The following is a 72089-nucleotide window of genomic DNA, read 5'->3' as shown; positions in this document are numbered from 1 at the left end:
CAACCAGGCAACTTGCTACGAGCCCTCTAAACATAACTAACGAGCCAACCAGCCACTCGTTAGCCCTCTATCTGGCCATAACTAACTGGCTAACCAGCTACCGGTACAAGCCCTCCCAATGCCCCTCGTAGCCCTAACAGGGCCCCTTCTCACTTGGTGATGGACGTTCGGCGTTGGCGGCCAACCCATGCTCCGCGCTCCGCTCGGAGGTGAGCGGAGGCAGTGGGGGGCCCGGGCGGGTAACTTCGCGCGCCAATTACTTCCCCGGCTCTGCCAAGACGCCGGCGGTCTGCCAGCCCCAAACGGCCTGCGCCAAATATAGGAACAGCCACATCCAAGGGTTCTCCGTGCACACACGTGGACGCACTGTGATGGCGAGATTTTAACTACCTCGCCTGGTATACAGAAGGTCGTGGATTCGACCCCGACCCTGACGCCTGCCCTATATTTGGAGTTTTGCGTGTTCTCTCTCCCCGTGTTCGCGTGGATTTTTCTCCGTGTCCTCCGGGTTTTCCCTCCACATTTAGAATCGACGTGTGTTTGTGGTATTTGGCTGCTAAGAATTTCGACGTGATACGCCACTTCGTTGGAGCTATCATTTGTGGCGACCCCCAGAAAGGGCATCTCGCACCCCCAGGTTAAGAACCACTGGTTTCGAGTTGTTGGCTGCTATACATTTCCACATCAGCGACTGCGTTGAGCTATCATTTGTGATAGCCAGGTGGCTTCTGAAAAAGAGATGTGTAGCTCAGTTGGCCTTACCTGGTTAATGTAAAACAAAGTTAATGGTTTAGTTTAGACACGTGGGGTGGCAACAGCCGAATCGATAGCTACAACATGGAACACGCGGTCGGTGAAGTGCTGGATGGACGGGTTAGAGGTTCGGTTAGGGCGAGAGAAAGGGCTTCCCAATAAACACGCAACGTTGGGTCAACATTAGAATGTGGTTCGAATCGTCGGACCAACGTTGACCCAACGTTCCACGTTTAATGTGTTGCACTCGTGGCCGATTGCCAGGGTTGGTTAGGGTCAGGAGGTCAGCGACGTAACGGGCTGTTGTGGTTAGCGGTGGCGCTCGCGTTCGACTGCCTGGTATGCGCAGCATTTAGAACGGCTTCCCTTTCCTCGATATTTAACCGCGAAGGTGGGATTAGTTTTTTTTATTCTTCTTATGTCACCTTTGTTTCGGTGAGACAACAGCGCCAATCTTATGTGTCTCGCGCCAGCAGCAGATTTTCCAAATTCCCATGATGGTTGGGGGCGTGGTGGGGGGGGGGAGCGATTTTAATTCCAGAAACGACCGCCGCTGATGTCCCACAAAGTCTGCACGCAGAAGTGAATCCAGCGGTGAGAGACTCGTTTGCTGATATTGACGCCCGACCGTGTTTCGATCGCGGGTCAAAGCGCGGCAGCTGCAGCGAGGCGCCCAGCCTGACCGCCGTTGAAGCTCACGAGGAGCCAATCGACGACGTCGATTGCAATGCTTTGTCGACGTTTCGATCGAAGAGCAAAAAACGCGGCAACGCGGAGTGTGTCGCTTGAGAGCGTTTGGGAATTTAAAGGGCCACGGGGCGTTTTCGCCGCTTCGATAAAGACCGCCGCGCGGAAAACAGCGCGACTCCACATGTCTCAGAGTAAACGTTCACTCGTGCCATTTCAACGTTTGGCTGTGGTTAATGGCAGTTATTTACATTATAAAAATGTTACTTTTTTTTTTAATAGGGAACGCTTTTGCCTTGTGTCCTCTAAAGCTCCAAGCGCTAAACCCACCGAGCTCCCCAACATTGCCCAGACGGGACCGGCTCACCCACCGGCAGCAGTGCATCACCGGCACATGCGGGGGGGGGGTGGGGGGGCTATGAACCCTCGCGGCTTCCACAGATGCGACACCGCTTTGTTTGTTTCTGTGAGAGAGAGCAAAGCGCCGACTTCCCCGCCGCGTTGTTGTTGCTCTGACACGGATTTCTCCCTCGCGGCAAACGCTCAACTCCGTCGGTGGTTCCGGGCCGTTAAGTGAACATTTCATATTTCCTATTGACAGGGAAACCAGCACCTCCTAGTATGAATGCTATTGATTCTCCACAGAGTGGGGAGGGTTAATGAGTCTTCCCCTGACCAAGATTTGAATGGTCGTTGTTATTGTGATCATCATCAGCCATGGTCTGTCCACTGCTGAATGAAGTTCCCCTTATGTCGTCGCCATTCCTCATTGTCCTGTGATGCCACAACCCAACTGAGCACTGCCTTCGACCCCTAACACCCCGGCTGCCACCACATCTCTCTCCCACCACATCTCTCTCCTACCACATCTCTCTCCCACCCATCTCTCCCCCACCCATCTCTCCCCCACCCATCTCTCTCCCACCACATCTCTCTCCCACCCATCTCTCCCCCACCCATCTCTCTCCCACCACATCTTTCTCCCACCATCTCTCTCCCACCATCTCTCTCCCATCCATCTCTCTCCCACCCATCTCTCCCCCACCACATCTCTCCCACCCACATCTCTCCCACCCATCTCTCTCCCACCACATCTCTCTCCCACCATCTCTCTCCCACCATCTCTCTCCCACCCATCTATCTCCCACCACATCTCTCCCACCACATCTCTCTCCCACCCATCTCTCTCCCACCCATCTCTCTCCCACCCATCTCTCTCCCACCCATCTCTCCCCCACCACATCTCTCTCACCCATCTCTCCCCCACCATCTCTCCCCCACCACATCTCTCTCCCACCCATCTCTCTCCCACCCATCTCTCTCCCACCCATCTCTCTCCCACCCATCTCTCTCCCATCTATCTCTGTCCCACCATCTCTCTCCCACCCAACTCTCCCCCACCATCTCTCCCCTACCACATCTCTCCCCCACCCATCTCTCTCCCACCCATCTCTCACCCACCATCTCTCTCCCACCCATCTCTCTCCCACCCATCTCTCCCCCACCCATCTCTCTCCCACCACATCTCTCCCACCCATCTCTCTCCCACCACATATCTCTCCCAACCATCTCTCTCCCACCCATCTATCTCCCACCATCTCTCTCCCACCCATCTCTCTCCCACCCATCTCTCCCCCACCCATCTCTCTCCCACCACATATCTCCCACCCATCTCTCTCCCACCACATATCTCTCCCAACCATCTCTCTCCCACCCATCTATCTCCCACCCATCTCTCTCCCACCCATCTCTCTCCCACCCATTTCTCTCCCACCCATCCGCCGCGAGAAGTCCCTACAAATTTGGGAAAAGTGTCGCCTTCACATTCAGCAGGAACGTCAACGTTCCTCGTCAACCCACAAGCCCTTGTGGACCCACGCACTTAACCTTGAGTTCAACACCGAGAAAGAACTCACGAAAACCTTCTGAAATATCAACGCACCAGATCTCTGGGTTTGAAGCTCATGGTTGACCCTAAACGGCACCTGTACAACCCGTGGCAGATGCGGATACCTGATGCACAAATTTAAAATAAAATGTTTTATCCATTAGTGTGCGACAGAACAGACCGTAGCCCACATAATAACGACACAATGCCCCGATCCACAAATACGAAGGAGACATCACAACGATACACGACTGCGCTGGCTCCTGACGCGGTAGTCTGGGCTTGTACCACCTGAATGTGAAGCTGCAGTCGTTTCTCTGCATCTACATCAGCATCCGCAGCACAGAACAAGGAGCATAACAAACTGCGCGTCATCACAATCGCCAAGGAAGCACGGACAGGTGGCAGGCAGGCGCCGGGCGGCGACCGCGTGCTCGTGCACGTGAGCGCCTGGAGAACACCCCGCGGCACTGGGATGGTCTGAGACTCTGAACATCCACGCAGGGAAGGAACAGATGACGGTGCGCACGCTTTGCTGCCCTTGCCCCCTCTGCTGGCGAGCCGGTGTGGGGAGCGCGCCGTGACGCCCCGCGGGAAGTGGAGGAGTCTCGCAACATTCGCGCGATCCCACGAACCCCTTCCCTGGCCTCCAAAGTGCGGGATTGCAGGCCACGTGCGTGGCCGCCATCACCACCCCCCACTACCAAAAAAGATCCCCCGTGTAGCCTTAACAGGCTGTAGGGGCAAGTGCAGTTAGCGAGCACCTCATGAAGGCCGGCACGGCACACGAGAGGGTGGGTGGCCAACACCACGCCCGGCCGCCTTTGTCTCCCCAGTGGCGATGTTTACACACCGCATCAGGTACTCATTTGAGGTTGAGTCGACCTAGGGAAGGCCCAGGACCGTTCAGATAATCGTCACCGGTGTTGGCCGTGAGCGGGAATCGAAACTCGGGTCTCCAGGTTCGTAGTGCAGCGCGCTAACCGCTACACCACCGCTCCCCACTACCTCCGCGACCGCCACCCCCGCCACGGCCACCCCTGCCACGGCCACCACCGCCACCGCCACCACCGCCGCACGGCCATGGTCGCCGCCACCACCACCGCACGGCCACTTCGCTCTGCTTGCGAACCGATCTCATCCCGACGCTCCATCTCTGCGTTGGGTTCCCGGGAATCTTCCCTCCTTTGGCTGCCATTCCATCGCCGGTCTCGTCCCTTGGCCGTCAACCCTGTCTCGTGACTCGTCCTCCGTCAGGCCCGCTTGCTTGTGCGCAAGTCAACCCAAATGTTGCGACTTTCAAGTCAGTCCTCTGATGTCTTCTTTTTGTCCGGAGGCCACGTTTCTGGCGCATGCAACCCTCTGGTTCATCCTGGCGAACCCAAAGACGGTGGTCACCGGTGTGCTTCTGCGGCTGTCTGGAACGCTCTTTCTTTCGATATTAGGAAGCTACTGGAGCTGTGTACTTTTAAATAATCTAGATTGAATACTCTTTTCTTTTAGAACTGCTTTGTTGTGTTTATGTGTTGTCCTTCCCCCGCTCCTCCGATGAGCGCGGTTTGGCTACGTACGGTGCGAGAGAAGTTCAACGTACATCACGTGACATACTCCACACTATTGCCTCCACGAGTCTCAACTCTCTGCTCGTTCGTCTGGCCGGCGTCCTGATGGTGTCATCTAAAAGAGACAAACCAAGACCTCTGCCGGTGTTGGACAAAGGGAACCCGCTCCACTCGGCTTCCCGAGTGGTGGAAGGATCATCGCCAGTGAAGTTTGCGTTCACTTATCCACTCCAACCCTCCCTGTCGGGACGTGTTCGGCAGCTGGGCAAAGTGGGAACAGCTGCCCTGTGTCTGCATGACTGTAGAGCAGCGATTTGATCTCGCCCCCCTCCCTGCCCTTTCCCGGGTGAGGGAGGGCGGGTGACCGCAGGCTGTGGCATGGGTACCGTGCAGGGGAAATTTCATTTGCTTGCGAAAAAAAATCAATGCCACGTTGTGCGACAACAAGACACACACTGATACACACCGCGCGTTACCAACACAGTAGTGACAGGAGGCATGGACACGTGATGTGGCCTCAGTCACCTTCGTCGCATTTTCTGGTGGTGGGCCCGGCTCCACATCCTTTCGTATGGGGGGGGGGAGGCGGTGGGGGGGGTAGAGCTGCTGTGTGTGGGGGGTCACCGTAACAGAGATTCGCCGCTAAGGTGGAGAGTGAACGTGGGGGGCAAAGGGACATTTGGTGGTGCAGGGCCCAAGATCGACCACGCTCCAGCCTTGGGCCCCGAGTGGTGGGCTGGGTGCGGAGTTGGGGGGGGGGCAGCGGGAATCGAGGAGCAGTGGTCTTGATTGAGGAGCCACCGCTGCTCCAAAGTGTTGAGAACCACCGTTCGTGGAGAGAATGCAGCCCGCTGTTAATGCGCGACGGACCCTCGGAGGAAATGCCACGCGGAGCCCCGTGGTGTCATTTCCGACGTGTCTCGCAAGGAGATGTGAGGCTCATTGGAGTGAAAGTTCATCGCCTTGACGTCGATCCCGCGCCATGGCCGGTGAGTAAATTGAATAAATCCCCAATGTTGATGTCAACGCATTATTTTGGTGATGCTACTGTTGCTGTTGCTTTGGCAGTGCTGCGCACGCACAATTAATGGCATAAAATACAAATATAATAGGTGACGTTTCGGGCAACGGTCCTTCTTGAGAGGCACCTAACCAGTGCAAATTACAACATTATTATTCATGGCACAAAAAGAAAGGCCTTGGACTAAAACGTTGCCCGATTATAGACGTGTGTGTGCACATGAGAGGCATCGCCTTCAGTAAGAGCCACACGGAGCACTCAGCAGCAGCGGCATGGACACACGGGGGATGAGCCGCGCCACGCTGTCCCGAGCCATTCCTCAGCAACACGGGAAGCAGCAGCAGCGATAGCCACGAGCACACGGAGCTCCGTGAGAGGGCGGTGGTGGGTGGCGTGAGGGACGCAGACCCGAAGCGCAGCAGCAGGAGCAGGAGAAGAGAGAGAGGGGGGGGATGGTGGCCTCGAAATGTGAATGCAAACCACATGTTGAAAAAAGACCCCACGGCCAATCCCACGATACTGGGTTTCAGGCCGGGAGAGCGATGTGTGTTGGTGTGTGTGTGTGTTGGTGTGTGTGTGTGTTGGTGTGTATGTTGCAGTGTGTTGGTGTGCGTGTGTGTTGGTGTGTGTCTTGGTGTGTGTGTGGATGCGTGTTGGTGTGTGTGGGGCGTGTTGGTGTGTATGTTGGTGTGTGTGTGAATGTGAGCGCCAGTGTAGCGGTCAGCGCGCTGCACAGCGAACCCGGCGACCCGAGTTCGATTCCCGCTCACGGTCAACACCAGTGACGATTATTTGAACCGGTCCTGGGCCTCCCCTACCTCGACTCAACCTCAAATGAGTACCTGGTGCGGTGTGTAGTAAACATCGCCACTGGGGAGACAAAGGCGGTCGCGCGTGGTGCTGGCACCCACCCCCTCGTGTGCCGCTCCGGCCTCCATGGGTGATCACTAACAGCACTTGCCCCACAGTCTGCATGTGTGTATGTATGGCGACCCGAGTTTCATTCTCGCTCACGACCAATTATAGTGGCCAATATTCGAACCGGTCCTGGGCCTCCCCCCTAGGTCGACTCTGCCTTAAATAAGTGCCCGACGCGGCGCGTAAACATCAGCGCTGGGGAGACAAAGGCGGTCGCGCGTGGTCCTGGCCACCCACCACCTTCCCTTGTGTGGCACCATAGGTGCTGCTACACGCTGACATCACTTGTCCCTGCTAAAGGCTATACGGGGAACCTTTACCTTTGTTGTACATGTGGCGGCGTGGGGGAATGGTGGTCGCGTTCGCATTCATCTTGCCGGCGATCTCACCCAAGAGGATCAGAATGTACTTGCTCAGGAAATGCTGGTTGCTCTTTGCATGGCTCAGGAATGGATGTGCGCTGCTTACACGCGGTGGCTATGAGATGTCAACTCCCTCGCCTGGCATGCAGGAGGTCGTGGGTTCGATCCCGGCCCTGACGCCTGCTGCTGCTGTATATTTGGGTGTCTCTCTCCCCGTGGTCGCGTGGATTTCTCTCCGGTATTTCCCTCCACATTTAAAATCAACATCGCGCATTTAGACTATTTGGCTGCGATACATTTCCACGTGACGATAGGCCGCTTCGTTGAGCTGTCATTTGTGATGACACGCGAAACTAAACTAAAGTATGACACTTTTTTTCACTTTACCAGGTGAGGCTCCACTGAGCTATAGCTCCTTTTTTTAGAAGTGACCTCGCCATCACAAATGATAGCTCAACCAAGTGTGGACATTCATAGGCGCTAAAATACTCTTAAACGCGTGATGTCGATTCTAAACGTGATTGGAAAAATCGGAGGACCCGGACAAAAATCACGCGACCACGGGAAGAGAGACACGCAAACTCCAAATATACAACAGGCGTCAGGGTCGGGATTGAACCGACGGTCTCCTGCATACCAGGTGAGGGAGTGAACATCTCATAGCCATCGCGGCGCCCACACAACGTTGCCATCTGTCAATCCAAGGCAGACGGAACGGGTGAACTCGAAGACCGCCGTGCTCGAGTTTGCAAAGCTGATTGGCAAAAATGTAAACGAATTTAAATGAAGCCCAAATAAATGTCCAAGGTACGGGTACAGCCCTGCCATCGCGCGCCTACGCTACTGATGGTGCAAGGGTCCCCATTAGACGGAGGCTTTAGCGAGTTCGTTTTAAAAGGTATACAGTACTTGGCCTACTCTTCCACCGGGGTGAACCAACCCATTAACACAGGTGGGTGGGCAGAGGCGGTGGTGTTTGGGGAAAGTCGCCCCCGTTGTTATTTCAGCTTCCACTCCGGGAGATCGAACCGGCGGCCCTCCGGATGGCACGGCACGAACCGTTGTGCCACCGGCAGCATCCCCCAATAAATGTATTGCGGTTGTTATCGCGACACTGTCCACTCTGCGTGTTCACTGGCAACGTGGCTCGCACGCTGCTTCTCCATGTGTGGCCATTCACGGATAAGGTCACTCAGAAGCGCCCAAAGCAGTGGAGAGGCAGACCCACGGAGATTCGGCGATTCGACAAGTCTATTTATTACATTTCAACAACCAGCGACCTGAAAATAAATACAATTAGGCGACGTTTTGGGCAATGGCCCTTCTTTACCAGCACACAGAAAGACTCGCGCCCGACTGGACATCTGTGGGAAAGAAAAACAAAAGCTTCATCGCTCATCGGATTTCACCTCCAGTCTAAAGAAAGGTTTCAATTCTGATGTGCGGTGGTGGTGATGCCCTCGCGGTGGGGGGGGGGTTAAGAGACGAATTGACAGGTGACAGCAAACAGTGGCTCGCGAAATCAGCAAATCCATGATAGGTTAACACTTTACAGAAACGGGAGGATTTATCCACGAATCTGGCTGCCGCCTGATGATGCTTGTTGTAATTACTGGCCAAACGTCGTACTCAGATTGTAAATGTTGTGGGTTTGCTATCCAACACACCGGTGTGCTGTACTAGTATAGTACACTACACTATACACAACACACCGGTGTGCTGTACTAGTATAGTACAATACACTATACACTACACACTAGTGCTGTACTAGTGACGAATTGGCACGTTCTGTTTACTTTACAAACCTTACTAGCTGGCTGTGTCGGGTGGTGGCGGGTTTAAGGACACATTTATATATTTACGTGGTCTAACCCAAAACATCTGTATCACGGATGATATTTGTGGTACATTAGGAATGGACCACTCTTTTAATTCTTTCCTCGTGCAGCAAGGGAGTAAAGTGTGGTTTTGTAAAGGTCCTTATGTGCTGTGCAGGACATCAATGCACGTGTGGACACCAGCATGCGATACTGAGTCGGGCCTGTAGGTGGCTGGCAGGGCTATGGAGTAACCTGACCGGTACACCAGTCACGTGGCTAATGGCGACTCGGAAACTGCTGTGACACCACGTGCTGTTGCATTTTACAAATTACCACAATAAATGTGTTTGCCCTCGATTTGGAGCACCTGCCCACGTCCTTCATTTCGAGTGTGCAACATATTGGTCGCGAAAGCCTGCTACCTCGTGTTAAACTTCACAGTTGTGTACACTTTGCGTTCAAGCGTCTAATTCTCCCGTCCAGTTTCGTGACGCAAGTCTCGAGCGGCAACGCGCATCAAAGCCGTAGCGAGGGCGCGACGCCTTGCCGCACTTCCCCTGCCCATTCCGGAGTGCGTTCGAGAATCGGAATCTTGATGTAGGCTGGAGGAGCTATTAAAGCTCCCCCCCCGTCCCCACAGACGTCCAGTCGAGGCGGGTCAGAAAGTTACGACAACGCAATACAAAACCACGATCGGGGGTGGGTGGGGGTTGCAAAGTAACGTTCATAAATCAGTCGCAGTTGTTCGTTCCTTTGCTCATCCGCATGGCGATTGACAACCATGCAACAGAGTCGATGTGTAAAGTATTGTCAGTGTTGTGAGCCATTTTATGGGATTCAGAGTGGCTGGAGTGCAGCACGCAGTACAAGTCAATTGAGGCAAAAATTACGAATTTTGCCCCCCAAAAAACAAAAATACCACGTGGTGCTTTCTGGATAAAAAATAAAAACTTCACCGCATTGATATTTTGGTGGAGTCCTTGATCGTCAATTCATAGAGATATCGACACCTTCTTCGAAGTGATGTTGGGACTTGATTGAGAGCCCCCCCCCAATCCCCCCGCAACTGCTGTCAGGGGCAGAGAAACCAGAGCTGTGCCCTCCTCATGTCTTGAATCTATTTACGTTCTTCAGAGTCGCAGTGGAGGTGTAGTGGGTTCGAATTAGGTGCACACACACGCAGCTTTGAGGCAACACTATTTATTAACGGTAAGTAATATAACACTGTACATGAGGTGGTGACCACCTTCCTCAACTCACTAACACTCTGGAACGCGACACAGACTGGACCAGGCTGGCAACGGCCTGCCTGGCCCAGGACGACGACTCGGGACTTGACGACCGATGATGTCTTCTCTTTGGAGTACAGTACAACAGCCTCGCTCTGCGTTCACACCACGCTTATATCTGCTTTGGCGTGGCTGGCTCCGCCCCGGTGTGGCTGGCTCTCTTCAGGCCACGCCTCCCTTCCCAGGACACGCCTCACTTCCCCCACCTCTGGGAAGGTCCGGATCCCTCCACCACGTGACCCCCCAGGCACCCCCTTGGGGCCCCCAGCCTTCGTACAGGCCGACACAGTAGTGACCGTTCTATGTCCCTACAGAGGCATTCCGTGAGTGCGGATGGCGACTGCGTCAGTTTCCATTGACTCGGAATGCCGTGACAATCTACAAGCTGCCAGGCATAATGGGAATCGATGTCTTTTCTGGAATCTGATTGCTATTGTGGTTAGTGATAAAAAAGAAATGTAAATACCACTTTGCTCTGTACGTGTGCGCACCGCTGCCAATGCAGCAGCAACATCACCAAATCATTCCTCATTATCTGCTGCTTTCACTACGCGGTGTTTTTGCTCACTTGCGATGCTTTTCAAACACTCGGCCTGCTTGTGTACAACATCTCTGCAGCATCTTAGGGTGTGCCACGGTGGCGAGATGTTAACTACCTCACCTGGTATACGGGAGGTCGTGGGTTCGATCCTGACTCTGACATTTGCCGTTTGCATGTCTCTCTCCCGTGGTCACGTGGATTTTTCTCCGGGTCCTCCACCTTTTCCCTCCACATTTAGAAACATGCGTTGAGTCCAGTGGTTGTTATCCTTTACTGCAGCCCTGTGGTTCTCAATTGTAAAAAAGTATGTTTAATACATCGTTTTGATGAAACAAAGTAGTTGTACTTATGTGTGCGTGCTTAATGTGTTTCGGTGAATTACCTTTAAAAAAACAAACCTGGCCATGCCTCGTACCCCCAGGGAGTGCATGCACCACCCCAAGTGAAGAATCACTGGTTTAGAGTTATTGGCTGCTATACATTTCCACAAATTACTTTCATGAGCAGGGCCGGCCCGAGGCATAAGCGAACTAAGCGGCTGCTTGGGGCCCCCTGGCCACCAGGGGGCCCCCGAATCGTTTTTTTTTTTTTTTTTTTTTTTTTTTTTACAATTAAATAACTTAAACAAGTGATATAAATGAATTAATGAATGAATGAATAAATGATTCAAGACAAGAAAATTCTGTCGACAACTGCTGCTTTGTCACGGCTCACGGATGTTGGGAGGGGGGCCCCCAAATCAAATTCTGCTTAGGGCCCCCAAGAGGCTCGGGCCGGCACTGTTCATGAGAAGGATGTGCTTAGTGACCCTTAACTGTATCTGGGCAACCCCATCTGAAGTAACCGATTGAATCCAAAACTATACGGGCTCACAGAGAGCGTTGCACATTACAGGAACTCACAACTTTGACCCGCAGGTACAGGTTTATTGGAAGCAATGTCAGCACAGCCCCACACACACACAGTATAAGCCAACATGCAATATGCAACTGCAAATACGTGCAACGAAGTGTGTGTGCTTTTTTTACGTGAGAAAAGTTTCCACCCGTGTTTGAGAAGTCCCCAGCACACGCCTCACGGCTGCGTCCTTCTGACGTGGCTCTGCAACGATTAAGAACACATCTGCAGACTGTTGCCAAAAAAATAGAACGGATACTTGCCAGACTTGTGCTCAATTTTTCCTCAGAAATTCTCTATCGGCTTTACCAGTATATAAAGGCGTACCAGACCGCGTATTTCCATCAAGCCGGGCGGTGGCCTTTAAAAATCAGCCTGCAAGCTTTTAGGAATGTGGAATTTGTCACCAATGGCTCAGTGCCACCAATGCAATTGAGCACTGTGGCCGATGTCTGGTTGACTGAAAAGATTCTACGACTGGTCGTCATTGGCAGCAGCAATGGGTGCAGATGGTGGCCGCGTGACTCAATGGGGTTTACGGTGACCACGTGGTTCAGCAAGTTCAGAATGGTCTCATCACATCACTATGTCATCACTGTTGAACTACAGTCGGAAGCTGGCTTTCGGCCACCCTTAATTAAAGAGGCTCACAAATGCAGCGACTTTATGGTATCACAAACGATTGTTTGACCGTGGTTCTATTTAAAAAAAATTTGCTTCTGCCCGACCGATCTCTAAGACGCGCCCGTCAACAACTGACACACACGGCAAGCCGCCCAAGCGCCGTAAAAACTACCGGGTGAGAGGCAAAGTTAAAGTGACTCCGGGAGTAGTTCTGTGGAGTCATCTTCCGGGGGCCCATTCCCGGTCCCTGACGGGAAGCGAGGCTCTGCCATAACCTTGGGGGGGGGGGGGGGGGAGTTCTGCACTCCCCAGACACGATTCATGGTAAAAGCACGCGCACAAAACGCGTACGTGTACTCAACACATAATTTCCTTGGCCGAGTTGAAACCTGGTTTTAAAAGCAAACCGGTCATGCCTGCTGAGCGATTTGTGTTGTAAAAAAAACGACCTGAAGTAACGTAAAAAAGAGGCTCAATCCTTCACAAATCGGATCAAACGTTATTACATATTCACAGAGATTCGAGACGAACTGAGAATGAGAAAAGGAAATACGCGTGCGGTGTGCAAGGCAGTGACGAGGAGGGGACGATCACGGCGACGGGAGCGGCGGAGAGTCGGGTGTGCGGAAACCCACGAAGGCTGCGACGTGGCGATGTAAGACAGAGGAAGAGAGAGAGAGGAGCTGAAAAGATAAAAGTGCGGCTCTTCATGTGCGGTTTCGTTTTTGAATTCGTCGCGTTGCACTCCGAAGGTGAAGCCGCCGACACCACTGCGTGCAAACGCCATCATTCGCCGTTTAAATACAAATCGGTGGCAACGGTTGCGGAGTAGGCATTCACCAGAGACCCAGAGGGCCAGCGGCTAAAACGCGGCGTGTTTCCGTTGGAACCGATGAGGCAGCGTGAATGTGGTATTTTATTTTGATATTGTGTGTATGCATGTATGTACGTCGAACTCCGTTCGCGCCGTACGTAGCCAACCGTGCTAATTGTTATGGCGGCAGATCGTTATCCGATTAAAACATTGGTGAACACCCAATACACAGCCCAAGTTATATCTTAAACCAGGCGAGCAACTGCTGCCGACTATTTAGGCCATCAAAATATGAAAAGGGAGTGCAATTTATTTTAGTTCAAAGTAAAAACCATTTGAATAATTAAACCTGCATGGCATTTACACAAGTTAAACCCAAGGTGCTTTTTTAAAACAGGAAATTGCAATCTCCTCGGGCTATAGAAGACAAAAGACGAAGTCTGCACTTGTTTGTAATTCAGCTGCACATCAGGTGCACAACATTAACGCGTTACCAACCAATCACAGTTCACCTTTATAATGTCAGCTAGCAAAGGTCCAAAGCCAACCCACGTGTTCTCAACTGCATGCAGTAGGCTACAATTACGAATTATTTTTCTTATTGAACCTGTGTATCCAAGAAGGGGTCTCACTGAGGATCTGTAGCGGATCTGGAGAGTTTGGAGGGGCACCACGGTGGCCAGATGTTAACTACCTCACCTGGTATACAGGTTGCCATGGGTTTGATCCCAATCCTGACGCCTGTACATGACGAGTTTGCATGTTCTCTCTCCCTGTTGGCGTGGATTTTTCTCTGGGTCCTACGGGTTTTCCCTCCACATTTAGAAGCGTGCATTTAGAGTACTTGGCGGCTTTCTATTTCCACGTGATAAGTCACTTTGTGAAGCTATCGTCACTTCCGAAAGAGCACTATATAGTTCAGCGGGCCTGACCTGGTAAAATAAAAAATAGTTTAGTTTTATATGATAGTCCATTGAGGCCTTCATCCAGCAGCGGATTATTGATCATCATCAATGATGATTGTTTGGCCAGGAAAACCTCTGAAGACTCTTTCAGGAGGGCCATGCCAAGTTTTCACAGTCGTGGGTGATGTTGCTATGTTCAATCTCAATTCAGTAATTTTCACCGAAATGTTCAGCATTGGGATGCTTTGGCCAATACCAGTAGTGAAATTGTATTTTTTTTAGCTCTGGGAGGATACCGTAGAAAACACGGAAGAAACCCATGCAGAACAGGGGGAGACAGAACACATACAAACTCCATGCAGAATACTCTTTGGTTCTTTCGGTAAAGTCACGTAGGTAGAAAAATAAAATAAAACATATATCACCAATAATCCCGCAATAGAACTGCTGAACCAGACAGAACACGGTTCAGCAGTTCTACTGCTGAAGAATTTTTTCTGCCCGAGGACGATCGCTTGTGTTGCGATCGAAACGTCGTGATAGATTATTTTTTACTTTAATTTGATTTTTCTACCTACGTGACTTAACTGAAAGAACCAAAGAGTATGGATTCCTGCAGTCACGAAATCTTAAAATCAAGATCCACACAGAATGGTGCCCCGATTCTGGAAGAGAACTCGGGGCCCAATCCTGCTGCGACACGCAGGCGTTACCACCGTGCCACCCTGCACAGATTCCACGATCGGTTTGTGTGAACTTGCAGCTCAGCACACGGCAGATGCCTGCGCAGCGCGACTCACGACCTCCTCTTGATACCAAGATCCAGGATGGTCGTGTCTATGCGTCGCTTCTCGGTGGCAGCCCCAACAGTCTTTAACGCCATCACCCCGCTGCACATTCGCAGTATCACGTCAATCGTCTCCTTCAAGAGACACTTAAAAACTCACCTCTACAACCACGCGCTTTCGAGTGACTCTGAGCTTGGATCCGCCCCTCTGAGTTGCGGCCGTTACGTCTGCAAATTTGCGCGCGTTATAAATTGCATTATTATTATTATTATTTAAGGCTGCAGAGCAAGCAGGCAAGGGTGGGTGAGAAACAAGGCTTCTGAACCTCGACACGCTGTGATTGGTGCGGCTGCAGGATAATGGTGCGCACCTGCGATAAGAGATCAGAAACAACAGCTCATTGCGACGGCTCTCCGTTGTTTGATCGGGATTCACCGCGCGTCGTTTGCCACGCTGTCCGAGATTGCCTCCTACGTGCTGTAAGATTATTTTACGAATGCAGCTCCCCGGAGCTTCTTCAGAAATAATTTCGTTCCCGAAGAAGCTCCGAGCACTTGAAACGACACGCAGGGCATCTTTCTGACGCATACGTGAGTTGAACTTCTTTCGCACCGCACGTAGCCAACTGCGCTAATCGGGATTGAAACCCAGAAAAAGCATGGGAGAGCCACACAGCGCAACCGTGAACGAGCGTGAACGAGCATGAACGAGCGTGAAGGAGCGTGAACGAGCGTGAACGAGCGTGAAGGAGCGTGAACGAGCGAGAACGAGCGTGAACGAGCGTGAACGAGCGAGAACGAGTGTGAACGAGCGTGAAGGAGCGTGAAGGAGCGTGAACGAGCGTGAAGGAGCGTGAACGAGCACGCCTTGCAGCAGGTTTGTTCAAAGTATTTAAACAGGAGAGCTGCGCAACATTCCAACGGCGGCCATCACGGCCCAGGTGCCGCTGATGCCGCCCACCCCATTTCACCGTCACATCCTCCCGACGCAAATAAGGAAGTAAAACTCACATTTTATAAAGATCGCGCCATTCACACGATGCCACAGTCGAGAGCCGTGCCCGCAAGTCTCCGTTCGATCTGCGAGGTCGTGCGCTCCCATCCAAACTTTCATCTCCACTCTCGAGGCACAAACGTGCGGAGACTCAGAATGGCATCGAGCCGATGAAAAGTAAATTTGGGGGGCTCAATGAATGATATTGACAAATTCATCCAATATAGGCCTTTGGGTCTGCCTGATTAATTGTTTCCCAGTGGCATTCGTTCATTAAACAAGGCAACTTTGCATAGGTTATTTTTTACTACACCGAGTCTTGCCGGAACACACCGATGCCACTGGAAGCCCCTTGTGATATGGGCAAGACTAGCCCACCACGAAATCACAACGGGGCCCAACAAATATCATCGTAGAAGCGCGATGCTCAACATCAATGAGAGCAGGCTGCGGGTTGTGGTTTGTGAGTCAGGGCGAGAGGTTAGGGGACATGGTGAAGAATTTAGGAAAAATTTGAGGTTTTTTTTTATCAAGGGCTATCGGTGGGGTTATACAGCAAAAGCTCTGTTACCCGGCACTCCGGGATGCTCTATTAGCCAGCATCTGTCATTGAGGGCTACACGAACCTTCCTTCACGTATCCGGAAACATTCTGACGGCCATCCGGCATCTTGCCGTGAACTTCTCATAGATCCGTTGCTGCTTAAGGGAGCTTCAGGAAGCTGCCGAGTGGTGATGCTCGCGTCAGTACATACAGTACTGTACTACTGTACACAGCACTGTACTATTGTTACTGTATACTGTACTCTAAACGGACCGACTGCTCCTCTACAATCAACTTAGAATTGCTTGGCAACGAACTGGTGAGTACCTCTGTAAGGGTGAATTATTTATCTTATTGTCATTAAAATGCAGGCTTAGTTTCTTTCCTGAAAAGTTTTATGCACTTGGAAAATATGGTGAACCGTAAGTATAACTCTGAGATGACCGACATATTTCATTAACCGGCACCCTCCGTTCCCCATGGAATGCCGAATAACAAAACTTTTTTGCTGAATTAGTATTAGAAATCGGGGTTAAACGTTCAGGATTAAGAGACAATGTTAAGGGTTAAGATAACGGTTAGAACAAACAGAGGCAAGGGCTGATTTATTGTTTGGTGGTGAAGTTACAAGCAGACGCTAGGGGATCAGAGTGAGTGGATGGGGTTAGGATTGGCGTGAAGATTAAAAGGTAGGGTTAACGTTCGGATTATAAAACCATGGTGAGGATTGGGAAGTTAAAGCTGGACTTGTGGTTAAGGGCTCGGAATCTGTGGTTGGGCATAGGGTCATGGTTATGAGAGAAAGTCTAGGGTTAGGGAGAGGGGTTTTAAAGTTTGGGGGCAAATGTTTCGGATGAATAGACGATGCTTAGAGCTGGGCATCACGAGACGGAAGGTTGGGGGACAGGGTCGGGTGGCCAGGGTTTAGAAGAGAGGGGAAGATGGTTTTGAGAGGAGGTTGTAGAGGCGACAGTGGACGAGGCGAGGGGGATTGAGGGAGGGGTGTGCCGGGGTCAACGGGGTGGTCACGTCAGAGGAGCCTGTAGAGCCGCACTTGGCTCTGAATGTCGGCGCGGCAGAGGGGGCAGGAGGTGAGCAGCGTCCCGCAAGCGGCGCAGCAGCACACGTGTCCGCAGGTGAGGAACACCGTCTCCGGCTGCACGAGGCACACGCAGCAACCCACCCGGGGGGTTACACCACACGCAGGACTCGGTGCGCTGGAGTCACTTTGTAGCGCGGGTGAAATCTGTTCTGCCCTCCACCCGGTGATCGTGAGCACGCTCGACTTCCCACAAAGAGGTGCTCGTTTTATCTGCCCCAGAGGGATGTGTTTGTATGAATGTGTGTTAGTATATATGTGTAAGTATTTATTCCTGTGTTTGTACATAACACAGGCAAATGTGTATGTGTACATGCATGTGTACACGTGTGTATAGGTATGGTTGTGCATGTATTTGTATGTGTGCATGCGAGTGCTCCTGTATGTGCGCATGCATGTACGTGTATGTATTCAAATACATAATTGTGTATTCCTGTGTGCGCATGCACGTATATGGATGAGGTATTCAAACACACACGTGTGTACGTGTTTATTCCTGTGTGTGCACGCTAGCGTCGTGGGCCTGTAAACCGCGCGACGCGCGCACGCACGCACCTTGCGCTCCATGCACACCACGCACTCGGCCTGCTCGGCCCAGGGCGAGGGAGACAGCGGCGGCAGCGGGGAGAGCGGCGGCGGCGTCCACGTGGGAGACGGCCACTCCGGCACGGCCGGGGCCGTTGGCTCGACCGGCGCCCTCCCCGTGGCAAACGCGGGCAGGCTGGCGAAGGTGGCGCTCGCCAACGCTGCACGCGCCGACGACGAGAACAGGGGAAGCCGCCTCCGCGTTTACGCGATGGGTGCAAGCAAGCGGTGGCGCCGGGGGGGGGGGGGGGGGGGGTGTCGAGGACGCCGAGCGGTGAAGGAGGCGAGCAGAGTTCGATTCCGCCGCTCCCTACGTGCAGGCTGATGCACGACTGCAGGCCCCGGTGATAACATAAACTTGTGCTGCACAGGGACAGCTGACCACTGGGGATGCCCTTTGAACCGTTTAGATAAATAAGCAATAAGCGGCGTTCATCTGCCAGCGGAAAGGAGGGCGGCGCTATTATCAACAACAAATGACTCGTCGCTACGAGCGGTGGGTACGTCATCAGCGGTGGGTACGTCATCAGTGGTGGGTACGTCATCAGCGGTGGGTACGTTGTGAGCGGTGGGTACGTCATCAGCGGTGGGTACGTCATGAGCGGTGGGTACGTCATGAGCGGTGGGTACGTCATGAGTGGTGGGTACGTTATGAGCGGCGAGTACGTCATCAGCAGTGGGTACGTCGTGAGCGGTGGGTACGTCATCAGCGGTGGGTACGTCATCAGCGGTGGGTACGTCATGAGCGGTGGGTACGTCATCAGTGGTGGGTACATCTTCTTGGTTCTTTCGGTAAAGTCACGTAGAAGGGAAGTAATAAAATAATAAAAGTAAAACATAATAAAATGAAATAATTCTCACGACGTTTCGGCTACAACGCAAGCAGCCGTCTTCAGGTGAAGAATGAGACACTACCAAGCTAGGAGCTTATATATAAACTGGGTTGGAGGTGGAAGAGCGCCTTAACAAAAATAATGTGCATATGAAGAGGAATTGAGCATATTCATGGAAAATGCGTAGGAGGTGGGCGGGGGGGGGTTTCAAAGTCATATTATGCTCATGCATTATGCAGGATCAGCAGCACCAAGGGGGGGTGCAGGGAGTAGCATTAACAAAGGAAAGGAATGTTATTGATATGTAGCTGCAGTTACTAAACAACCACGTAGAAAACTAAAGTATAAACTACATAAAAAACTAAAGTATAAACTGCATAGCACCATCAGTATACTTACTATACTCTACAATAAGCTGAGTTACTAACAGCAAGTAAAACATTACAATTCTACGTCGTAAAAATTATATAATATGCTTCCATCTAAACTTTATTCTCTTACATCACACGAGCATATACCGTACTATATACTGCCATAGATAAACCCAACATTAAATTATATACTGTATTACTATAAACCACCCTATACCTTATACATTTCAACATAACACTATGTATTATTCTACCCACCCTAATGTTTATCGAAATGGTTTATTACGTCCTTCCAATGATTGCTAAGCCAGAATCCATCTTCTCGGTTAAAATTGTCTCTGTGTTTGTATATGTGGATCGCCTCATGAACGAATCTCTCATGATAGCCAGATGGCTTGCAGAGAACCTCTGTCTTGGAGAAGTCAATGTCATGTGAGCCCACTGAGTTGTAACAGTGATCTGCCACGGCTGAGGTGTTTGTCCTACCGTGTTTCAGGTCAGCTTTATGTTCACGGATGCGGTCCGAGACATGTCGTTTGATTTCCCCAATGTAACTGCTACCACAGAGGCAACTTAGTTTGTAGACACCAGGGTACTGTATGTCTGGAACCACATCTTTTACAGTGGTGGGTACGTCATGAGCGGTGGGTACGTCATCAGCGGTGGGTACGTCATGAGTGGTGGGTACGTCATCAGTGGTGGGTACGTCATCAGCAGTGGGTACGTCATGAGCGGTGGGTACGTCATCAGTGGTGGGTATGTCATGAGCGGTGGGTACGTCATCAGCGGTGGGTACGTCATGAGCGGTGGGTACGTCGTGAGCGGTGGGTACGTCATCAGTGGTGGGTACGTCATGAGCGGTGGGTACGTCATCAGTGGTGGGTACGTCATGAGCGGTGGGTACGTCGTGAGCGGTGGGTACGTCATCAGTGGTGGGTACGTCATGAGCGGTGGGTACGTCATCAGCGGTGGGTACGTCATGAGCGGTGGGTACGTCATGAGCGGTGGGTACGTCATGAGCGGTGGGTACGTCATCAGTGGTGGGTACGTCATCAGCGGTGGGTACGTTGTGAGCGGTGGGTACGTCATCAGCGGTGGGTACGTCATGAGCGGTGGGTACGTCATCAGCGGTGGGTACGTCATGAGCGGTGGGTACGTCATCAGTGGTGGGTACATCATGAGCGGTGGGTACGTCGTGAGCGGTGGGTACGTCATCAGCGGTGGGTACGTCATGAGCGGTGGGTACGTCGTGAGCGGTGGGTACGTCATCAGCGGTGGGTACGTCATGAGCGGTGGGTACGTCGTGAGCGGTGGGTACGTCGTGAGCAGTGGGTACGTCATCAGCGGTGGGTACGTCATCAGTGGTGGGTACGTCATGAGCGGTGGGTACGTCATCAGCGGTGGGTACGTCATGAGCGGTGGGTACGTCGTGAGCAGTGGGTACGTCATCAGCGGTGGGTACGTACCTGAAGGGCCCAATTTCGCCTGCGACTCGACCCTCTGCTGGGCCCCCTTAATCAGCGCCACACGCACCTCCTCGTCCGCGAGCCCCATCTGCACCGACATTACGCCACAAGGAAACAATCCGCCTCCTCTCTCTCTCTGTGTGTGAAGCGGCGATCCACATGGCGGATTTCATCGCTCCGTCTCTTTGGCGGTCACACATCACGAGCACGTTTGCCCCGTCCGCTGCACTCCACCGTTGGGGTATTATTTATTTGATTAGATTAGATTGCAACAAAATTCGAGCCCGATAGAGCGCACCGCGGGGCTCGCGTGACCGGGCAATCGCAATTCACGGAATACGGTCCCCGACGCAACTGGACCCATGCGAAGGAGGGTGGGTGGGGGGTAAAAGATGGGGAAAGGCCTCCCCCCCCCCACTGCCCAAGCGAGGGACACCAAGTCGGGGGAGAAGATAAAAGGTTAAATGGGGAAGGGGATAACAGGGGAGGGGGGATATAACCGAACTGATGATGAAACCCTAGGGTAGATGGGGGAGGAGGGAAGAAGAGGGGGGGGGGGGAGGAAACACATAAAAACCCTAAAATCAAATATCAAACAAGCAGCTCGTGACCATCCACCACTCCAAGTCTCGCTCCCCACTTGGCTACGGAGGGGCTATTCCTCCTTTTTTCCAGTCCCTGTTCCACCATGGGGTCCTCACCACTGACTACTTTGTGCCCTTCAAGTAACGAGAGTCCTGCCCAAGCCCACGATTCGTTCATAAACATCGCGCGTCTCTTTCTACGTCTCATGATTGTCGTGCAAATAAATTAACGAGATGTAAATTGTGACCATCCTGAACATTAACCATCTCAGAGATCCTGACGACAAGTCATTACAATACCAAATGTGAATTAACCGCAGGAGATGTTAGAAAAACTGAACGAATAAGGCTGTAACTTTGGGGTGTAGACAATTACAGTAATATCCCGGGTTACGTCGGGGGATGCGTTCCTGAAAGGTGCGACGACGAAAATCGAATCGACGTCAATCAAAGCGATTGACAGGATAGCGGGTGGAGGCGGTGGATAACGAGAGGACGGACGATGCTGTCAGCGACGTAAGTGGGCGGATGAGGCGACACAAATCACTTCACAATTGAGACATATCTGTGGGAGGGAAGCAACTGTAAAAACGAGTGACGGACTGCGGTCCGAATGATGGGAGTAAAGAGGTGGACGAGGGCAGGAGCAGTGCTACACGACGGCAGACAAAGCACAAACGAGCACGCCAAGGGGGGCGTACCGCAATCAGATCCTCGTGCGTCATCGCCGCCAGGGCGGCCAAGGAAACGCGATGGCGAGCGAACAGGGGTATCAGGCCTGGGGACCCAGTCTCGGTGAGGAGCTCCTTCAGCCCGACGTCCAGTAACGACTCCTGTAAGAAGCAAACACACCGGGTCTCTCCCGTGCCTTTGGGACCGGGTGACTGGGGGTGGCTTGAGGCCCAAGCCTTCTTAGTCACGGCTTAGCTCGGGCTCGGCTCTGGCTCAAGCGAGCTATAGCTTGAGCCGGCTCTGGGTCACAGGGTCGCAGCTCAGAATTTCTCAGGAGCTGAGCCCGAGTCGAGCCACGGCCGAGCCGCTCACTCACGCGACTCTGACAGCAGCTGAGCGGCTCAAGGGCCGAGTTGAGCCGTGTTAGAGGCAGAGTCAAGATGTGATTAGGAACATGGCCCTGAGTGACTCATAATGGCCATGTCAATGCCACGAAGTACCCACATCGGAGTCGAGCTTGCAGCTGCGAGGTTTTCAAGTGTAGCAAGTTGGTAGAGAGTCATAGTCTCAGCTTCGCAATTGGCGTTACATATCCCATGACGTCATTCACAAAAGTAGGCCATTGTGTGCCAACGTCAAACTCCCAAATTGGCCAAGTTCAAAAGTTACACCGCAAACACCTCGATTGGCAGATCAGTGCCCGAAATCACCCTTGAAATTGAGACTGTCCTGGTGTCTCGAGTTCACACCTGATTTAAAAAGATAAACTTGAAACTTCAACTTGAAACTCAGCCTTGTAACCCATGATTGCACAGAAAAAATACATCATTTTTTTGCATTTAAGATCATCACTACTGACTTTACACAGATATACAGTCATTTTGTCTATGAACCAAAAACAATATCTGCCCACCAATGGGTCGTCTGGTTTAATGTATCACAACGAGAATTTGCTTATTAAGCAAGGCAGACGTCAGATAAATTTCAACGCCACCGAGTCTCGTCGTACCGCATGTGCTGCTGCGCGCCTATGCCTCCAGTGGCTGATATAGCAAAGGGCAAGTCGATCATGAAGATTCGTGAAATCCTCTGGGTTGGCCAGGAGAGATGACAGAACAGCAAGTAGGTCTGTGATCTCTGCTGTAGACCTTTAAGAGTTACCTGCTTGAATGAGTTAAGTTTTCTCCGGGTTCTCTATTTAATTTTGACACGAAATAAAACACTACATTAGATCAAGTTGGCCTAACATTTCAATAGAGGACACTCCAGAACAAGAGCGGTGACAACAAGGAAGGCTTTCCTGTATAAAGTATTATTACTGTCATTATTGCCCACAAAATGTACTTACGCAATTACCAACATTTCTACATTTAATTCATCAACCAATGGACTTTTTCAATTCTATATTTAATATATCTATTCTATTAGTCGTAATGGGATGTCCTATTACAACTGTTGGGATCAATATAGTGGCATAGATATATTACCCTATAGATAATAGATGTAATGTCTGCATACGTGCCACTGTGTGTTTGCTATGTACGTGTCACGTGACACATTGGACACTCTCACAAACGAGATGCTGCATCTCCAGGGGTTATCAAAATTAGGCGAGAGGTTTTAAAACACAGGCGTCCCTCGCATAACATAACATGAAAGACAGCTCGCAAGTCGAATAGCGCTGTGTGAAGCCGATCTTCCCATAGACAAACACGTCATACACGGGGGTGGCGTTACCAACAAATAAGTGAGTATCATTTAATTTTATAAGTTCAGTCCTGGATTTACAAAAGACCTATGCAGCAGAACCCCTCTTAACAACGGTGCTTGGTTGCACGAAACTAGTCGTGAAGCGAGCCCCGGAAACAGGCCTGGTCAGGCCACTTTGGAGTTCGCCGATTGGCCGAAATTGTCTGTCGCGTGCTCGTCGCCCGTCGCTAACAGAGGAATGTGGTTGGTACGCTGGTCGCTAACAGAAGTGGTCGTTAAGAGGGGTTCTACTGTAAATGTTATACTTAATCATATGATTAACATTACAAGCAATACTTAACATGGAGTTTAATAACAATACTAATTAAGATTAAAACATTACTTCATCTTCCTGAACGCTTCTGTGGGCTGCTTGCAGCAGCAGCGTACATAATCCAGAGGCGGCGGATCTAGGATAGCTGTGACACTGGGCGGTGCCATGACGCGGTGATACCATGAAAAGGAATTTTTTTGTTTACGTTTAAATGTTATCATTGAAAATTATACATCAAATCTTTAAGATAGAATTTAACAAAAATTTTTTTTTTATATATTATTGAGCGCGTAAATGTAGAACGCATCGCGCAAGTGTGAGGTATGTCCCTAAAAAAAGAATCGCGTAACTGCGAACACGCGGTACGGTCGCATTACGCGAGTGACGCCTGTATTTAACAAACAAAAAAAGCTTGCGTTTATTAAAGGCAATCGCTGGAACACCCGTGATGTTGCCAAGTGTCATTGGCAGGATGGCGGCCACCTAAAGCATTGCCGCTGGCGTTAAGAACGGTGGCGCTGTGCGTCGCAAACCTGCAACCGCATAGGCTGGGGCTTGGACTGCATCAGGCGCTGGTACTGCACGAGCCAGTAGTCCATCGAGTCCTCCTCGCGCTTCTTCTCCATCTCCTCCTGCACAGGGCCATCACAACAACAACAACGACATCAACAACGACATCAAAAACGACGACAGCAACGCAGGTGGAACAAGAGTTGGGCCGGCCGAGTGGATCGAGGGGCACGTGTGCTCGGTGGATTGTTACATCACAGGATTTGGAGATGGCGAAGCCTTTTTGAAGCCTTCATCCAGAAGTGCATTCATCATCATAATTATTATTCCTTCGCTCGCTTAGCCCGGAAGGCCTCACCGACTCTCAAGACTCATTTTTAGGAGGGTCATGCCATGTTTTCACAGTCAAAGGCGATGTTGCTATATGCAATGCCAATCGAGTAATTTTCAGGTACATTTTGAGCACTCAGATGTTTGGCCAATACCAGTTACATCTCATGTTTTTTTTGTTTGCTATGGGAGGAAACCGGATAGCCCAGAGGAAACCCACGCAGAACAAGAGGGAAGAACATACAAACTCCACGCAGAAAGGCGCCCGGGTCGGGAATCGAATCCGGGCCCTTTTTTCTGCAAGGCACGATCGATGCCACTGGGATCATCATTGTCGTCATCGCGGCCGACGATGACGATGATCATGGCGCAGAGGTCGCAATCGGGTACCCGATACCCGCACCCGATACCCGGCTACCCGTACCCGGCCGGGTATCGGGTAGGGTACCCCTTTGCGACCCTGGTGCGGCCAGGTACGGGTACGGGTAAGGAATCAAAACCCGTTTGCGACCTCTCTCGTGGCGACGCTAACAAAGACGAGCGTTGCACTCCACGCTCGGCGGCTGGGATGAGGATGGCGCTGTGCTCTTCGGCTCTGACATCGATGGGGAAAAGGAGAAAAAAGAGGGGGGCAAAGTTCGCACTCACAAGCAGATCCTGCAGCTGTAGCTCCCGTGCTCCCTTCTCCTTGAGCAGCTGGTGCAGGAGGTCCCCCAGCGCCTGCCGCTCCTCCACCAGCACCCCCTGTCACGACGCACGCCGAGAGGGGCCATCCGGTCAGCAGTGGCGAGATGCGTCGCAAACCAATGACGGTGCATCTTAGGGGCCGTGTTCTTCGACCCGGCTCAGCTCTGGCTTGGCTCGGCTCCTCCTCGAGTCGCTCGGTTGCTTCGAAAGACGCACGAGCGGCTCGGCTCAGGCTCAGCTCGTGGAAACCCTGAGCGTGGCCGAGACCACGCTCAGAGCCGTGGCTCGCTTGAGCAGCGGCTCACTTCTCGCCGAGCAGCGCTCACCTGCATCTGCTCCTGGTCCTGACCCTTCCTCTTCATCTCCAGCATAGAGATGTGAAGCAACTCCTGCTCGATGAGACCGATCTGAAATGAGACACAGCGAGGCTGAGGGGGCGCATCAGTTACCCGTGACCACAAGAGCCACGGCTCAATAAATCAGAATAACAATATTTATTTACACTGGAGAAATCCGATGAGCTGTAAAGCTCTTTTTCACAGATGGCCAGTAGCGGCTGGTAAGAACGTTACAACAGTAAACAAAAAAACACGATAGTAGTGCAAAGTCAAAGAAAGGTTAACAAATCAACCAAACACATTCAAATAAAACTGAACCAATCCCATTCAACCAAGCAAAGCCCACTGAGGTATTCACTTAGTTTTCAGAAGCGATCTGGCCACAAACGATAGCCGAGACGCAGAGCCGCCGCCGCAGCCGAAACCCCCGGCTCGAATTTGGGCGTCAGCAGCGTGCCATAAAATCAACTCGCAAGGTTTCAGCGAATTTAACGATATCCATATTCAAGACGAGGGTGAAGTATTTTGCTTCGATTGACGCGTGTCACAAGCTCTTCAGAGCGCAAGAAAGGGCGCCGTCTATTGCTCGAGTGAGGCGGTGATCCTAGAAGTGGCTGTACCACCGTCTCTCGGCACGCCAGATAATTTGCAGTCAAAGCAAAAGAAGGTCACTCTCCACCTGCACGGGAATTGTGAGCCTAAATTTTATTGGCAAGAGATGCGCTTCTCACAAAGCGAATGCCACAGGATGCTACGCTGTCACGGTAAAACCTTCATAGGTTCAAGTTCTGACTGTACTGAGACATCACCAGAGTTTAGCCCCATTAAAGCAATACCATTGGATGTCCCGATGTTCCGCGCAAAAAGCAGACACCAATCGCTTTGCCATTAACAAGCTATTTGGTGATATTGCGTCGGAAGTGGTGCATAAGCAGGAATAAACAAACACTCGCATTCGTCAAAATAACCGTGGCCTTCAAAGGAAATAAGTAAATAACTGCCTTGAAACGGCCCATCGTCATCGCACATGAAGGAGGGTCGTTGCCCCGCAACATGCGCTACGAAGTGCAACTGTTATTTAAGGCCGTGGTGTTGATGACCAATGCGTTGATGTCTTTGTTTGTCATGAACAGATAAAACAAAACGGGACGAGTCTGGGAGGTGCCGTACGACACTGCGATGCCGCCGGACCTGATGCCGTATCCTGGAGTGCCAAGTATCTCGTTGTAGCTGGAGCATTTCAAACGCCTCCTTTTGTATTAATTCCTGCAAAGACACAAGAGCGGAAGGCTTTCGTCGAGTTTCCGGTTACAACGCTTGGCTCGCTGGTGTGAGGTCGCGCATTACAAATCCCAACTCGACCAATCATCCCTTCAGGGGTCGAGACGCGTGGTGCCACATTGTGTGACGTAACAATTTGGAATTTCTACCAATGGCTCAGGGCCGCCAATTCGAATGTGTTGGCGAATGTCCCTTTCTGTAAAAAATCATGCTGATAGAATGGGGCAAATCAACAACCTTTCAATGTATTTCGGCACGATGCTAATCTGGTCACGTGACACTTTTAAGTTACGTATGTCTATATCGCAGTGTAAACGATAGCGGTGATGAGTTAGCCCTTTATAAATACATCAAATCCAGCAATGCTTGGACGAAAATTTATTTGACAAAAATAGCAAAGCCGGATGAGTTCAAGTAATTTGTTATGACCAGTCAACTCGTACACACACATTGCGCAGAGTTAAAAATTAACAAACACGTTTTGGTAACATGCCAGAATTTCTAACCAGATTCAGATGCCACTCGCCACTGCTGACGATGTGCATCAAGGCCAGGAATTGCACCCCGGCGTTCACAGCACGGTGGGTGAACAACCACCCCGACACAACACACGGGGGGGGGGGGGGGGTGGGCTTCAGCGGTACCTCCTGCAGAATGCTGGCGATCGCCTGCTTCTGCCTGTCATGCCTTCCACTGACCACGCACTGCAACTTCTCTTCTTGCTCTGTCAAACTGAAGGAGACGGGGGTGCGCCTTGAAACCCACGCACACTACAAAACTCACCACGCACCGTTGCCATACACTACTTGCCCGGACACCGCACGCGGTCCCTGTGCCAGATATTAGAGGGTACGTATTGTAATCGCAATACCACTGGGTCATAACGTCGCATCAGAGAAGGGACATGGAAGTCGACGTGCAAGAATTACCTTTGAAATAAATTAATTAGGTCTCTTATTTCAAATCGTCAGGTTCATAGCGTAACGTGCTAACCCTTTCGCTATGAACCCGGCGAATTGAATTACATTTCCAGGCATCGTTAATATCATTGCCGACTCATATCTGAACCGGTCCCGGGCATCCCCTTTCCCATCCCACGTTAAGCAGCAAGGAACAGTGTGCGGTCACACCCACAATTATTTTGCTGCTATAAATTTCCACCATGATAAGTCACTTTGTTGAATTATAATTTGTGGCCAGGTCGCTTTTAAATAATAAGTTAATACCTCTGTAGCGACATCGCGGATGTCACTTTGTAATGCCAGCCCTAGAGGCACGGCGTACGCTGTAACAACATCGCGGGCACCACTCACGTGGTTGCAGTACCAGCCCTGGAGGGGGTTGGTGAGCGCTGACTGACAGCGCTGGATAGCACCACGCTCTGCGTGCAGTGCCGACCTCTACAGGATAGGGTGTGAGAGTGCCGGCCATGGGAATGGGATTATTAAGAGCCATGGCATTATGGTTGACCCCAAAGAACACGTGACCGGTAAAGTCTACACAAGGCCGCCAGGTGGGGGCAAGAGGTGGCCACGTGTCAGGGCCGAGATCCTGCTCGAGGATTCTGGAAGGTGGTCGTGGCCGAGGGCGGAGCTAGCCACGACCAGTGAGGATATAAAGCCGGGTCCCCGAGAGAGACCGGCTGCTGTTGTTCATCCTGAAGAATCTACATTCTACGTCCTACAGAGTCTCCAACACGTGGACCTGGACCCAAGCTGTGGTCCGGTCCATTGTAGCGAGTTACCGTGTAATTAGTGCAGTTAGCTTGGTGGTTCACCACCATAGGTTGTTATAGTGTCAAGGGGCAGTTACCCCGTGTGTTGGTATTAATGTGTTGCCTCCAAAGAGTACGTCTGCGACTCAGTTGAATCCACTACACCTCAGTGGCCTCTTTAACTGGTAAGATAAACATATATTTAGTTTTATTTGTATATTTTTAAGTGAATTGTTTGCCTTCCATAAACTTTGTAATCCGATCGTGGTTTTGTATTGTTTGTTGTAATGTTCTGACCTGCCCCCACTGGACATTTGTAAAAAAGAGCTTTATAGCTCATCAGATTCCTCCAGGATAAATAATCAGATTCCGACTGAAAGACGTGGGAAGGTCTTCAACCAGCAGTGGGTTTGTAAAGGGTCGCTCTTATTTATTCACAACCCTTACACACCCTCCATAAAGCAATCCTACAAATGCTATAACAATTGGGTTTCTAATAAAAGCAATTGAATTGACTGCCACTGATGTGGGAATTTAACATCTGTGAGGCTACGTGGTGGACAGCAGAGGGCAGCGCATGCTAAATTCATGGAAGCAACTTTTATTCTCCCACACCGATGCTCCCCACCTTCACTAATCAACACTGACCGGCATGGCGAAGTACGGTCAAATAGCTCCCCACAGACCCACACCAGCAATTGGGGGGAGGGGGGGGTGGTGGAACGACAAATGGTACGGCGCACATTCACCCACCGATTGCCTTCGCGCCGAACCAAGTTGACGGAAAAAAACAAAAAGCTCAGCAAAATGAGCCGGGTTCAAAAATCCTGGGCACGGGCAAAGAGGGAGGCAAAACCAGGCAGGGCGTTCTCGCGAGAGCAGGCGGGCAGGGACCCCCACCTGCTGGCGGCCTGGTCACACAGCTCGTCCCTCTGCCGCTGGTACTCCTGCCTGAGCAGCTCGTTGGACTTGGCCTCCATCAGCATCTGCTGCATGGCGGCTGTGGGCACACGAGGCACCTGTGTGTGTGTGTGTCCACGAGCCTCGAGGCTCAGGGGAATGAAACGATGTTAATTGTGGGTGAGGGGTTGGGGGTTTGTAGTTATCGTCTTGGGGGGGGGGGGGGGGGGGGCAAGGGGTTCGCTTTGTCCCTCGCATTAGGAATCGTAGGTGCATATTGAATTTTCTTATTTTTGTATCTTAATTGTAAACTCTTGAAAATAAATTAATGGTGAGAATAGTTTTCCCCTTTTTGATGGCAACAAAACAGGTGTTAAGTAAGATGTTAAAACACCAAACTGAAACCTTTTACAAGGAATCATGTCTGCATTAACCACAATGCTTGTGGTCAGAATGCAAATAAAAAAACACTCTGATAATATATGCATTGTCTTTGAAGCTGATTGGTCCACACCAGAGACAGCTTTCTTTTGAGTCGAGTCTCAAACGGTGTTAGACCAGAGGACGCCAAAAGGCGTACACAGCACAAACACAATGCACTTTCAGAGTAATGAGAGCTCGGGGTGAGCAGCTACATCATGATATAGAAAGCTGTCTCTGGTGTGGACCAATCAGTTTCAAGGACAATGCATATATTATCAGAGTATGTTTTTTGTTTGCATTCTGACCACAAGTATTGTGGTTAATGCAGACAGGTTTCAGTTTGGTGTTTTAACATCTCAACACCTGTTTTGTTGCCAGAAAAAAGGGGGAAAACCTATTCTCCTATTTTGGTACTGGCAGAGGAGGTCCCATAAATGAACGGTGTCCACAGTTTGGGTGGGGCGTCGCCTCTCCCCCGCCCTCCCCACCACCCCACAAACTCCGCCCATGCGGAGAGGCTATTGCCGGGGGACGGTGGGCATAGGGGTATTCACGATGCCTCCATAAGTCAAAGGAAGGTCGGAAACCGACAACTCCCAGTTCCCAGTTGGGACAAAAATGGAAAACACGACAAGACACTGGCGGGCGGCCACATGTGCGGCTAAAAAATACAAAAATAAAAAGCACGCTAGTTGGGGCACAAGGTTAGAGTCGCAGTTCGGGGTACAGACTTCTTTGCGTGGCATTTTTAAGCAACCGAGCGAGTTTATAACAGTGTGCGGTGGGTTTGTCATGCTTTTTGCCGTTTACAGAGACTCCCAAACAGACCCACACAGAGACCCATGATCTCCACGAACTTCGGAGTCGGTCATACAAGCCATGGGACCAACCCGGTCGGATGATGGCACCTCGTACCCCACCTACGCAAATGAGGTGTTCATCTCCCTATGGCGGTCGGGAGGCAAGTCTATTCGAATAACCACCGTTGACTTCCCTACAAAGTGGTACTCGATTTATCTACTCCAGAGTAAACTACTGGCCGAGTCCCATCCCCAACCGGGATTTGAACTCGGGACCTTCCCACCAAGAGCCGCCTTCGCTCTGCCGCCGAGGCATCCGGCCGGGTTTACTGCAAAGCATTGGGCTGTCCAAGGTGTGGAGACGTAACGGCCTCACCAGCCACGTCGTTCCTCCTCAGCGCCGATGTCTCCTCCTGTGTGATGCACACCAGAAGCTCCATTTCCAGCCTGCGCGCACACACACACGCGCACACACACACACGCGCGCACACACACACACACACATGCGTGCGGCCCAGCACAGCACCACAAGCAATCCACGTGCGGCCACGCAACAGAGGACAAAAAACCACAGGCCCAGTGCAAACGGGAGGCCAAACTATGACGACACCGGTTTGCTTTAGCCAAGCATCACACTTAAAAGGATAATTTGCCAACATGTGATTCGGGCAGAGGATCTAGTGACTTCTTAACCATCAGTGAAAATCTATCTGGCTCTCTTCCAATAACACTCGTGCCCACCCAAAGTGCTTGCCACAACTGAACCACAGCACCTTGCTGATCTCGTCAAGGAGCATAAACCATCACGCAAACTCCGGTCATCCTCACAGCGGCTTTTGGCTGGCCATCGAACAAAGACGGTCACCGCATTGCGCGCTTTCAGATGCGCTTCTGCGGCCGTCTGGAACGCTCTTCCTTCCCACATTGGGAAGTCACTGGAGCTAGGTACTTTTAAATCTAGATTGAAAACGAATTTTTTTTAAACTGCTTGTTGTGTTTAGTTTGCTGTCCTTTCCCCGCACCTCCAATTAGCAAAGTTGGCTACGTACGGTGCGAAAGAAGCTCCGTATACCTTGCGGACAACATGCACGTGCAAGCGCACAAATCAAACGTCAGGGCACATTCACAGGTGGCCAATGATACAGAAGGAAAAAGCCACCTCTCTCTGTCCATGGCCTCCAGGAGATCTTTCTTTTGTTTGAACCTGCAAACAACGAGACAGAAACACTTACCTAACTATGTCACAACACCCACAAACGCAACGCCATAGGGCAGGACGCGACACGTCTTGATGGGATGGCCGAATCACATTACCAAGCTCATTCTCCCCACTGTTCGCGACAGAGACAACAGGCATCCTTCCTCCAAACGTCGGACGACACAGAACAATCGCCAGCACGACGATCGGGCCGTGTCTCTCATCTAAAGCGAGAGGCGTCACTCACGTCTACCAGCGCTCCTGAGCGAGTGGTGGCAATTTCCGCATGACTAAGGCGAGGGCTTAGCTGCTTGTTCTGTGAAAGACCGGCTCTTTCCCGACGAATCACATTTTTTCAGCGATGGGGCTGCCTGTGCCACAAGACAAAATAGCCATTCAGACCTCTCAGAGCAGCACAAAACCTTCGTGTTAGGAAACGCTCGTACGGGAGGATACAAAGCTACCTCCGAGATCTTTTTCAAAAGTGAAGTCTCTAGTCGACACTGGAGGGGTGGCGCTTTCATACTCGCGATGGAAAATTCCAGATAAAATCACCCCCCACCCCCCGTAGGGAATTCCTACCAATGGCTCAGAGCAGTGGCTTACACGAGTTTAAAACAAGAACGCAACGCACGAGGTACCTCACAGGGGGCCATCTCTCAGAGTCGACCGCGAAAGCTCTGAATAGGCCGGTGCCTCGTTATGAAAGTCGAACACCTGCCCATTTATCCCATGAGCGCACGCCCACACGTGTACCAGTCTCTCTTGCTGAGGATGTGCGACACCAGGTCGCCCGCCTTCTTCTCCATGCGCAGGAGCTCCTCCGTCATCCGCACGCGGGTGGCGTCCTGACGCCGTCGCTGCCCGTCCACTTCCCTTTCCAGCTCGGCCAGACCCTGCGCAAACAGCCATAGCCCATAGCAGACTGTTGGGGCAAGTGCTGTTTAGCGAGCACCTATGAAGGCTGGAATGGCACACGAGGGGGGTGGGTGGCCAGCACCACGCCCGGCCACCTTTGTCTGATTTTACACACCGCACAAGGTATTCATTTGAGGCCGAGTCGACCCAGGGGAGGCTCAGGACCGGTTCAGACATTCGTCACCGGTGTTGGATGTTAGCGGGAATCGAACTGGGGTCGCCGGGTTCGCAGCGCAGTGCGCTAACCGCGACACGACCGCTCCCAACACACCAGACTCGGCGGTAACAGTCGTGCCTCACGGCGAGAAGGACCTGGGTTGGATTCTTGGCTCGGGTGCCTGTGTGGAGTTTGTATGATCGCGCCCTGCTCTCCGTGGGCTTTCTCCGCGTCCTCTGGTTTCCTCCCATCGCTAACAACAAACAATTTAGTCCAATCGGTTTATTTTGGGTAAGGCTCATTGAGCCAAGAAGCGCTTTTGTAAATGGCGATTGGTGTTGGTCACACATCCCAAAGTAGGACACCCTCCTGTAACAGGAACTTCAAACTCAGCGTAACGTTATTGTGGAAATCATTACGATAATATAATTCACGTCTCCCCCTTACATGTCTCTTAGGTTTTTTTCGGTAAAGTCACGTAGGTAAAAAATAATAATAAAAATAATAGAAATAAAATAATAAATCACGACGTTTCGGAGGCAACACAAGTCTCTGTCATCAGGTGGGACCGTCACAGCTAAATTTACTGTATCTTTTGTATTTTTACCTACGTGACTTTACCGAAAGAACTAAGAGTATGAATCCTTGCAGTCACGAAAGCTTCAAATCTAGAACCCTTATATGTCGTTTAACAAATACGTTGCCATTTTATTATTAACACCGCTGGCCGAGTTGCGTCGACCTCAACCTACAGTCTTATGCCGCCATCCTTTCTAGTATCCGTCACCTCTCAGCCTTCGCATCCACCTTACCTGTACATGAACCACTTTGTGTAGCGCATAAAGAAATGTAGCGTACTGTAGGGTACAATATATTATTCACGTAGTGTTTGGCGATTGTTTATTATAGTGTACTCTATCTGATTGTACCCTGCATAATTTGTGTTCAAGTTTACTGCTGTTACACTAGTGTTGAGTGCAGCATTTTTAATCACTTAATGTAACGTTGTGGGTACGTCTACAGCTTCACTGTACCCTCCGTTGCGTTTAGCTCACGTGGCGTGCAGACCACGATCGCTTTTATTGAAGTCGTTTCGATATTCGTCGCAACTTTCCGGAACGCAACCCCCGATGTAAACCGAGGCATTGCTGCATTATAATTGTTTTCGTATTTTGACGTGACGTCAGTGGCACAGGTGGGAATATAAAAAAAAAAATCCCCGTTACATTTCAACGTAGCTGCGCCTAACCGTGTCGCGCCGAGCGGTGTATTGTGACGACCGCGCAATGGGTGTGTGGGCAGAGCGAGAGAAGGAATTCGCGTCCGTGACGATGCCGCGAGGGTAGCAACTCGAGACCTCTTTGACCGAGTGCATCAGCTCATCCCTCTGCAGCGTCGCGTCGTTCACCAGCAGCGCCATGTCCATGTGCTGCTGGCCCAAGGCTCGCTCAAACTCCAGCTGCTCCTTCCGCCGCATCTCCTGGAACCGCGGCGCACGCGTTTCACACGGCGACACCAACCAACCGGTCGATCTTTCGTTTTTACGTGCCAATGTCGCCCTCAAATGAAGTAGCCATCGGCGCACATCGCAGCAGAACGGGAACGGCACAGGGGGCACGGAGCAACGGGAATGAGACGAGAAACCCGTCACGACCCTCAGCGGCTAACGCCGACCGAGCAAAGTAAATTTCAACCGCGCGCAAAATAAAGTGCAACCGTGCGCAACGAATATCATAAGAAAGGTAAGTAGTAAATGCAAATGAGATAAATGAAAGGTAAAGAAACAGTTTTTAATTTTAGGTGGAAGACAAGTCTGACTAGGTGTCTTGCAAAGACCACAGAATTGAGAGACACTTGGTAGAAAGGCAGCGGGGTGTTCCAGATTTTTGGGGCTGCTCCCTACAGCCACGGCCTCAACAATCATGGGTGGTGACGTGGCCTGAAGCTCGCGATGAATCGATACTCTAACTTGGCTGTCGGATCGACTAGGAGCAGAATCGATACAATAGATGCCTCGATTTTACTTTCTTCCATATATGGGCTGATCTGCGCAGGAACGTTCGCCCAGGACAAAAGAGCGTTATAACGAAACAGCGCTATAAGAGGCACGCCCTGCACTAAGTTGGGATGACAGACATATCACTACGAATTCGAAACTACTACAGATTATGTGGACTAAAGCGCCTCCCTTCGTGATAGCCTTGTTATCTAAGCATGACCCCACACTCCGCTGGCCTGCTATTTTGAACACAATCTGCAATAGAAGCTTCTACAGAAAGGAACGCAAACAGCATTATTAGAACCATGCAAGGCAGCGCCTTGCAAGTAACCACAAAGTCAGGTGTGCCACGGCAGTTCGCGAACATTTCATAATCGTGACCCAACTAACCTTTTTGTTTTCAAATTCCTTGAATTTGTCCTGAAAAACAAAAGTTGGGGAAAGTCGTTACCAGACCGGTCACTGTCACTGAACCTGTGCTCGCGCCAGAAGCATCCATTGCGAACACATCTGTCTGCTCAATTAGCAAGCTGCGTTAGAGCAACATCACGGCCATCTTGCACGCAGGTTTATAAATAGCTGGCACCAATAACGACAGTCTCCATCCATAGCTGAACAAAGAAAAACATAACAACTATTCATGTTTACATTGCGGCGTCGTTCATGCAATTAAATCTAATAATCGCTGCGGAACCACGGTTAAGCGGGACGGGTGGCAGATGCGTGCTCCTTCGTTATTTATGCTAATACATATCTTCCTGGAAATTGCAAGGATCGACACCCAGGCGAGACGACGCGCAGGCAGGGCACGCGCAGGGCCGCACGGCGGTGCGTGGCACGGGCATAAAAGGCCACCGGGGAGCATAAAGCATCAGGCAAACTCCGGTGGTCATCCTCGCAACGGCGGCTTTTGGCTAACCATCGAACAAAGACGGTTCACCGCATCGCGTCAAATGCGCATCTGGAATGCTCTTCCTTCCGATATTAGGAAGCCACTGGAGCTATGGACTTGTAAAACATCTAGATTGAAAACTCATTTCATAAGGGCTGTTTTTGTGTTTCACTTGTTGTCCTTCCCCCGGCACCTCCCGAAGAGCAGGGTTGTCTACGCATGGTGCGAAAGAAGTTCAGCATACACACATACCCACACCACCATCACCAAACCGCAACCATTACTACCACAGCCAACACTGCCACCACATACCAGATTGAAAACGAATTTCTTTAGAACTGCTTTTTTGTGTTTGGTTTGTTGTCCTTCCCCCGCACCTCCAATTAGCACAGTTTGCTACATACAGTGGGAAAGAATTTCAACATACGTATGACCCACCTGCCACGCGGCTTGCTGAAGGCTGTGCTGGAGCTCGGCGTTGTCCGTCACGTCGGGGCAGCGCTGGGGGCTCGCGGTGAGGACGGACAGGAGGTGCTGGGACGGCGGGGAATACTCGAGGCCGGATTCTGCATCATGAGACCAGGTAACGGCAGAACCGTCACCGCAAAACCAACGGCCACTGCCGATTGCATAACCACCACGCCTTCGCCATCAACTTCTCCCTTCTGCCAAATCCTGCAACTGTTGCACAGTTAATACTTGACCTCCAAGGACAAGTCTTCGAGCCTCATCGCCATCGTCTGGATTCAGATCTTGCTCTTGGTCACCAACCTCTGCGTGCCATTTCAACGCCTGTCCCAGTAACCTGCCCCTCCGCCGTGCTGCACAGTATTCCAGCCAACGGAACCTCTTTTCTCATGATTACTTCTACAGTGCTTTCCTAGCACGTTGTGTTGTAAACTTCTAAGTTGCAGACCAGATCCCGCTGCGTAATGCTCATCATATTCCACACAACTATATACACAATGCGACGTTATCACAATGAAACTAATGCTTCTCTATGAATTCAAGTGATCCAGATGGATATATATTCGACTTGACTTCTCTCCACACTTACAACCACAACCACATTGCCCTGATCCTCAGATCACACAACTGGCTCCCAATACAATCATTCCTTGCAGCAGCAGCTTTTGGCCGGCCATCGAACAAAGATGGTGTTACCACATCGCACGATTTCAGATACGCTTCTGCGGGCATCTGGAACGATCTTACTTCCGATACGAGGAAGCCACTGCAGCTATGCACTTTTAAATCCAGATTAAAAACTAATTTGTTTAGAAATGCTTGTTGTATTTAGCCGGTTGTCCTTCCCCGCACCTCTGATTAGCACGGTTGGCTATGTATAATGCGAAAGAAGTTCAACATACATACAGGGACTCCATAAATCTGAGTTCTGCTGTACTAGTGACGAATTGGCATGTTCTGTTTACGTGACAACCCTTACTAGTTGGCTGTGTCGGGTGGTGGCAGGTTTAACGACACGTTTATATATTTACGCGATCTAACCCAAAAAACCTCTATTATGGGTGATATTGGTCGCGAAAGCCAGCTTGTTATACAGGGACTCCTCTACTTATGAACAAGTTAAGTTCCACAGGTCTGTCGATTTCAAACATGTTGTATGGCATGTACACTAAACATGACGAATGGCTTTAAAAGTTGTATAATTTTCTGCAGATGCCACTGGTTCTTCACGTTCTACAGATGTAGATGCCATCTCCGCCGTCTATTGCGCGGTGGTTGAATTTACGACTCTCGGTCCAAACACGTAACTGGACATACAGAGAGGTTTGTTCGTATCTCCAAATGTTTGTAAGTCGAATGTTTGTAAGTAGGAGTCCCTGTACATAGAACCATATGACCCCTATGATCCTACAGCGATAAAATGACGATTGGCATTGTTGTGGCCAAAGTGCTCAACTTACAATCGGACCAAGCGGTGTCCAAAACCACGTCGGGCGGGGGGGGGGGTGGGGGATTGAGTTCGCCGATCATCCCCTCTAGCAAAGGTCAAGCGAGCACCACGGTGCGAGCGGCCACGAGCGGGTGGCTGCTCTACGAGGGGTGCTGGTGCACTGTGGTGGCGACCACTAGCGCCAGCGAGCCGACCTTCGCACAGGAAGCGCTTGACAGCCTCGGTGCCCTGCCGGACGACGTCCTGCGGCGGAAAGGAAATCCTCCCCACGTCCAACTGCAGCGTCTGGTGCAAACAACAGCAGGAGGAGGAGGAGGAAGCAGTGGACGCTACTGCAAGTGATTCTGCTGCAACCGACGCACACCGAACGGTTCCTGCCCCTGCCTCCCCCTGCACAATGCTATACAAGATTGTCACATTTCAGGGGGTCACAATTCAAGAATCGATTCTTTTTGGACTGCCTTGCGGGGTTTCGTATGCCTCCCTTGTTCATCTCGTTAGCCTAAAAGTATAACGATTGTAATATACAGGCGTTCCCCGCTTTTACGACGTTACAATGCATTCCTGGAAACCCCATCATATATCGGAGCGTATTTTCCCATAGGCAGTAGAAACATTGAGAAACATTACTTGCGTATGTGTTTTCCTTTTATCAGCCATATCTAAAGAAGTTCAACAAATAAAAATCCACAAAAACACTTGAGCTCTACGCCAAGTCACATCGGAAACCAAACCAACACTCTTCAAATGCGTTCGGAGTCGTGTCGGAAGACGCGTCAAAAATCTAGTTTTATATTTCTGCATTGATCCATAGTGAAGTTATATAAACATTGTAAACGTGGATCGCCCTAAATCGGATCGTCGTAAATCGGAGACCGCCTGTACAAATAATTCACAGTCCATGTGGAGCATCTACTGCTAGATGAAGGCCTCCGCATGCTGGATGCTGTTTAGATCAAACTGACAAAAGTTAACATTTTCCTAAGTGTTACATGCATTGTAAATAATTATTTTTTACACTCACGATTGTACGCAGCTATCGTGAGCGGAAAAGTTTGTTTAAATGAATGAATAATTTTAAGACTACCAATCTACATTGTGCAATTTAACACGTAGACTTTCGCGACCAATATTATTCATAACTAGCTTGTTTGCCCGTCCTAGGACGGAAGCTGTAATATTCACGAAAAAATTGAGCAGAGGAAAATTGTATCTTGTGTAAATTTAATAGCAGTGAATCTTGCACGAAAGTATGTCATCAAACACTTCACTGCAGTTCACTGTAGCGCTGTATTAATGGCAATGAACCTGGCACAAAACGAAGTCATAAAACACCTCACTTCATGTCACTGTAGCACTTTATATAGCTGACCTTCAATTTGTTCAAATTTACTGCTCTGATACTTTATTCTTTTCTGCTTTCGGTTTGTTGCGGTTGAACCCAAATCAAGAGCCAAATGGCTCACAGGGTAAACCCTAATAAATAAATGAAACTGAAATGAAACTGCTGGGGTTGAAATAAATTGGAATTCGATACAATATCTGGAAAATCACTGAGAAATGTCTATTTTACGATAATGTAGAAGCATAAATTAGACTTATCTTTAGTCTCAAGTGCTGAAGAAATAAAGACACCAAATCCACTTTGTTGCTGCATAGAATTATTTATTGGATTCACTTTCAATAAAGAAACGTCAAACTTAAAGCGAATTTGCAAAAAATATATTTCCACTCGACCTTCTTCTGCGTGAGTGTAAAAATCCACCAGCTCATGAATATTAATGACGGGGGGGTGCGGCATGTGGAGTGACGTCACGCGCGTTACACACAAACAGACATTCTGGGCTCATCATTGTCGCAATAACGTTTTTTTTGTTAGATCGCATAAATATAAATGTGTTAACCCACCACCACCCGACACAGCCAATGAGTAAAGTTTGTCACGTAAATGAAACGTGTTCAAATTAGTTACTACTTCAGCACAACGGTGCTTTGGTGACTAGACCCACAACAACGTTTGCTATTTGAGTACTGTGACGTTTCACTGGTAATCACAACCAGCTTCATCAGGCGATTTTTGCAAGAAATCATTGGCTGTGTCAGATGGTGGTTTGGTTAACGACAAATTTATATTTACGCGATGGAACCCAAAAGAAAAACCCTTATTACGAACTACACTGTACACCGCAATGCGACGTGGCAACGGCTCACGCCTGAGAGTGATCTGAGGTGCTGAGAAAAAAGCCATGGGGTGATGACGACGATGTTCCAAGGCGTCACACTCCAGGTTAATCGGGGTCCACTCGCTGCCTTCCATTCCAGGCCATGAACTTTCCGTGCCCCTCATACGAACAAGGCAGTGAGTCTGTATACATACGTTACAATAGTCACCCATTATCCGCTTAATTTTTCTATAACTTAATTGAAATTGTACGTTGATCAGCCTGAAAATATTCTGCACGAGCTGACTTGCACTACAGGGATTTTATTACGAAACATTGATTAATATTCTTTCAATATTTTCGATTTCTCACGAGATACGGATAATTTTGTGCCGAATTCTATTTTCTTCATTGCTGTGGTGTATTCGTTTTGCTCTTGTCATGTGTGATCCAGGTCACTCGTGCAAATGAGACTAACCTGGCCTCTCTCTCGTGTGTTCTCACTTTGCTCAACAAAAATCAACTTGACACCTACCTCGAGGGTGCGAATATGAGCCAGGCTGAGCGGAAGTTTGGAGATCTGGTTGAGGCTGATGTCCAAGTTCCTCAAACTCTGCAAGCCGTCCAGATCCTTCGGCAATTCCGATATCTTGTTATCTTGTTATCAGACAACAGCAGCAGCAGCAGCAGCATCGCCAACACAGCGATATTAGATACCATCACTAGAAAGGGACGGCGCAAGGCGGGGCTGCCGTGGCGTTCCTCCGCACCTCGCGACGCCGCTGAACTATTTGAAATCCGAATGCACGACAGTGGCTGCCGAGAAGAGCGCAGCACGTCAGGCCTGGCAATCCGAGGACTGCCCTCTTCAGCGATCATGTGCAAGGTCTGCGGTCACTCCTGTGCTGCTCATATCAGTCTACTAAATCGTACAAAGACACGCGGATCATGCTAAGAAGTTTCTCTCAGGCAGTCATCGTTCATCCGATGCTGACTCTATGGCATCTTTTACCCGGCTGGGTGGCAGCGTGGTTAGAGCGTTCAACTCACAAGCGGAAGTCCACGGCTTCCAAGGAGTCCTGAGGTGGCCATGTGGCTCGTGTCGGAGCACTAAGCAGGCAGGCACTGAGATTCTGCATTTGAATACAGGTTTCAGCCACCCGTGGTTAAACCAGGTTCTCAAATGTAGCCAGTTCATGATCTCAACCTAACCATCAATGACTACAAAATAAAACCTATCATTGAATTTTGCTTTTGACTTAGTTTGGCTTATTCCAGCTCGGATAATTAAGCAATTTTGTTCAATTGACATGTGATAAACACTTTTCTGGAATATATATATAAGGTGCGTTTCCCTTGTGATATACAGATGTAAGTGAAAGTGGCTTCATAAGCAGTTACGTGATGTCATCTATGATACAGGGTGGTGCACCGCTAGCTCCAAAAGATCAAGTCTTTGTCTAATGGCGACGCCAACCGCTCAACAGGAATAAAATTGGGGGGGGGGGGGGGGCGAAGAGATACAGAAAAAAAGTATGGGAGTTCAAATCTGGGTCAGAGGTCAACTAGACCATCATGCTTCTTGGGTTCATAAATGAGTACCACTTTGTGCAAAGTCAACAATGTTAATCCATACCTGTCAACCCATACCGGTTTACCCGCATTCTTGTACAGCGAAATTGAGTTTTCAGGTCCATAGAGTGTACAGCTGTTTCAATATGGGAAAAATGGTCTATTTGTTTGTGTTTCTCCTATGTGATGGGAATTTGTAGGATGAACGTTGAGATTTATAAGGGCACGGGGTGACCAATAAGGTCTGAATTGGTCTGTAATAAGGTAGGCACTGATAAGGGGTTGAACGGTATGTTCATCCTACTCATTTATTTGTGACCCATGAATGTCTGAAACTTGGCGAAACTTTGACATCGTGTCAAACGGAATCCCAGGCGCGCAGGCAAGGCCCTCTTTGCTTACCCCGCACGTTGAGCGTCTGCAGCTGTCTCAACCGAACCACGGATTCGGGCAGTGCCATCAAATTGTTGCCCTCGACATTCAGCACCTGGGAAACGAGAGAAAAAAAGGGACCGGCTACCGTTCCATCACCGGGTAGAGTTTACTGGAGCAGCGACACGGTAGCGCACTTTCACGCTTGCTGCAGGAGGGGTCGCGGTTCAAACACCCGGCAGGCCCGCCCTGGTTATCGCGGCGATCGACTGTGGCCGTAAAATACGCGCCGCTTTGCGGTGAAGGCGAATAATCCCATGACGCAATTAGAAAAAGAGCTTGCCACAGTGTGCCGGTGTCATGGTCCAAATTTGAAAGAAAAACCAAAACATTTTAAAATTACTCAGTTCGGAAACACCCCCTAGTGTCAAACTACTGCAGCCGGTGATACACAGCACCTTTGTGAAAATAAGGGTGTGAATATAAAAATGTACTATCTTACTTTCTTATCTGAGCGACAAAGAGCACGGTGGCAGAGCCTCAACACTTACATTAAGAATCTAGGAGAGGGACTGGGTTGATTGATTATGCACCACGGACAATGTTAGATGTTAGATGCCAGCAATCCAGTGCTCTTCAGGCAAAGAATGGTGGATCACATAGATGTGGGGAACTTCCAAATTCTCTAGGCCTTGGCGTGACCAAAAGACGGCAGGTGATGTGGCCTTGTGCGAGTGGTGGCATTTCTGTGGGTACTCATGTTCAGGTTTATTTTCTTGAACCAGGTGAGAACTCGAGACAAGGATGAGCATCATCTGCAAGAAGTGACCTGGGCCATCAGTCTGCCAGTAGGGAGCGATGATTACGATGTGTAATCCCAACTCAGTAAAAGGCTTCCTCTCATATACAAAACCCTTCTTAAAAAAGCAATAGGCCAAATATTCAAACTCAAAACCCTCTTGAAATAATTTTAAGACTCAGCGAGGCTTTCCTGGATAAATGATTAAGACTACATATTTATACTCTTTGGTTCTTTCGGTAAAATCACATAGTTAGAAATAAAATAAAACAAATCACTACGTTTCGATTGCAACACAAGCAATCATCATCAGGTGGGAAAACCACATCAAGAAAAAATTGCTGAAGTGGGAGAGAGCTGCCATGATTATTATAATATTAGAGTTGAAGGCCTAAAGGTAGTAGGTTCTTAGCTCACATTTCCCCACCGTATCCGACGTTGTGCTTGCCTCTTTACGTTGTCAAACAGCCTTCCATCCCTTGTCAAGCAGTGCTTTTTTTTTCAAACTCGTGTATTTTTTTCCCTTCCAAACCTCCTTCTCGGGCTTCCTCCGGCAAACTTTCACCTCTGACAATATGCGCTGCCCAGCTGTTTTGGTCCTCTGTGAGTGTAGCTCCAATTCTTTGTGAATCCCCTCCAGAGCTCTCGGCATTATTCGCCCTGTCAATCTCATTCTCCCATTCGACACCACAGCCACATCGCAAAATGTCCAGCATTCTGATGTCGTCCCTTTCTCAATGGCCACATCTCTGCGCAATACAAAACCACCCTCCACACTCGGGGTGTTTGTGTGTCTCCTCTGTAATTCCCAACTCATCCGTCGTGTGAGCAGCTTTGCTCTCACCGAATGTAGGTTATCTCAAGGCAGTGTTTATTCTAATATCCTTCGAGCATCTGCCGCCTTTTTTTACAAAAACACTTCCCAGATACGTGACCTGTCTCGCCCGTTCTAGCTCAATGTGATATTTTTCCATGTTTCCAAAAATGTTTATTATAATCGATCAACTTTCTTTCTATTAACACTGTCTATCAGCTTCCTCATCTCTGCTAGCATCACGGTAGTTTCTACAGCCACTCTCTCATCGTCCCTCTTCCTTGTCGATGATACTAAACCGAACTCATTCATTATTATCGGGATGCATGCATTAATGCTGCCTCCGACTTTAAGATGCAGTCTCTACACTTGACGAACTGCCCAAGACTCCAAGAGCCAAACTGAGGCAGCCTATTAAGATGTTTTTAAAACTAAGCGGAAGAACGTCTCAAATTGGCCGGCAATGCATCGTTAACCTTGGAGATGAGGTCATCTGCAGAGGACATCATTAACCTTGCACGGAACATGGTTCAGACGTTGGGCTGATTATTGTCACGCTGCCTCATTAACTTATAATGTTCACTTACCTGCAGAGCTGAGAGTTGCCACATCTCTTCAGGCAGAGCCTTGAGCTTGTTGGCATGCAGATCCAGTACCTGCACCACGAGGCTGTGTTAATATCCATGTGGATGAGACAACGGACCTCACACAGGAAAAGGGTGGCAGGAGGAGTCATGGATACGTCCAGGTCCCATTATGGAGAGCAGTAAGTCCCCTTCGTCAAAATGCATGTGTTTTTTTAAATGGTTTAAATAATTCATTATTGATTTGTTTAACACGTAGGCTTTCGGGACCAGTATTATCCATGTAGTGGGTCAGAAACCAGGGGAGACACCAGTTGAGGCAACACGATATTTATTAACACGCTACTTTCTACAGGGTCCCTAACACAAGGGGTAGCGGCCCCTTCACCCGATACCTGGGGAGGTACGGCCTCCGGACTACACGGGCCTAACACTGGGACCCCACTAATTCCCCGTCCTCCGGCTAGGGGCCCTAGGGGAGGCCACGCTGACCGTGCCAGGGTCTTCGGGTCCTGACCACTGGCCTCACTCAGCTGCGGCCCTTAGAAGGATGGCAGAGCTTGGAGTCCAGGGTCCTATCCTCAGCCCGGCCTTCAGTCTTCAGCTTGGAGGTGACGGACTCTATCGTTGCGAGGTCCGACTTGTATACAGTTCTGGGGCTTGCTCCGCCCCGGCCACGTCTTGCTTCCAGAACCTTCCACCAGGTCCTGGAAGGGTGACGTCATCCACCAATCCCCCCTCCCGGGGTTTGGGGGATTGTGTCCCAGGATCCGTTACCCCAAAGATCACCGTTGGCCCCTTTGGCCATAGTCCTTTAACATTGGCGTCGTCACTCTTCCGCCCCCTGTTGACCCAATAGTGATGCTACCCGCTGACAACATGGGGAGTGCGGAATAACATCTTTACATACATAAGAGATTTTTTTTTGGGTAAGTAAGGTTTGTCACGTAAACAAAAAATGGCAATTAGTTCCTAGTGGGTTTACTCTCCAACACACCGGTGTGCTGAACTAGTAACTAATTGGCATGTGTAGAGCAAGCGCTCACGTCAATAAAGTAAAAATAAAACAATTTGTAACGCGCACAAAATAGTTCAACCGTCGTTCTATCGCGAACTCGGTTCCTCGTATGCCATCTTTAAACCAGTGCGGCGCCTTCAGCCGACTAATGAAGGTAGAGGGGAGGTTTGACTGCCTTTGTATGCGCAGCGGGAGATTGTTCCATATTGCTGAGGTAGTCATGGAGGAATGCGCTCAGCCACAGCAGCTCAATGATAAAGTTTTGAACCCAACATGGAGGTGTCTCCCTGCTCTAACGAGCTTTGCTCCACTCAAATAACAGCAGTTGCCCCATGGATAGATATCGCTTCCTGCCATGGGAAAGTGGAGTTTTCTATGCTAGCACAGGGCCTTCAACAGACACGAGCACCACTCCACTGATTATTTAAACAGAGAGACACGCTGAGTGACTTGTGATTGTTATAGCGATTCTCAGTGCGTTGGTAACACCTCCAAGAGTCACCTTCAAGCCAGAGAAGTCCAAGATGTTTCCACCACTGGTGAGAGAGGTGAGACAGTTTGTGTGAAGGATCAGGACCTGGAAATAAAAACACGACACACCCAGGCTACACGTATGTACACAATGCAACAGCACACAAAGACCCCCAGTGTAGCAGTATATGTTAGGGCCAAGTGCTCTTACAAGGCTGGCGCGGCACTCACGACCACAATCTGGCAAGCACCATGCCTGGCCGTCTTTGTCTCTCGAGTGTTGATATTTACACACTGCACAATATTCTCCTTGAAAGCCAAGTTAACCTAGGTGAGGTCAAGAATGGGGAATGGATTTGGATACCACTTGCCACGAACGATGTTTAAGTTTAAGTGCATGGCCAGAAAGAAAACCCAGGTCACCCAAATAACAGCACCTCCACTGCTCATCATAGGCGAGGGCATCTCAATAACTGAAGAGACAAAAGCTACTTCGCACTCAGCTGTGCTCCGGAAGGAACCTTGCAGTCCTATCGACTGCCTTGTTCAGTCTCGCCTCTGTTTTGGCCAGAACAAGCCGATCCTCCTAGTGGGTCGGAGTGCTTGGGAGACATCTGTCAACCGGCAGCATATGTAGAAGGCTGTGATACACCAGCCCAGGGGCTGGACCCAGGATCCCGGGCGGTTCAGCACCGAGTGCTGTAATGGCCACCGCTGGGATTGGAAAATGCTCATCACTCAAAGCTCTTGCATGCCACTTAGTTATTTATTGGGAATGCAGCACAATCAGCAGACTCGCTGGTCTCACGATAAATACATAAACAGGCAATGCCCACACCATGCCCATCATCAGCCTGAGCTAGAGGAGCCTCACAGTCCTTGAGCACACGATCCCTCTTCTTGATTCAAACTCTCTCAGTGGCAGGGCGCCGCTGTTGCGAGATGTTAACTGCCTCGCCCGGTATACTGGAGGTCGTAAGTTCGATCCTGACTCTGATGCCTTTATATTTGGAGCTTGCATGTTCTCCCTGTGGTCATGTGGATTTTTCTCCGGGTCCTCCAGTTTTTCCCTCCACATTTAGAAACATAGATTTAGAATTTTTGGCTGCTATAAATTTCCACATAATAAGCCACTTCGTTGAGCTATAATGTGTGGGCAGATCTCTTCTGAAAGAGCTATATCGCTCAGAGGGCCTTATCTGGTAAAGTAAAAATTGTTTATAATTTCGTTTTCTTAAAGATTAAAATGGATTTTTGCTATCACTATAAAAGCATCAAATCATGTGTCAAATGTATTATTTTAAATTAATACATTGAAACTCATTTATTTATAACTGCTTTTTGTGTTCAGTTTGTTGTCCTTTCCCCACACCTCCAATTAGCACGGTTGTCTACGTACGGTGTGAAAGAAGTTCAACATACATGTTTGCATTTGTACTAGCAGGAACCCACCGATGGCGAATATGTACAGAGACTGATGATTTCATACTAAAATCTAGATTTTATATATATGATAAAAAGAAGTTACAATTATCGCACAATTGTATCTCAATAACAATACAATAACAAACTATCCAATTCTTTGCAGCCAACACTGGGAAAGAGTGCGAGAGAGACAGACACATGAACACGACACGTACAGTAAGTACGATGAAACAAAAACTTCGCGAAACACACCGAGGCTGCAAGCTCTACCCACTGCGCCTGCGATTGAGCTGAATGGAAGCACTCCCTTTCTTTAAGAAAGAATATGACGTCATCACACCCGACCCCCGCCTCACCACCGCAGGTCTCATGTCAACACCCCCTTTCCTCCACCTCACCCCAATCCCGCGTGACATCATCACACCTCTCCCTCACCTCCCCAGTGTCACGTGACGTCATCACCCCTCTGTTCCACCAAACTACCCCAGGTCTCGTAACGTTATCTCTCACATTCGCTCCCTCCGTATCTCGTGACGTCATCACCCCCTCTACTCACAACCTCAACACCCCAGCATCTCTGACGTCATTGACCCCTCCTGGTGCGTTACAAGGTGGATGGGGTCGATTCGAACATCTCCACTCGAGATCATGAGGGTTTGTTAAGAGATTGGATGGGCTTCATTGTAACGTCCTCACTCAGTGGCGTTGGCCCAGTACCGTGCCCTGGTCGCCCATGGCCCCATGGCCCCATGCCATCCAGCCACCTCAGGAGGAGCCATTTCTTACCTTCTTCTGCAGAACCCTACATGTCGAATACACCGCGGAGGGGATCTGAAACAAGCGCAGTACATGAGTAACATTGACATCTGACATGCACACAACTCCCGCTCGCCGCTCAACGAGCGATAGCGGTGCTCATGAACCTGGAGCTGTGATGGTAATTCCACATTCCTAAGGCCAGGGCCAGTGTCTGGATAGAACCACCGTTGACTCTCCACAATGTGGTACTCTTTTAATTAATGCTGGGAGGATAATAATGATGATGCTGATGTGTTAAAGCACAATCTTCTGTGAGTTGGCAACTCAAACCACATTGAGTACCAAATAAATATTAACTCCCGCTTCATCCATACGGGCACATTATGCAAGTCTCTCCAATAACGGAATGCAGCATATCCGGAAGCAGGCTTACATGATATTATTTTTAAAAAGCATCTTCTATCTCACTCAGACAGAGTTACGTGACGACGTGCAAGTGTGTCTGGAGGCATGTAATGTAATGGCTCCTCAATTAGAATTGATTCTTAGACTTATGATATATGTATTACATAATATGCGTGAAAATCTATTTTACACATATCAAATTTATATCAGTTTTAAGTGAACTCTGCATTCCATTAATATTCCAGACAGATCATAATGATGAAGTTTAAGGGCATGGCCAGAAAAATTTGAATTGAAACCCTGAATCGCTACAATTCACCGAATCACCGGGGGACTTGTGATTAGCTCCGTGTGCTTCCGTGCAAAGAAACCGCACTGGGGTAGCCAGCGTGCTTCCATGGTGACCTGGAAAGTAACCTCTGTAATTGATGGTTACTCAATATTTTATACGTAACATAATACAATTCTGTATCTGGTATTTCCCAAAGTAGCGGAATTTAATTAGTTTATGTTTTTATTACTTTATTCAAAATGATTAAACATGGGCAACAGGGGCATTCTGCTCTGCCTGGAGGCCACGTGTTGTGATCTGTGTGCAAAGGCTCCGGGTGTGCTCACATTAACCCACGCAGCTGACATAATTTCCTGCATTTTCTTTGTTATAAATATTTTTCTAAATGTATGTAATTATGCTAAGTAACTGAAAAGTGTACATTCATACCTAACTACTGGCATGTTCTTGTGGTAATCTGACCACGGTAATGCATTCCCTACACACTGGATTCATGGCAGTGAGAGAGAGATGGTGAACGTGTTGGGGTGATGGGACTCTGACATTTCACAGATAAAGTCCAGTGTGTCGCTGTACAGTGTTAAAAGCGTTGGAGGGGAAACCAACACTGCATGACTGGAATATAAACTCACCTCTCTATTCAAGTCAACAAATGTGTGAGTGGGTCTTTTTGGAAGAGGTGTGTGTACGTGCGCACACAAGAGGAAGCGGTTGCACAGCGAACAGCATGATGTGCTATGAACCCCGCGACCAATGTTCCTGGCCATGGCTAACTTCAGAGACAAGCTATGTATGGACAAGTTATGAGTCTCTCCTAAGCTTTATCGGTGTACTCGGTGGGGTGTTTTAATTATCAGAGATGCGCAGCTGCTGCACGCCATCGTGCACCTGTGCAGGCATTAAACAGTGTTTACTCACAGCACTTGTCGTCCCAACTGTCTGATAAAGGATATAAGGGATCACTGTCATTGTAAAAGCTTCCACCTTTATATAACGAGAATAAATATTGACACATGTGGCCTCACTGGAGCCAGAATTAATTCGAGTAACTCAGCAGACAAAGCCCATGGGCTATTTAACCTGGGACCTTCAAAGAATAAAAATATGTTTTGATAACAATGTATCATGTTGACCAACTTCAAACATTAAAACAAAGCCCTCTCCAGCTCCTAAAGTTGCATATATCTGTCACTTAAAAGGTTAATTCAAGAAAAATGCCCAAAAACAAATCCAGCATTCCCTCGTTATTCACCAAGTTGCTCTCCGCGATTTTGGCGTATCCGCGAATCGCATCTGGAACTCTAGACGCTGCATCGAGAGAGAAAGTGATGGGATAAATGTGTGCGAGATACAATTACGGGAGAGAATGCGATGCAAGGAAGTGATAATGACGCTACTGTGCAGCATCAACATAATTTAAGGCAAGTTGATCTATAAACTATTATTATTTATACTTTCATATTTATTGTTATTTACTTTGTTTATTACAACCAATTTGTATTGTTTTGTGTTATTAGGATATTTCCATGTATTTAATGGATTATTTATTTAAGGATGCTTGTGTTGCGCCCGAAACGTCGTGATTTTTTTTATTTTATACCTCTGTGACTTTACCGAAAAACAACGAGTTTAGAAAGATTGGTTTTCATAGGCCAATGTCATTATCCACGAAATTTGCTATTCACGAGCATCTCTGGAGCGTATCCCTCTTGAATAACGAGCAAACGCTGCAACTCGTTGTTTAGACACCCACACACACAGCACTGCCACAGATGTAGCCGCCTATAACCACGGCCCCAGCAAGCAGCGAGATTCCTCACCTCTGTGAGCTCGCACTGTGACGCGTCCAACACGTCATCAGCCCCAGCCTCCTTCGCCTGGCCAGACACAGACCACCACAAACCAGATTCAGCAACACCGATGTGTAGATATGGATGTGTAAATATATCGTCTTAAATGCCTTTCATGAGTGTTTGTGACGAACGTGTTGAGTTGTATTTTAGTTATTTGCGCACCGCTGCCAATGCAGTTATCACCAAACAACTGGTCTAGTTAAAAAAAAACCTCTGCTAACAGATTTAATTGTCTGTTATGACGATGAGTGGGAATGTGCTTAAGAGAGCCCGGCTGTAAAAAGATGTGAGTTCAGATCCCGATGACGGACAGACTAAACCCATAATCATCATCCCTTCAGTGTCGATAAACAAATACCATTTTGTGGCAAGTGAACCGTGGCTGTGACATGGATAGAGCAGGGGGTGGTAGTCAACCTGTGGCACCGGAGCCGCGTGTGGTGGCTCCCCATACATGGGCAGTGTGCTGATGACCGGCTCCAGTTAAACAGCAGAGGTCTCACTCCGAATCAGTCGAGCGGCAATATATTTTCATCGGTTGCGTAACGCTGTGTGGAAGCTGCCTGGTCTGTCGCTCCGCACGAAGCTTCAGGTCTTCTGGGCCACAGTCATTCCCTCCCTTCTCTACGCTTGCGAAACATGGACCCCCCTAATGGAGCATCTTCGCCGGTTAGAAACATTTAAGTTGGCCTGCCTACAATCCATCCTGGGTTTAACCAGGCTGGATTGTGTGAGGAGCTCACATCCTTGAAAGATCTGGGCAAAGTCCCATCGGTGAGCTCCTCCGGCAGGCAAGGCTGCATTGGCTGGGTCATGTAGTCCGCATGCCCAGCCACCGCATGCCTAAACAGCTTTTGTTCGGCCGGATCGAGGGGGCTAAACGGGCGCGGCACGGGCTAGAGAAGAGATGGAGTGATGTGGTACAGGAGGACGTGGAGCTGAGTGGACTTGCCGATGACTGGTACCAGCGGTGTCAAGATCGGCCTCTGTGGAGGAGGCTCGTGAAGGACGCTACTGGGCAGTTTGAGGCAGTCGCCCTCCGACAACAACGGAGGGCGGAGGAGCGACGCTCACAACAACGAGCGGAGCGCCGGGCGGCTAAAGCACAGCAAGTTGGCACAGTAGGGGGCACAGGTGGTGCATCAGCCAGTCATCTCGGTCATCTCGGTCAGTCGACCCGTGGCACCTGGGTCTGCCCCGTGACCTCCTGCCAGCGGGCGTTCGACACTTCACGTGGCCTCAAGGTGCACATGGCCTGGCACAAGCGTCGTGGTGACGTCACCGCCACTTAGTGGCGAATGGCGGTTGTTGTTGGTGTGAGGGGTGTGTGAGGGTGAGTGTGTGGGTGAGGGTGTGGGTGGGTGTGAGGGTGAGTGTGTGTGAGTGAGTGAGTGTGTGGGTGTGAATGAGTGTGTGGGTGTGAATGAGTGGGTGTGAGGGTGAAGGTCTGGGTGTGTGTGGGTGTGAATGAGTGTGTGTGGGTGTGAGGGTGTGTGTGGGTGTGAGTGTGTGCGGGTTCCTCACAAGTGTGGAGCGGTGGTCAAGTGGTTAGCGCTACGCTGCTCTACGAACCTGGCGACCCGGGTTCGATTCCCGCTCACGGACAACACCGGTGACGATTATCTAAACCGGTCCTGGGCCTTCCCTAGGTCGACTCAGCCTTAAATGAGTACCTGGTGCGATGTGTACACATCGCTACTAGGGAGACAAAGGCGTCCGGGCGTGGTGTTAGCCACCTTTAAAGGCCGTGCCGGCCCTTAAAGGTGCTCGCTAACAGCACTTGCCCCTACAGCCTGTTAAGGCTACACGGGGATCTTTGTCTTTGTTCCTCACCAGACACAGCTGCAGCTGGAGGCGGCGGTCTGCGTCTCTGCTCGGCTTCTTGCGCCCAAACAGCGGCATGGCGCTGACCACGTCGCCTTGCAGCTCTCCTCCCCCCTCCCCTCTCCTCCCCTTCCTCCTCGCTGCACCCTCCAAGGCTGCGGCTCCCTTCACTCCTTCACCCTCAGACGGCAGCGGCAACAGCGGCAGCAGCAGCAGCGGCGGTGGTGGCGGACGGACTGGGCCAGAGCTGGTGAAGAAGTTAACCCATAAGGCTGAGGGCGGCTAGATGCCTCCTTAGCATTGCCGAGAGGGCGGGTGACAGGACAAGCAAACTGCTCACTTAGAACGATTTACGCCTCGGGGTTGTTGTGTGCTGGTGGGTGGGGGTGCGGGGGAAGCGGGGGGCAATTTGAGCGGCCCCGGAACGCGGATGGCTTCTTGTGTTAGAAGCGGCGTCAAGATGCACGAGGGTAGATTGCGAAGATGGTTCACTCGCAGCGTGTGTGTGTGCGTGCATATTGATTTGAATCTTTTGTGACTGCAGGAATCCATACTCTTTGGTTCTTTCGGTAAAGTCACGTAGAAATAAAATAAATGTAAAATAAAATAAATAATATTTTTATTTTATACCTACGTGACTTTACCGAAAGAACCAAAGAGTATGTGTCTATTAAACTATTTAATCATGTGATTCTTTTTTTTGTGCCAGTATCAAAATATGAACAATTAGAATAGGCGTTTACCCTTTTCTGGCAATTAAAACAGGTGTTAAGATGTTCGAACACCAAATAGATACATTTTGCAAGGGATCAAGTCTGCATTAGCCACGCACATTACTTGTGGTGAACCTGCAAACAAACATGCTCTGATACCACTGTGTGACACATTTTTCTTGGGGTCCTGGGTAGTAAATGTAATTTCCTAATTGCGTATGCCTCGAATGTACAGGAAATGGCTATTATTCCCCACACACTTTGCTTTTGCGAACAGGAAAGTGATGTTTTGAAATGTACCTATTTTAAATGAGAAAACAGGCGAAATTGTGTCTTTTCATTCACATAAAGTCAGAAAAAAACAACATGAATCGAAATTAACATGTTTTTATACTAAAGTAATACAAAAATTACTACAAAAGATTGAGAGGTGAGTAGATGGAAACATCACAGCCAGTTATGACTTAAACTGGCAGATTTGAAACACTTCAGCCGTGGCTGATCATTGTTTCAATGAGGTTGGCTCACACGAAATTGATTTCTCTGAGACGATGGCACTTTGCAAGCCCACTGGCTATCATCAAAAAGATTCGTTCATGAAGCCATCCATATGTAGCGGCATTGTTGAGCGCTGCGTGCGATAAGCCACTACTCGTGGCCTGTAGTAACGGCCCCGTGTCAACAGGGGGCGGAAGAGAGGCCGATTCAGATGAGTCGGGCCAGAGAGGATCGTGACCAGAGGTGCAGACCCCAGACCCCCAAGAGGGGGCTGGGGGATGATGTCACACTCCAAGCCCCTCTAGAAGGTTCCAGAAGGGAGGAGTGGCTAGGGGCGGAGTGAGACGGGACTGGGTATAAAAGCCGGACCCCTGAACGAGACCGGCAGTTGTCGTCCACTCGAAGATTGAAGAGCTAGTCTGAAGACCTAGGAGCCGGAGCCAAGGACCGTGGCTGGATCGGGTCAGTGTAGCTTCCCTAGACCCTGATAGCCAGAGGACTCTATAGTGGCTAGTCCCCAGTGTGTAGGGCACGCCAGTGAGCAGGACGTACCTCCCTAGGGTAGTGGGTGGAAGGGGCCGTAACCCCTTCGTGTTCTGTATCGTTTATTGTTAAATACACGTGTTGCCTCCAGAGAGAAGTCTCCCTCCAATTTGTACCCACTACACATATATACAAACACAGACACAATTTCAACCGAGAGGATAGGTACAAACTCAGCAATCATTGGAAGAACGTCATCAACCAGTTTAAGTCATAACTGGCTGTAATGTTTCCACCTTGTCACCTTCTGATGTTAATTTTATTTTACTGAAGAAGGGACAAGCAATTCCAGTCCCTGCGGTGTTGCCCCTGCGGTGTTGCCCCTGCGTTGGGCGTACCACAAGTTGTTAATTTCTCCACGGCTCATGCGTCTACCCTTTTCTTGCTCTCCGATCTCACATTTACATAACCATCTCTGCTTCTGCTGGCTCCAAGGTGCTTGTACCCACCCACTTCATTCTGATACCGGGACTCTTGGGCTACGCCCATTTTAAACCTTTAAAACAGCTCGCCTTTAGTGTCTTTCACCCCCTTTTCCACCTGATGACGATCGCTTGTGTTGCGATCGAAACGTCGGAGTTTTTATTTTTACCTATCTACGTGATGATTTGAAGCTTTCGTGACTGCAGGAATCCATACTCTTTGGTTCTTTCGGTTAAAGTCACGTAGGTAGAAAAATAAAACAAATAAAAATAATATATCACAACGTTTCAATCGCAACACAAGCGGTCGTCCTCAGGCGGAAAAAATAATCCAGCAGTGGAACTGCTGAACCAGCGAGAGAGCCGTTACAACAAGAGGTTTTATATGTGGCGACGGGCAAGCAAGCGGGGTCTGAGCTGCAAAGGAATTACATTCCAAGCACGTCAGTTGTGTTAATGTGGGAGATTAGGGAGAGAGATTAGGGAGTGAAATTAGCATGAATGAGCTTCCGTCGCCGCATAATCATTGAAGACTTGGTCCAACAAGGACTGAATCCAGATGTACCAACTTTGGTAAGGCACTACCTTACCAACACTTACTTCACCTGGCATGGTACATTCTACAAACAAAATGAGGGTACCCCAATGGGTTCTCCCTTATCGCCAGCGGTAGCGAATGTTTTCATGGAGAAATTTGAGACAGATGCCATCCAGACATCCACCCTATGTCCTGCCTTGTGGAAGAGATATGTAGATGACACGTTCGTCATCTGGCCACATGGCCTGCCAGCACTGAATCAATTTCTCAACCACATCAATTCCATACACCCGTCTATCAAATTCACCATGGAAGTAGAAAGGATGGCAAGCTACCATTCCTGGATGTTTTGATCGAGAAGAGACCTGATGGCTCGTTGACAGGAAATCCACCCACACGGATGCCTATCTAAAGCCTGACTCCCACCACCATCCAGTATCGCGGCATCTCTTCAGATGATCGAGTCGCTCACATTTCTGAAGAGATGCCGCGACACCAAGATAATGCCGATCGCTTTGACACTGACATCTGCTGCTGTCACTTCTCCCAATTCTAAACGGGTTTTGTTCAGGGCTGGCCTAGCCCTGATCTCAGAGAGAATAGGATTGCTCCGATTTGAACTAGACAATTTAGACAAGACTCTCCTGAAATCACACTTAACTCGCCCCTGTCTACCTCTCCCCTCTCATATACCTCTAGAAAGACAAAGATCCCCCGTATAGCCTTAACAAACTGTAGAGGCAAGTACTGTTAGCGAGCACCTATGAAGGCCAGCATGGTACACGAGAGAGTAGGGGGTGAGCACCATGCCCGACCCCCTTTGTCTCCCCAGTGGCGATGTTTACACACCACACCAGGTACTAATTTCAGGCTAAGCCTACCTAGGGGAGGCCCAGGACCGGTTCAAATAATCGTCACTGGCGTTGGCCGTGACCGGGAATCGAACTCGGGTGGCCGGGTTCGTAGCGCAGGGTAGCGCGAACCGCTGCACCACCGCGGCTCGCCACATCTCACTCCACATCTCACTCCACGCGCCCTCCTGCCTCTCCATCGCATCTCACTAGAATCCGCTCCACACACTCTCAGGTGCGCCTTTGCGCACGAGCAATTTCCAAACGAAAGTACTTCTCCGTCGCATGGAATGTGAACCCGTGCGCTTGGCTGCCTCGGTAAGCCATGTTCATGTTCTCTCTTTCGATGTTCACAGTTGTAGTTATTTTTTATAATCAAATGTCCGCGATGGTAATTACTTTGTATATCCGATAAAACTGTGGTTACTGTATTTATGTCATCATTTGCTCCCCCCACAGTGAGAGGTTTTCCGGATCAGAAGGAATTTTTATGAAACGAAAAAAAACCTTGACCACACTCATCATCAGCAGCAACATTGCCTTAAAATAACTACATATGTAGTCGGCGACGTTTCGGACGATGTCCCTTCTTCACAGGTCCATGTGCGTTTCGAGCATGTGGTATGAAGAAACGATGGTTATTTATTTATTTTTAGGCAATGCTGTGGACGAGTGAGTTGAGTAATGTGTCACCAACATCGTTGGCGTCTATAAACGGTGTGATTATTGTAATGTCCAAGAGGTTCTATCTCTTTATGAGAAATCTTATTATTTATTTCTAACACTCGTTCGACATGATTGAAGTAAACAACACTCGTGCATTTTATGAATAGTTTTTTGCTACATTTAGACCACCTGGAGGACAACACTGGCCTGACTACAGCCATACATTTGTGATGGGTTCAACTAAGTCACAGACGTAGACTTATTCAACTCCAACACACGGGGTAACTTCCCCTTAACAGAATAACAACAAATGGTGGTGACCACCAGGCTAACTACACTAGTTACTACACTACTACACTAGTTACTACACTACTACACTAGTCACTACACTACTACACTAGTTACTACACTAGTTACTACACTACTACACTAGTTACTACACTACTACACTAGTCACTACACTACTACACTAGTTACTACACTACTACACTAGTTACTACACTAGTCACTACACTAGTAACTACACTAGTTACTACACTAGTCACTACACTAGTAACTACACTACTACACTAGTTACTACACTAGTTACTACACTACTACACTAGTTACTACACTAGTTACTACACTACTACACTAGTTACTACACTAGTTACTACACTACTACACTAGTTACTACACTACTACACTAGTTACTACACTAGTCACTACACTAGTTACTACACTAGTTACTACACTAGTTACTACACTACTACACTAGTTACTACACTAGTTACTACACTAGTTACTACACTACTATACTAGTTACTACACTAGTTACTACACTACTACACTAGTAACTACACTAGTTACTACACTAGTCACTACACTAGTTACTACACTAGTTACTACACTAGTTACTACACTAGTTACTACACTAGTTACTACACTACGACACTAGTTACTGCACTACTACACTAGTTACTACACTAGTTACTACACTAGTTACTACACTACTACACTAGTTACTACACTACTACACTAGTTACTACACTACTACACTAGTTACTACACTAGTTACTACACTACTACACTAGTTACTACACTAGTTACTACACTAGTCACTACACTAGTTACTACACTAGTTACTACACTAGTTACTACACTACTACACTAGTTACTACACTACTACACTAGTTACTACACTAGTTACTACACTACTACACTAGTTACTACACTAGTTACTACACTAGTCACTAAACTAGTTACTACACTACTACACTAGTTACTACACTAGTTACTACACTACTACACTAGTTACTACACTAGTTACTACACTAGTCACTACACTAGTCACTACACTAGTTACTACACTAGTTACTACACTACTACACTAGTTACTACACTACTACACTAGTTACTACACTAGTTACTACACTACTACACTAGTTACTACACTAGTTACTACACTAGTTACTACACTACTACACTAGTTACTACACTAGTCACTACACTAGTCACTACACTAGTTACTACACTAATTACTACACAAGTTACTACACTACTACACTAGTTACTACACTAGTTACTACACTAGTCACTACACTAGTTACTACACTAGTTACTACACTAGTTACTACACTACTACACTAGTCACTACACTAGTCACTACACTAGTTACTACACTACTACACTAGTTACTACACTAGTTACTACACTAGTCACTACACTAGTTACTACACTACTACACTAGTTACTACACTAGTCAGTAGTCACTACACTAGTTACTACAATAGTTACTACACTAGTCACTACACTAGTTACTACACTAGTTACTACACTACTACACTAGTCACTACACTAGTCACTACACTAGTTACTACACTACTACACTAGTTACTACACTAGTTACTACACTAGTCACTACACTAGTTACTACACTAGTCACTACACTAGTTACTACACTAGTTACTACACTAGTTACTACACTACTACACTACTACACTAGTCACTACACTAGTCACTACACTAGTTACTACACTACTACACTAGTTACTACACTAGTTACTACACTAGTTACTACACTAGTCACTACACTAGTTACTAGACTAGTTACTACACTAGTTACTACACTACTACACTAGTTACTAAACTACTACACTAGTTACTACACTAGTCACTACACTAGTCACTACACTAGTTGCTACACTAGTTACTACACTAGTCACTACACTAGTTACTACACTACTACACTAGTTACTACACTACTACACTAGTCACTACACTAGTTACTACACTAGTTACTACACTAGTTACTACACTAGTATACTAGTCACTACACTAGTCACTACACTAGTTACTACACTACTACACTAGTTACTACACTACTACACTAGTTACTACACTAGTTACTACACTAGTTACTACACTACTACACTAGTTACTACACTACTACACTAGTCACTACACTAGTTACTACACTAGTTACTACACTAGTTACTACACTAGTATACTAGTCACTACACTAGTCACTACACTAGTTACTACACTACTACACTAGTTACTACACTACTACACTAGTTACTACACTAGTTACTACACTAGTTATACACTACTACACTAGTTACTACACTACTACACTAGTTACTACACTACTACACTAGTCACTACACTAGTTACTACACTAGTCACTACACTAGTTACTACACAAGTTACTACACTAGTTACTACACTAGTTAGTACACTAGTTACTACACTAGTCACTACACTAGTTACTACACTAGTTACTACACTAGTTACTACACTACTACACTAGTTACTACACTACTACACTAGTTACTACACTAGTTACTACACTAGTTACTACACTACTACACTAGTTACTACACTAGTTACTACACTAGTTACTACACTAGTTAGTACACTAGTTACTACACTAGTCACTACACTAGTTACTACACTAGTTACTACACTAGTTACCACACTACTACACTAGTTACTACACTACTACACTAGTTACTACACTAATACACTAGTTACTACACTAGTTACTACACTAGTTACTACACTACTACACTAGTTACTACACTACTACACTAGTTACTACACTACTACACTAGTTACTACACTAGTCACTACACTAGTCACTACACTAGTTGCTACACTACTACACTAGTTACTACACTACTACACTAGTTACTACACTACTACACTAGTTACTACACTAGTTACTACACTACTACACTAGTTACTACACTAGTTACTACACTAGTCACTACACTAGTCACTACACTAGTTACTACACTACTACACTAGTTGCTACACTAGTCACTACACTAGTTACTACACTAGTTACTACACTAGTCACTACACTAGTTACTACACTAGTTACTACACTACTACACTAGTTACTACACTAGTTACTACACTACTACACTAGTTACTACACTAGTTACTACACTAGTTACTACACTAGTCACTACACTAGTTACTACACTAGTTACTACACTACTACACTAGTTACTACACTACTACACTAGTTACTACACTAGTCACTACACTAGTTACTACACTAGTCACTACACTAGTTACTACACTACTACACTAGTTACTACACTACTACACTAGTTACTACACTACTACACTAGTTACTACACTAGTTACTACACTAGTTACTACACTAGTTACTACACTACTACACTAGTTACTACACTAGTCACTACACTAGTTACTACACTAGTTACTACACTACTACACTAGTTGCTACACTAGTCACTACACTAGTTACTACACTAGTTACTACACTAGTCACTACACTAGTTACTACACTAGTTACTACACTACTACACTAGTTACTACACTAGTTACTACACTACTACACTAGTTACTACACTAGTTACTACACTAGTTACTACACTAGTCACTACACTAGTTACTACACTAGTTACTACACTACTACACTAGTTACTACACTACTACACTAGTCACTACACTAGTTACTACACTAGTTACTACACTAGTCACTACACTAGTTACTACACTAGTTACTACACTACTACACTAGTTACTACACTACTACACTAGTTACTACACTAGTTACTACACTACTACACTAGTTACTACACTAGTCACTACACTAGTTACTACACTACTACACTAGTTACTACACTAGTTACTACACTAGTCACTACACTAGTTACTACACTAGTCACTACACTAGTCACTACACTAGTTACTACACTAGTCACTACACTAGTCACTACACTACTACACTAGTTACTACACTAGTTACTACACTAGTCACTACACTAGTTACTACACTAGTCACTACACTAGTTACTACACTACTACACTAGTTACTACACTACTACACTAGTTACTACACTAGTTACTACACTAATACACTAGTTACTACACTAGTCACTACACTAGTTACTACACTACTACACTAGTTACTACACTAGTTACTACACTAGTCACTACACTAGTTACTACACTAGTCACTACACTAGTCACTACACTAGTTACTACACTAGTTACTACACTAGTCACTACACTAGTTACTACACTACTACACTAGTTACTACACTAGTTACTACACTAGTCACTATACTAGTTACTACACTAGTCACTACAATAGTTACTACACTAGTCACTACACTAGTTACTACACTAGTTACTACACTAGTTACTATACTAGTCACTACACTAGTTACTACACTAGTTACTACACAAGTTACTACACTACTACACTAGTTACTACACTAGTTACTACACTAGTTACTACACTAGTCACTACACTAGTTACTACACTAGTTACTACACTAGTTACTACACTACTACACTAGTTACTACACTAGTTACTACACTAGTTACTACACTAGTCACTACACTAGTTACTACACTAGTCACTACACTAGTTACTACACTACTACACTAGTTACTACACTAGTCACTACACTAGTCACTACACTAGTTACTACACTAGTCACTACACTAGTTACTACACTAGTTACTACACTACTACACTAGTTACTACACTACTACACTAGTTACTACACTAGTTACTACACTAGTCACTACACTAGTTACTACACTAGTCACTACACTAGTTACTACACTACTACACTAGTTACTACACTAGTTACTACACTACTACACTAGTCACTACACTAGTTACTACACTAGTTACTACACTAGTCACTACACTAGTTACTACACTAGTCACTACACTAGTTACTACACTAGTTACTACACTACTACACTAGTTACTACACTACTACACTAGTTACTACACTAGTTACTACACTACTACACTAGTTACTACACTAGTCACTACACTAGTTACTACACTACTACACTACTACACTAGTTACTACACTAGTTACTACACTAGTTACTACACTAGTCACTACACTAGTTACTACACTAGTCACTACATTAGTCACTACACTAGTTACTACACTAGTTACTACACTAGTCACTACACTAGTTACTACACTACTACACTAGTTACTACACTACTACACTAGTTACTACACTACTACACTAGTTACTACACTTGTTACTACACTAGTTACTACACTAGTCACTACACTAGTTACTACACTAGTCACTACACTAGTCACTACACTAGTTACTACACTAGTTACTACACTACTACACTAGTTACTACACTAGTTACTACACTAGTCACTATACTAGTTACTACACTAGTCACTACAATAGTTACTACACTAGTCACTACACTAGTTACTACACTAGTTACTACACTAGTTACTATACTAGTCACTACACTAGTTACTACACTAGTTACTACACAAGTTACTACACTACTACACTAGTTACTACACTAGTTACTACACTACTACACTAGTTACTACACTACTACACTAGTTACTACACTACTACACTAGTTACTACACTAGTTACTACACTACTACACTAGTTACTACACTAGTTACTACACTAGTCACTACACTCGTCACTACACTAGTTACTACACTAGTTACTACACTACTACACTAGTTGCTACACTAGTCACTACACTAGTTACTACACTAGTTACTACACTAGTCACTACACTAGTTACTACACTAGTTACTACACTACTACACTAGTTACTACACTAGTTACTACACTACTACACTAGTTACTACACTAGTTACTACACTAGTTACTACACTAGTCACTACACTAGTTACTACACTAGTTACTACACTACTACACTAGTTACTACACTACTACACTAGTCACTACACTAGTTACTACACTAGTTACTACACTAGTCACTACACTAGTTACTACACTAGTTACTACACTACTACACTAGTTACTACACTACTACACTAGTTACTACACTAGTTACTACACTACTACACTAGTTACTACACTAGTCACTACACTAGTTACTACACTACTACACTAGTTACTACACTAGTTACTACACTAGTCACTACACTAGTTACTACACTAGTCACTACACTAGTCACTACACTAGTTACTACACTAGTCACTACACTAGTCACTACACTACTACACTAGTTACTACACTAGTTACTACACTAGTCACTACACTAGTTACTACACTAGTCACTACACTAGTTACTACACTACTACACTAGTTACTACACTACTACACTAGTTACTACACTAGTTACTACACTAATACACTAGTTACTACACTAGTCACTACACTAGTTACTACACTACTACACTAGTTACTACACTAGTTACTACACTAGTCACTACACTAGTTACTACACTAGTCACTACACTAGTCACTACACTAGTTACTACACTAGTTACTACACTAGTCACTACACTAGTTACTACACTACTACACTAGTTACTACACTAGTTACTACACTAGTCACTATACTAGTTACTACACTAGTCACTACAATAGTTACTACACTAGTCACTACACTAGTTACTACACTAGTTACTACACTAGTTACTATACTAGTCACTACACTAGTTACTACACTAGTTACTACACAAGTTACTACACTACTACACTAGTTACTACACTAGTTACTACACTAGTTACTACACTAGTCACTACACTAGTTACTACACTAGTTACTACACTAGTTACTACACTACTACACTAGTTACTACACTAGTTACTACACTAGTTACTACACTAGTCACTACACTAGTTACTACACTAGTCACTACACTAGTTACTACACTACTACACTAGTTACTACACTAGTCACTACACTAGTCACTACACTAGTTACTACACTAGTCACTACACTAGTTACTACACTAGTTACTACACTACTACACTAGTTACTACACTACTACACTAGTTACTACACTAGTTACTACACTAGTCACTACACTAGTTACTACACTAGTCACTACACTAGTTACTACACTACTACACTAGTTACTACACTAGTTACTACACTACTACACTAGTCACTACACTAGTTACTACACTAGTTACTACACTAGTCACTACACTAGTTACTACACTAGTCACTACACTAGTTACTACACTAGTTACTACACTACTACACTAGTTACTACACTACTACACTAGTTACTACACTAGTTACTACACTACTACACTAGTTACTACACTAGTCACTACACTAGTTACTACACTACTACACTACTACACTAGTTACTACACTAGTTACTACACTAGTTACTACACTAGTCACTACACTAGTTACTACACTAGTCACTACATTAGTCACTACACTAGTTACTACACTAGTTACTACACTAGTCACTACACTAGTTACTACACTACTACACTAGTTACTACACTACTACACTAGTTACTACACTACTACACTAGTTACTACACTTGTTACTACACTAGTTACTACACTAGTCACTACACTAGTTACTACACTAGTCACTACACTAGTCACTACACTAGTTACTACACTAGTTACTACACTACTACACTAGTTACTACACTAGTTACTACACTAGTTACTACACTAGTCACTACACTAGTTACTACACTAGTCACTACACTAGTTACTACACTAGTTACTACACTAGTTACTACACTACTACACTAGTTACTACACTAGTTACTACACTAGTTACTACACTAGTCACTACACTAGTTACTACACTACTACACTAGTTACTACACTACTACACTAGTTACTACACTAGTCACTACACTAGTCACTACACTAGTTACTACACTAGTCACTACACTAGTCACTACACTAGTTACTACACTAGTTACTACACTAGTCACTACACTAGTTACTACACTACTACACTAGTTACTACACTAGTTACTACACTAGTCACTACACTAGTTACTACACTAGTCACTACACTAGTTACTACACTACTACACTAGTTACTACACTACTACACTAGTTACTACACTAGTTACTACACTAATACACTAGTTACTACACTAGTCACTACACTAGTTACTACACTACTACACTAGTTACTACACTAGTTACTACACTAGTCACTACACTAGTTACTACACTAGTCACTACACTAGTCACTACACTAGTTACTACACTAGTTACTACACTAGTCACTACACTAGTTACTACACTACTACACTAGTTACTACACTAGTTACTACACTAGTCACTACACTAGTTACTACACTAGTCACTACAATAGTTACTACACTAGTTACTACACTACTACACTAGTTACTACACTAGTTACTACACTAGTCACTACACTAGTCACTACACTAGTTACTACACTAGTCACTACACTAGTTACTACACTAGTTACTACACTAGTTACTATACTAGTCACTACACTAGTTACTACACTAGTTACTACACAAGTTACTACACTACTACACTAGTTACTACACTAGTTACTACACTAGTTACTACACTAGTCACTACACTAGTTACTACACTAGTTACTACACTAGTTACTACACTACTACACTAGTTACTACACTAGTTACTACACTAGTTACTACACTAGTCACTACACTAGTTACTACACTAGTCACTAAACTAGTTACTACACTACTACACTAGTTACTACACTAGTCACTACACTAGTCACTACACTAGTTACTACACTAGTCACTACACTAGTTACTACACTAGTTACTACACTACTACACTAGTTACTACACTACTACACTAGTTACTACACTAGTTACTACACTAGTCACTACACTAGTTACTACACTAGTCACTACACTAGTTACTACACTACTACACTAGTTACTACACTAGTTACTACACTACTACACTAGTCACTACACTAGTTACTACACTAGTTACTACACTAGTCACTACACTAGTTACTACACTAGTCACTACACTAGTTACTACACTAGTTACTACACTACTACACTAGTTACTACACTACTACTCTAGTTACTACACTAGTTACTACACTACTACACTAGTTACTACACTAGTCACTACACTAGTTACTACACTACTACACTACTACACTAGTTACTACACTAGTTACTACACTAGTTACTACACTAGTCACTACACTAGTTACTACACTAGTCACTACATTAGTCACTACACTAGTTACTACACTAGTTACTACACTAGTCACTACACTAGTTACTACACTACTACACTAGTTACTACACTACTACACTAGTTACTACACTACTACACTAGTTACTACACTTGTTACTACACTAGTTACTACACTAGTCACTACACTAGTTACTACACTAGTCACTACACTAGTCACTACACTAGTTACTACACTAGTTACTACACTACTACACTAGTTACTACACTAGTTACTACACTAGTCACTACACTAGTTACTACACTAGTCACTACACTAGTTACTACACTAGTTACTACACTAGTTACTACACTACTACACTAGTTACTACACTAGTTACTACACTAGTTACTACACTACTACACTAGTTACTACACTAGTCACTACACTAGTCACTACACTAGTTACTACACTAGTCACTACACTAGTTACTACACTAGTTACTACACTAGTCACTACACTAGTTACTACACTACTACACTAGTTACTACACTAGTTACTACACTAGTCACTACACTAGTTACTACACTAGTTACTACACTACTACACTAGTTACTACACTAGTCACGACACTAGTCACTACACTAGTTACTACACTAGTTACTACACTAGTTACTACACTAGTCACTACACTAGTTACTACACTAGTTACTACACTACTACACTAGTCACTACACTAGTTACACTAGTTACTACACTAGTCACTACACTACTACACTAGTTACTACACTACTACACTAGTTACTACACTAGTTACTACACTAGTTACTACACTAGTTACTACACTACTACACTAGTTACTACACTAGTTACTACACTAGTTACTACACTACTACACTAGTCACTACACTAGTCACAACACTAGTCACTACACTAGTTACTACACTAGTTACTACACTATTTACTACACTACTACACTAGTTACTACACTAGTTACTACACTACTACACTAGTCACTACACTAGTCACTACACTAGTCACTACACTAGTTACTACACTAGTTACTACACTAGTCACTACACTAGTCACTACACTAGTTACTACACTACTACACTAGTCACTACACTACTACACTAGTTACTAAACTAGTTACTACACTACTACACTAGTCACTACACTAGTCACTACACTAGTCACTACACTAGTTACTACACTAGTTACTACACTAGTACACTAGTTACTACACTAGTCACTACACTAGTTACTACACTAGTTACTACACTAGTTACTACACTAGTCACTACACTACTACATTAGTTACTACACTAGTTACTACACTAGTTACTACACTAGTTACTACACTACTACACTAGTTACTACACTACTACACTAGTTTCTACACTAGTCACTACACTAGTTACTACACTACTACACTAGTTACTACACTAGTTACTACACTAGTTACTACACTACTACACTAGTTACTACACTACTACACTAGTCACTACACTAGTTACTACACTAGTCACTACACTAGTCACTACACTAGTTACTACACTAGTTACTACGCTACTACACTAGTTACTACACTAGTTACTACACTAGTTACTACACTAGTCACTACACTAGTTACTACACTAGTCACTACACTAGTTACTACACTAGTTACTACACTAGTTACTACACTACTACACTAGTTACTACACTAGTTACTACACTAGTTACTACACTAGTCAATACACTAGTTACTACACTAGTCACTACACTAGTTACTACACTACTACACTAGTTACTACACTAGTCACTACACTAGTCACTACACTAGTTACTACACTAGTCACTACACTAGTTACTACACTAGTTACTACACTAGTTACTACACTACTACACTAGTTACTACACTAGTTACTACACTAGTCACTACACTAGTTACTACACTAGTTACTACACTACTACACTAGTCACTACACTAGTCACTACACTAGTTACTACACTAGTTACTACACTACTACACTAGTTACTACACTAGTTACTACACTAGTTACTACACTAATCACTACACTAGTTACTACACTACTACACTAGTTACTACACTACTACACTAGTTACTACACTAGTCACTACACTAGTCACTACACTAGTTACTACACTAGTCACTACACTAGTTACTACACTAGTTACTACACTAGTCACTACACTAGTTACTACACTACTACACTAGTTACTACACTAGTTACTACACTAGTCACTACACTAGTTACTACACTAGTTACTACACTACTACACTAGTTACTACACTAGTCACGACACTAGTCACTACACTAGTTACTACACTAGTTACTACACTAGTTACTACACTAGTCACTACACTAGTTACTACACTAGTTACTACACTACTACACTAGTCACTACACTAGTCACTACACTAGTTACTACACTAGTTACACTAGTTACTACACTAGTCATTACACTACTACACTAGTTACTACACTACTACACTAGTTACTACACTAGTTACTACACTAGTTACTACACTAGTTACTACACTACTACACTAGTTACTACACTAGTTACTACACTAGTTACTACACTACTACACTAGTCACTACACTAGTCACAACACTAGTCACTACACTAGTTACTACACTAGTTACTACACTATTTACTACACTACTACACTAGTTACTACACTAGTTACTACACTACTACACTAGTCACTACACTAGTCACTACACTAGTCACTACACTAGTTACTACACTAGTTACTACACTAGTCACTACACTAGTCACTACACTAGTTACTACACTACTACACTAGTCACTACACTACTACACTAGTTACTAAACTAGTTACTACACTACTACACTAGTCACTACACTAGTCACTACACTAGTCACTACACTAGTTACTACACTAGTTACTACACTAGTACACTAGTTACTACACTAGTCACTACACTAGTTACTACACTAGTTACTACACTAGTTACTACACTAGTCACTACACTACTACACTAGTTACTACACTAGTTACTACACTAGTTACTACACTACTACACTAGTTACTACACTACTACACTAGTTACTACACTAGTCACTACACTAGTTACTACACTACTACACTAGTTACTACACTAGTTACTACACTAGTTACTACACTACTACACTAGTTACTACACTACTACACTAGTCACTACACTAGTTACTACACTAGTCACTACACTAGTCACTACACTAGTTACTACACTAGTTACTACGCTACTACACTAGTTACTACACTAGTCACTACACTAGTTACTACACTAGTCACTACACTAGTTACTACACTAGTTACTACACTAGTTACTACACTACTACACTAGTTACTACACTAGTTACTACACTAGTTACTACACTAGTCACTACACTAGTTACTACACTAGTCACTACACTAGTTACTACACTACTACACTAGTTACTACACTAGTCACTACACTAGTCACTACACTAGTTACTACACTAGTCACTACACTAGTTACTACACTAGTTACTACACTAGTTACTACACTACTACACTAGTTACTACACTAGTTACTACACTAGTCACTACACTAGTTACTACACTAGTTACTACACTACTACACTAGTCACTACACTAGTCACTACACTAGTTACTACACTAGTTACTACACTACTACACTAGTTACTACACTACTACACTAGTCACTACACTAGTTACTACACTAGTTACTACACTAGTCACTACACTAGTTACTACACTACTACACTAGTCACTACACTAGTCACTACACTAGTTACTACACTAGTTACTACACTAGTTACTACACTACTACACTAGTTACTACACTAGTTACTACACTAGTCACTACACTAGTAACTACAATAGTTACTACACTAGTCACTACACTAGTAACTACACTAGTCACTACACTAGTAACTACACTAGTTACTACACTACTACACTAGTTACTACACTAGTTACTACACTAGTCACTACACTAGTTACTACACTAGTCACTACATTAGTCACTACACTAGTTACTACACTAGTTACTACACTACTACACTAGTTACTACACTAGTCACTACACTAGTTACTACACTACTACACTAGTTACTACACTAGTTACTACACTAGTTACTACACTAGTCACTACACTAGTCACTACACTAGTTACTACACTACTACACTAGTTACTACACTAGTTACTACACTAGTGACTACACTAGTTACTACACTACTACACTAGTTACTACACTAGTTACTACACTACTACACTAGTCACTACACTAGTTACTACACTACTACACTAGTTACTACACTAGTTACTACACTAGTTACTACACTACTACACTAGTTACTACACTACTACACTAGTTACTACACTAGTTACTACACTAGTCACTACACTAGTCACTACACTAGTTACTACACTAGTTACTACACTAGTTACTACACTACTACACTAGTTACTACACTAGTTACTACACTACTACACTAGTTACTACACTAGTTACTACACTAGTTACTACACTACTACACTAGTCACTACACTAATCACTACACTAGTTACTACACTACTACACTAGTCACTACACTACTACACTAGTTACTACACTAGTTACTACACTAGTTACTACACTACTACACTACTTACTACACTAGTTACTACACTATTCACTACACTAGTAACTACAATAGTTACTACACTAGTCACTACACTAGTAACTACACTAGTCACTACACTAGTAACTACACTAGTTACTACACTACTACACTAGTTACTACACTAGTTACTACACTAGTCACTACACTAGTAACTACACTAGTTACTACACTAGTAACTAAACTAGTCACAACGTAACTGCTACTACGGACCAGGACCAACAGCTTGGGTCCGGGTCCACGTGTTGGAGACTCGTTGAACAGAGAACGTAGACGAAGGTTTCTTCCAGGATGAACAACAACCCTGGTCCCTCTCGGGACCCGGCTTAGATTCTCTGCGGCGTGGCCGGCTCCACCCTTGGCCACGACCACCTCCTAGAATACTCGGAAAGGATCTGGGTCCCAGTCACGTGACCACCCCTAGCCCCCACTTGGGGCCCCTTTGTAGACTTAACTGGTCACGTGTCCTCCCGGGTCAACCAGAGTGGTATGGCCTCGAGTAACCTCATCCTTCGTCCGGCACTCACACACCCTGTCCTGTAGGGTTGGCACTGCACGCAAAACGTGGTGCCATCTAGCGCTATCAATCAGCGCTCACCACACCCGTCTAGGGCCCGTACTACACCCACACCATTGTGGTGTCCGCGATGTCGTTACACCGCATGCCGTGCCTATCTAGGGCCGGCACTGCACGTTGACATCACTACACATTTGTAATGACGACTTGACACACTTCTCTTGAGATGGCACTTTATTGTAGACTTGACGTCAGGCGGAGACTCCACTACAACAGCCCCGAGTCTCCCACACATATCCCTTATATACCGACCGAGGCCACGCCCCCCTTCTCGATCATTCTCACTTACTCTGGATACTCGCTCCACCAACAGACTCTACCGTCCTCTTCCGTCACCTGACCACACTCCCTTCTCGAACATTCCCGTAGCCACCAGTACCTTCGCACTCACAGCTGACTCCCTGTCATTACCTCCCGTGGCCACTAGTGCATTCGCACTGTAGGCTGACTCCACTGTCATTACTTCCCGTGTCCACTAGTCCCCTCACACCGCATGCAGGCTCTATTGAAATTACACATTGTTGCCTGTGAGCTTGTCTAACAAAACACATTTCTGCGGAGGGAGCTGGTAGGAACGTTGGGTTGCTCGGTCAATGGCCATGGTCAACGGCGGCGAGGTGTATTCCGCAAATATGGCCGACTGTGAGGGCGGGCACAAGCCGACGTGAGTAGGTTAAACGTTGAGTTTTATAAGGGCACCACGGGGTGACCAGCCCCTCCCCACCCA

The 72089-nt window shown here is 47.0% G+C and overlaps 1 protein-coding gene across 1 annotated transcript; it reads right to left on the bottom strand.

Annotated features, from left to right (window-relative positions):
* Window positions 1–11751: 11751 nt before the first annotated feature.
* Window positions 11752–52752, bottom strand: LRSAM1 (leucine rich repeat and sterile alpha motif containing 1). Its single transcript, XM_078878082.1, has 24 exons — window positions 52463–52752; window positions 50597–50653; window positions 48107–48151; window positions 45927–46001; window positions 44410–44478; window positions 42240–42324; window positions 40801–40922; window positions 38298–38388; window positions 36624–36751; window positions 35684–35713; window positions 34652–34774; window positions 32976–33115; window positions 32181–32225; window positions 31398–31468; window positions 29799–29898; window positions 27829–27916; window positions 27095–27169; window positions 25892–25972; window positions 25527–25622; window positions 24572–24670; window positions 22045–22176; window positions 20760–20847; window positions 18060–18250; window positions 11752–17561 (listed from the first exon to the last, which is right to left on the bottom strand). Exons 1-24 carry the CDS (start codon window positions 52529–52531, stop codon window positions 17436–17438), a joined length of 2226 nt encoding a protein of 741 aa, XP_078734208.1. The 5' UTR covers window positions 52532–52752; the 3' UTR covers window positions 11752–17435.
* Between the last annotated feature and the right edge of the window lie 19337 nt (window positions 52753–72089).

Source organism: Lampetra fluviatilis, chromosome 49 (assembly GCF_964198595.1).
Source record: "Lampetra fluviatilis chromosome 49, kcLamFluv1.1, whole genome shotgun sequence".
NCBI classification, from domain to species: domain Eukaryota; kingdom Metazoa; phylum Chordata; class Hyperoartia; order Petromyzontiformes; family Petromyzontidae; genus Lampetra; species Lampetra fluviatilis.
Note: the sequence above shows the minus strand (reverse complement) of the source record. Positions and strands in the feature narration are given on the sequence as shown.

Coding starts and splice junctions, on each gene's coding strand:
- LRSAM1 (XM_078878082.1), bottom strand. CDS start 52,531: ATGCCGCTGTTTGGGCGCAAGAAGCCGAGCAGAGACGCAGACCGCCGC. Junction 50,654..52,462: donor TCCAGCTGCAGCTGTGTCTG/GTGAGGAACAAA, acceptor GTGTCTGGCCAG/GCGAAGGAGGCTGGGGCTGA. Junction 24,671..25,526: donor TACAGCTGCAGGATCTGCTT/GTGAGTGCGAAC, acceptor GGCCCTGTGCAG/GAGGAGATGGAGAAGAAGCG.